This window comes from Lycium barbarum, chromosome 9 (assembly GCF_019175385.1).
Source record: "Lycium barbarum isolate Lr01 chromosome 9, ASM1917538v2, whole genome shotgun sequence".
NCBI classification, from domain to species: domain Eukaryota; kingdom Viridiplantae; phylum Streptophyta; class Magnoliopsida; order Solanales; family Solanaceae; genus Lycium; species Lycium barbarum.
Genome location: NC_083345.1, coordinates 31,015,325 through 31,087,413, shown reverse-complemented (window position 1 = coordinate 31,087,413; position 72,089 = coordinate 31,015,325). Strand labels below are relative to the sequence as shown.

The following is a 72,089-nucleotide window of genomic DNA, read 5'->3' as shown; positions in this document are numbered from 1 at the left end:
CAGTGGAAATCGAACAGCAGCCAAGGTACTAGAGTGTGGCTACTACTGGCCAGCCATTTATCGTGATGCAAATATGTTGGCACGCTCTTGTGATAAATGCCAACGCCAGGGCACAATAGGTCGGAGGCATGAAACTCCGATGAACTTTGTTCTTGAGGTGGAGCTATTTGATGTAAGGGGAATTGATTTTATGAGGCCCTTCGTGAGCTCCTACGGCCTGAAATACATTCTTGTCGCAGTGGATTATGTCTCCAAATGGGTGGAGGCGGTGGCCTTGCCTAACAATGATGGTAGAAGAGTCAATACGTTTCTCAAAAAGAACATATTTACTAGATTTGGCACTCCTAGAGCTATTATTAGCGATGGTGGATCTCATTTCTGCAATAAACCATTTGCTGATCTTCTTGAAAAATATGGCGTGCATCACAGGGTTGCCACTCCATATCATCCTCAGACGAGTGGTCAGGTTGAGGTCTCAAACAGAAAAATAAAAAGCATCTTGGCAAAGACGGTCAATGTGAATCGCACTGACTGGTCTAAAACGTTGGATGATGCTTTATGGGCATATCGCACGGCATTCAAAACGCCTATAGGGACTTCACCGTATAAGTTGGTATTTAGGAAGGCATGTCATTTGCCTATTGAGCTTGAGCATAAAGCCCTTTGGGCATTGAAAAAGCTGAATATGGATTGGCATGAAGCAACCAAGTTGCGGTTGTTTCAAATCAACGAGATGGATGAATTTAGGAACAATGCCTATGAAAGTGCAACACTGTACAAGGAAAAGATGAAATACTATCATGACTCGAAGATCCTAAAAAGGGATTTTCAGCCAAAACACTTGGTCTTGTTGTACAATTCACACCTGAAGTTCTTTCCAGGCAAGTTAAAGTCCCGTTGGTCTGGCCCTTTTGAAATTGTGAGTGTATCCCCAAATGGAAGCGTCATTGAGGTGAAATCCGAGGATGGCACTCGGACGTTTAAGGTGAATGCACAAAGAGTGAAGCATTACCATTGGTGTATTGATGATGGTAAGGTCGTGGATAGGTATCGTTTGAAATATGGCTCCTGAACTCGAAAATGAGGTACCACGTCGAGCTGTGACGTTAAACCAAGCGCTGTGTGGGAGGCAACCCACATTTACCGCTTTGTAAGTAGTTTAAAGTTTGTAATTTCCTTGTATTCTTTTGTGTTGTTGATGTGCTAATGTGGTGGGATTTTGAGAACTGAAGGGACCAAATAACTCCTGAATGATCCAAGGCGAGACGCTCCATGTTACGGCCCGTAGCTCATGTTACGGTCCGTATCGTGAAGCGTAACAGGCAAAATGAAAAAAATAAAAAAATCACTGAAGGATGAGGAAGAGTGTTACGGTACAAGTTACGGTCCGTCGTACGTATTACGGACCGTAACACTGGGTCGTAACGTTGATACAAAATCTGGGCTTCACGTGAAATTTTCAACATGTTACGCCAGGTGATACGGACCGTAACACGAGTTACGGTCCGTCGATTGGACTGCCAGGTCATTAATGCATAAGTGAAACGGGGTCGTTTGATGGACCGTAACACAAGATACGGTCCGTATCTCAGGATACGGTCCGTAACAGGTAACATAATTGTCGGAAATGTTTAAATACATTACCGACGGTTCCCATTTCAAATTAAAAGGATTCTTAAAACGTTTTTCAACTCCCTCTCCCTCATAAATCCTCTCTTCTCTTCTTCACATCCTCCTCTCTTCATCTTTCCATTCTCCCCCATATTTCTCTAAAAATCTCTTTACTATCTTCTTATCAGAATCCCTGTTGTAAGTTTGAGTTTCATCCTTACAATCGCCAACGATCAGGTATTACATGTCTTTGCTCTTTTCGTTTAGCTATCAATGCGAGTTCTATGATGCTCATGAGTAATTTCGTATAATATGCGTTGAAATTCGTGTTTTGGGCTGTGTTGGTTGAGTTTGAATTTCAATTGATAAGTTATGGGGATTTGACAATGGTTGGGGGTTGGGATTGGTATTGGTGTTGTTTAAAAGATTCTTGGGCACGAGCAATTGCTTCCCACTGAATTGGAGGGCAAATCCGGTTAAAGGTTTCATTTGTGAAATTACTAAATCGGTTTGCCCACCAACTGTTCGATAAAAGTTCCCAATAAAAACTTTAATAAAACCGGGTGAAGTCTGAGTAACCCGAGGCATGTGAGGGGATATAATATTGTTTTACAACATACCCATGGGACATTAAGTCGAAAATCTTGGCCTCGTGCTTAAAACGAGAAAATTTGGCCAAGTCATTTGTTTGCTAATCCGTTGCCCGTCATTATGTGTTACGGTCTGTATCCTATGTTACGGACCGTAACACCACACCGTAACATCGATGGATTCCATGAAAACCTTCTGGAATTTTGACAGACGTTACGGTGAGGTGTTACGGACCGTAACACGAGTGACAGACCGTAACATCATACCGTAACACCTCTCAAATTTCCAGTAACTTTTCTGGAAATTTTGATCATGTTACGGTGAGACGTTACGAACCGTATCCTACGATACGGACCGTCGACTGTGTTACGGTCCCTTTGCTTAATTGAACCATTTCAGTTACGGTTGAAGATACGGCCCGTAACACCATCGACGGTCCGTCGACTGTGTTACGGTACCTGACCTAATTAAAGTCTTTAGCTTAAATTCATAAGGTGTAAAATTATTTTTTTTAACAACTTCTCGTACATCATATCTAACTTTTCCTTCCACAGGTATGGGTAAACCACGACAATCAAAGAAGGTTTCACCTAAGGTCACGCAAAAAGGAAAAGGTCGTGCTGCAAGCAAGGTAACCTCACGGCTGCGCGACGACGATCTGATCAAGGACGCTAGGCCTAAAAAGAGGCCGGTCGCACCTAGCAAGCCACCCCCACCAGTTGCACCCAACCAACCAGACCCACAATCAGAAAGTTCCTCCTCGACTGAGGAGTTAAGAGAGTCGAGCTCGTCGAGTTCGTCGAGCCAAAGTGAACCCCAGCGGGCTATCACTTCATATGGGGCAGCTGTATTCAAAGTAGTGAAGAAAGGGCAGCGAGCAACTCAAGTACCGGCAATGAATGAGGTTGTATTCTGGACAAAGAAGATAGATGTCTCTCCATCGGCTATAAATAAAACACTATTCGGGGAAGATTATATAGAGCCTACAGCAGCGGAAGAAGGGGAGTTTGCCTACAAAATTGAACAGAAGGATACAATCCCCGTCCGAAAATAGGTAGCTTCTGTTATTGCACGGACAACAGATCCTGAATGGGCCATAGTGCCAAAGTTGACAGCCACCACGCGGATTTGGAAAAACACCCTAACACCAGAGGCAAAGTTTTGGTGGCAAATTGTTCTGTTCCGCATCCGTCCTACCCAATCAGATAATTATTTGACTCCAGACAGGGCTGTTCTTGTGGCTTCCATAATGTCGCGATATAAGATCAACTTCGGACGACTGATAGCCGAAGACCTCCGAGAGAGAGCCACCCAGCCGGCCACTTCCCTCATTCATCCATGCCTGCTTACGCTACTATGCTTGCGTGCAGAACCAGAACCCCTACCCCATATCGATCACAGTGTGATTGCCAGCCATATTTATGACATCACAAAAGGGAAAGATGAGGTGTTCAGCCAGGGTTCGTTGCCCTCTGCATCGGTTTCTGAGGTGCCGGAGGGGCCTACGGGGTCAGATGTTATACCCTTGGCTATCATGGGTGAAGAGGGAGCTGCTGCGGATCAGCCCACAGATTCTGAGGCTCCACCGGCTGATCATGCTACACAGCCTATGCCACCTCCAGCCGCACCTACTTCGGGTGGTCCTACATCTTCCACTGGAGCAAGCCCAGCACCACCGCAGGCAACACCAGGAGTCCCACCCGAGCTTGCGAGAAAAATGATGTTCAACCGGGACAATTTTGGGGCAGTGGTCCTGCAAGCGGATCACACAGATAGGCAGGTCAAGCAGATCATGACTGAGCTAAAATTATACACAAAAAGGGCTATTGATGCAGCGCTGCGACCGATAAAAGAACAAATGACTGCGGACCACCTACAAATCCACTCCCGAATAGATGGTATTGAGGGCAGGATGACTGAGCTGACTAGGACACACCCTACATTGGAATTGGGCGCTATTCGGAGTGAGTTGCGGTCTGTCAAGGATGATGTGCAGAAATTGAAGGCCCAAGAAGTGGCTGTGGCGACAGACCAGGTTCCTAAAGTACACACGGAGTTGGTACAGAGCCTATACCAGCCGGTTCAGAGCCTACTAGGGGATGATGACAACGAAGACACGGTTGAGGAACAGCACGACGAGGAGTTGGAGGAGGATATCCCCTCTGTGGACAAAGGGAAGCGAAGCAGAGCATCGCCAGATCTCGAGCCCATTCTCCAAAGTCTTGATCCATATGCTGAGTTGCGCCCACAGAATGAGGAAGAGGAGCGGCGTACTTTGAAAAGAATCCGCCAGGAGTCCCGGTTAAGTTCCGACACCGCAGGAGCTACTTCTAGCTCAGCTCAGCCCATTGAGCCGGCTCACCGTATTTCTCCCCCACCCACTGCTACACCCCATGATGCTGCGACAGATCCGAGTGCCTAGTGTGCTCCAGGGAGGCCCTCCATTTTTTTAATGCGTTATCTTGATGCTTTGAGGGCAATGCATGCTTTTAAGTTGGGGGTGTAGTATTTACTGATTGGTTGTTGGGATTGCTGGTTTAATATACTGGAGATTGTTTTTAGTATTTTTGTTTTGATGGGTATTTTATCCCAAAATTGTGATAATAAGCATGTGTTTAAGACAATTGTTATTGTTTTGTTTTGTTGGTATTATTTTTATTAGCAAGTATGTGTTAGGACGTTCTTCGGCTGTTCTTTGCTATGTGTTTCTATTCCTGAAGAATGCTATGTGTATGTTAAACCTAGCATGTTTAGGATGTTTAATATAGAAGTAAAATAATGATGACTTAAGTGGTAGTGGTCCGTGTTTCTAGCATAGATATAAATGGTTTTTACAAGTTCAATGATATCCCTCCGAAAAATAATCTGTGATACACATCAAAAATGAGTTGTTGATATTGACATGTATGGTTCTTTTAATGACATTGCAAAGAAAGGGTGTTTATGCATATGAAATCTTCAAACGGAAATGAAGTCGGAATATTTAAACAATCCTTATACCATTGTGTGGTGAGTTTTTAGCTTCTATTTGCATATGATGCTTGCAATCTAGAACTTGCCCGGTTGGTCGTGCGTGAATTCTAAGGAGAATTTGATTGTGAAGTGATCTTAGGCTTTCTTTGTATTAACCCCCAAGTATCTTAAATGAGCCTGGCCCGTACAGAAAATGATCCCTAGTCTCCCATTTTTGAGCCTATAGACTTTTTCTTCGATTAACCATGAACTAACCTATTTCCCTTCTGTGAATAATCCCATTTGGCACCAAGTCCCTCCTTGACACGGAAGACTGACAAATGAGGCTAAAAGCCTAAGTTGGGGGTGACAAGTCAAAAGTGCGGAAAATGAGGCTAAAAGCCTAAGTTGGGGGTGATCACGAATATAAAGGGACATAATTCAGCGTGGATATAAAAAAAAATTAGATATATAGGTATATAAGTTCTAAATAAATCCACGCTAAAGATGGAGGGTCGGAAATGATAGGAAGAATGATGAATGAAGTCAAAAAGAAGTGTCGAGGAGAGTGAGTCACCGATACCCAAATATTCATCCTACCTGTCCCTAAGCCAACGTTACAAGCCCAAAAAGTCCTAATGTGATCACGATCAAATTGTTCAGAGTTGAATGCATGGAAAATAAAGGCAAGCCTATGGTTTGTGCACGCATGGTATGCAAATTTCTTTGTGAGTGTGAGTGTTCTTCTGTCTCTTTAGTCTTCTGTCCCATTTATGTCGTAAATGTGTGTTGGGAAATTCTTTGGTCTATGTGAGGGCATAAGGATTGTAGGTTTCAAAGTAACTGGCTTTCCGGAAGTTGAAATTCATGTGCATAGAGACCCCCGTACTATGATTGTGTCATTAATTGAGGTTGCATAGTTAATTGAAATTTTTCTGAAATGTGCGTTTTGTGTCACAAACAGGAGATGGATAAGAGCCTAAATATTTTTCTTGGATCGAAGAGTCCGTGCTAACAACACATGACAAACCCACCGTAGTCATTCTTATTTTGCTAAGATGTCGTGTGTTAGTAGCGAGTATTGTTGTAGTTGCTTGAGGACAAGCAAAAGCTTAAGTTGGGGGTGTTGATGTGCCGTGAATTTTAGCAAATTTTATGCCTTTGTAACTAGACATGTTGCTTGATTATAAGTGTTTTTACATTGTTTCTTATGTTATTTTTGTGTTTTATAGGGTTGATTAACTAAGTATCGGAAATGAGAAGTAATGCTGAAAAAACGGACAAATTGGAGCTAAGCGACGCTCCGTAACTTATGTTACGGACCGTAACTCATGTTACGGACCGTAACAGGGTCCGTAACTCATGTTACGGTCCGTACCTTTGAACCGTAACAGGGCCTGAATTTCCAGAAAGTTTTCATTGAAATCATCAGTGTTACGGTGGAGTGTTACGGTCCGTAACTCATGTTACGGTCTGTAACATGTCACCGTAACATGAGCTAAATTTCCAGAGAGTTTCAATAAAACCTTCAGTGTTACGGTTTAGTGTTACGGTCCGTAACTCATGTTACGGTCCGTAACCCTTCACCGTAACATCATCCAAAATTCCAGAGAGTTGCCAAGTAATTGTCACCACTTACGCTTCAGAAGGACGGACCGTAACACAGGGTACGGTCCGTCGCATGGTGGCCGTAACGTCAAAGTGGTCAAATGACGAAATGAAGGACGGACCGTAACCTGAGTTACGGTCCGTAACAATGCGGCGTAAGGGCATTTTTGTCCAGAAACTTGGCGCGATTTTTGGCTCTATAAATACATAATGTAGGGTTTTAATTCATTATTCAGATTTTATTTTAGAGGCATAAACCCTAGGTTTTTAATCTTGAAGTGGTTGGAGCATTTAAGGCAACAACTTCACTCTCATTCCATCTTGTATTAGTATTGTAAGTGTATTATGTTAATCTTTAAGCTTTTTCTATCAAGAAACATTATGAGTAGCTAATTTCAATTCTAAGGTTGTGAATCCCATGATGGGTATTATGTGAATGGGTTTCTATTATTGATATATGCATAATGGTTGTTGTTATTTATTCTATCTTTGAGTTGTAACGTTGGGTAATGATTGCAAGCATTAGCCGAAGCCATTATATTGACTTTTCTTGGGAAAGAGAGTCAATATTGGTAAGATTGAATAACAATGACTCGAGGCGTTAACCCTCGTTTAATAGACTAACTTAGGAATAAGAATAAGTCTAAATTGGCATCATTGGTCGCTCTTCGATTGTAACTCTTTTATATTCGGAAGAATCATAAAGAGGAAATACTGCTTAACTGTTGGGAAACATTAAGAAGTCTTTAAGAGACCAAGTGCATATTCATAGAACAACCATTAGAAGTATATCACTTTGAAACCTGAAGCATAATATCTAATCAAATTGGGGAACACAACCTTAGTCTCTCTCTCTCACATTAATTACATTTTAAGTCAAAGTATTAAATTACATTATTCAACAATCAATTCAAACTATCCGGAATAGGATTAAAGCATTTAAAGACCGGTATCGCATACGATTAGTACTCTTTTCTCTCCATATTCCCTGTGGGATTCGACCCCAACCTTGTTGGGTTACTATATTTGACAACGTCCGCTTTACGCCATTAATAGGTGTAATTTGAGCGTATCAATGCTCTTAGCCGTAGATCCATGGGAAGTTTATGCGATGTGAAGCCAGAGAAAAGAGAAATGGCTCGTGAGCTCCAGCAGTTAGCTAGCCTAGGAGTTCGAGTAGCGGACTCAGGTAGCATAGGAGCTACCATTCAGAATTTAGCGGTTTCGTCATTAGTCGTGGAACTGAAAGAGCGACAATACGAAGATCCCATGCTATTTCATTACAGAAATACCTTTCCTTAAAAGGAGAAGTCATCATTTGAGATTTCTGAAGATGGAGTTCTCCGATTCCGAGGCAGGTTATGTGTTCTTGATGTTGCAGGATTACGCCACCAAATATTGAGAGAAACTCATTGTTCCCGTTATTCTGTCCACCCAAGAGCAACGAAAATGTATCATGATCTTAAATCTGTATATTTGTGGAATGGGATGAAGAAAGATATAGCCAAATTTGTAGCTCAATGTCCTAACTGTCAGCAAGTGAAAATCGACCACCAAAAGCCGGCGGATTGTTGCAAACCATAGGAATTCCAACTTGGAAATGGGAAGTAATTAACATGGACTTCATTACAGGCTTACCCCGTTCCCGACGTAAGTATGATTCTATATAGGTGATTGTGGATAGACTTACGAAGTCAGCTCATTTCTTACCAGTCAGGATTACATATGTAGCAGAAGATTATGCAAAGCTTTATGTTAAAGAGATAATGCGGCTTCACGGTGTTCTAGTATCTATTATCTCTGATAAAGGGACTCAATTTACAGCAAATTTTTGGAAATCTTTCCAAGAAGGTTTGGGGAATCAGGTGAGCCTTAGCATGACATTTCACCCACAGACAGATGAGCAAGCTGAACGTACCATTCAGACTCTTGAGGATATGCTACGAGCATGTGTATTGGATTTTGGAGGTAGTTGGGATAATCATTTACCGCTTATTGAATTTTCCTATTATAATAGTTATCATTCTAGCAACCAAATGGAACCATATGAGGCTTTATATAGGCGGAAGTGCAGATCCCCAATTGGGTGGTTCGAGGTAGGAGAGACAAAATTGATAGGGCCAGAGTTGGTCCAGCAAGCTATAGAGAAAGTTAAGCTCATATAGGATCGATTATTAACAGCTCAGAGTCGTCAAACGTCCTATGCGGATAATCGTCAAAGGGACTTAGAGTTCCAAGTGAAAGATTGGGTATTCTTAAAGGTGTCGCCGATGAAAGGCGTGATGAGATTTGGCAAAAAGGGGAAGCTTAGTCCCCGCTACATTGGACCTTATGAGATTGTGCGCAAAGTAGGCAAAGTGGCTTACGAATTAGATCTACCTCCTGAGTTGGAGTCAGTTCACCCAGTTTTCCATGTATCAATGCTTCGTAAGTGCGTTGGAGATCCTTTTAAAATAGTACCAATAGATGATGTTCAAGTTACTAAGCAATTGTCTTATGAAAAAGTCCCCATTGTCATTTTAGATAGGCAAGTACGAAAGCTCAGAACCAAAAAGGTAGCTTCAGTTAAAGGTTTATGGAAGAATAATAATAGAGAGAAAATGACTTGGGAAGCCGAAGAAGACATGAAATTCCGGTACCCACATTTATTTTCACCCTCGGAGGAGACTCAGGCAGAGATGCCATTATCCTCAAGTATGTAATGTTTTTCTCGATGTTTTTTTAGTCGTGTGCGGCCATGGTATTTGTCGTTGTTGTTGTAGCCCTGTGACGCAATTTATTTTGGGTTTCTGTGCAGGATGGTAGTGCCACATTATAGAGGAAACTCTGGCAAAAATTTTATAGAATCCCCGAGAACCTAACATTGGAGGACAAATGTTCTTAAGGGGGGAGAATGTTACACCTCGGAAAAATTTCATGTCGTCATGTGATAGATCGACTAATGTAGGGTGAGACGAATACGATGTTTCTATAAGTAAGAAAGGTTATTTAACGATCCTAGCTAAGATTTCAAAGATGTTGGAAGTAAGAGGAGAAAGTTCCTTAAGAAGGGCAAAGTATATGTTGTGTTTTGGAAAGTTTCGTAAAGTACCGAGCTAATGTTGACTAAATGATGTCCTAAACGAGAGTTGTAACTCTCCTTATATTGGTAATAAAGTGTTAAACAAGTGTTAAGAAGGTTCCATAAGGAGGTCAAACGAAACGATGGAAACCATTTCAGGAAAGTAGAGTTATACGACCACTTATACGGTCCGTATAAGGGGTCCGTATAACCCCCAGTAGGAAGATATTTTTCATGATGGTGAACCACGGCCATTTATACGGACCGTACAATGTTATATGGACCGTATAAGTGTCTGTATAACACCCGACAGGTTGAGTTATTTTCAAGTCTATAAATGTGATCCCATTTCATTATTTTCATTTTTCACACTTCTCCACTTCTCTCCAAGTCTCTAGAACATTCCATACATTTCACATACAAGAATTCAAGGGAAATCAAAGGCTCTTATCATTAATCCAAGGGAATCAAGTATAAGGAAGCTCTTAGGGGTTGCTAGAGTCAAGAAAACTTTATGGATTGAAGCTAGGGTTTTTCTTCAAGTGAAGTATTTCCATCCAAAGGTTATTCCTACTCAATCAAAGGTAAGTTTTATGATCATTTCATGTTATTTAGACTATGGAGCGGTTGAAAGACTTGGGTAGAAGGAGAAAGTAGAAAATGAGGTCTAAATGTAGCTTTTATGATGTTTATGAGTAGTAATCTATATGGAGTCATGATTCTTAGTATGATATGGATATAACCATTTTATGGAAGGTAATAATGGTGATGAAGAAGCATTATATGAAAATGTGCTAAAATGGGTATGAAGTTGCTAGTATGAGTTGAACATGGGGGTGAATATTGAAGGCTTAGTGTAATGTGATTACTTGAATTGGATATTATGAGTGTATTATGGATGTTATTGTGGTTGTTGGGAGTTGTTTTGTGATATGGTGGAAGTTGATGAAATAGGGGAAATGCTGCCCAATTTTCATTAGACTATGAATTATTCTAGTTTGAATTTAAAAGTATCATTAAGGCTTAACCATGGTATGAACCCTTCTAAATGTAGATTATTCAAGCGTCAACGGTGAACGTTAGATAGCTGAGAAGGAAAAGAGGGATTTAAGGCTAACCCTTCTTTCAGTAAGGCATGGTTCCTTAGCTGTATATATATCCTTTCATGAGTTTTATAATGTCCTCCAAATGATTCTATCTCTAAAGCTACTAAATCTCATGATCCACGATACTTTCATGATTTCCATTGCATCCTTTATGTGATAGCTAATCCTCCAAGGATAGACGTAACCAAAAATGATAATGGTAATGATATTGATGATACTTATGGACTCTTAAGTATACGTGTCTAAGTATGTATGACTATGATGTAACACCGAGCTTATAGGCCGAGTATGATATCTATTGCGCACATACCACTGCAGTTGGGTACGGATACCACTGAACCTTCGTAGGGCCAGCTATGTATAATCACCGAGCCTTGTCATAAGCCGGGTATGTGAAACCACCGAACCTTCATGGTTGGGTATGCTATGGAATGAATATGTATATGAATACGGATAAGAATATGGATACGCATATAGATATATGTATATTTTTGTATGTATGTACATGAGCACGTATTAGAAATGGAAGGTCCCTGTGAAAGACAAGTAAATACTGATGATGATGGCGTTACTATCTCCCCATTCTCCCATCTTATGTTGTTTCTTATGTTGTCTCTTATGTTCCTATTATGATGTTGATTATGCTTTACATACTCGGTACAATATTCGTACTGTCGTCCTTTTGTTTGTGGACGCTGCGTCATGCTCGCAGGTGGCCAGGGAGACAGGCTTGATCCATAGCTTTTCTTATTCAGGGACTACTTAGGGGAGCTCCATTTCATCCGGAGCTACAACTTTTGGTATTATTCTTTTGTGTACATACATGGGCACGGCGGGGTCCTGTCCTGCCTATATGATGTTACTTACTCTTCTTAGAGGCTCGTAGACAGTTGTATATGGTTAGATGTCTTGAAGCCTTGTCGGCTTATATTTTGTATGTCATTTTGATGGCCTCGTCGGCTTATGTATATTGATGTGGGCATATTCGTTAATGATGGTATAAATGTGTTGCTGCCCAATGAGTTTAGCATTATTGATTTATAACATTCATGAGTAAGCTATGTGGTCCACCTAGATGTGAATACAAATGTACGATAAGAGGTTCCCGGGTGGGTTAGCACCGGGTGCCCGTCATAGCCCTCAGGTCGGGTCGTGACACAGACATACATTAGCTTGGAATTAAATGACATTAAACCTTAATCATGCTCCTAATTCTATCTGCAGACACCCTCCCCCCCCCCCCCCCCCCCCCCAATCATGAAAAGATCTAAAATTACAGTACAAAACACACAGATTTACATCAAAGTTAAGCTGAACTATAAACATAAATCACACTAAAACACAAACACCTAAACTAAACAAGACAAGACTAGATTTAAAACTAAGCTAGCATAAGCAGAAACTTTAACTAAGCAAAGCACATATAATTAAGCTAAGTATTCAAACTAATCTAAACAATTAATTACTAACAAAATCAAACATTAGTAAACACAAAACATAATAAACAATAAGAAAACACATAAACAACTTAAAATTAAATAGGAGAACGTAATTACCTTTCTCTTGAGCAGCCTTTAGTCGAGAATTAAAGCTGGAAGATCCCTCGAACTCCTCTCAGCCGCAAAACCATGAAAAGGGAAAAGAGAATTAAAAATTTTAAACTATGAACAACTTGAAGATTAAAGGTCTTTTTGCAAAAATTGCTAAAAGCCTAGTTTTTCAAATGTTCTGTGCTTTAAATCCAGACTTGTGGATCTTCAGACTTGTTTTTGAGACTAGCATATAGGGTTTCTTATATAAGGGTTCGTAAACCTCAAAAACTTCTTCTCAACCGATGTAGTATTTTTGGGAATCTAGAAATTTTCCCTTGATTCAACACCCAACGGTGGAGATTCAACACAAGACACATATAAAGGGTCCCATTGAACCCTATTTTAGTTGATCCACTCCATCTCAGGTGGACCAATAGCATTTTAGGGATTCAAATCATCTGAGATAAATCTCGTTAAGGGGTTGTACTTGCCTAGCCTGCGAAATCAAAACAAAGCAAGAAACAAAAGAGGTAATACTTTTTTTGGGTGAAGTTTCGGTGGAATTAGTTGATAAGGGTCAGAGCAATTACTATGCCCCTTTCAACCACACAAGGACGAAGACCCTCTGTGGGGCCTCGAATTCTTTGCCGATTCTGGCAACCATGACATCGGTGCATCGAAGAGAAAGAGACAAACCCTCGTCTTTGATTTGGACGAAATGGGTCTGTTTGGTTGATTTCGGGGATTAAAACGTGGGATTGGGTTAGGTCGCGGTCCAGTTGGGCCGAACTCGATCAAATTAAAAGGAAGGCCCATTTTTTAATATATATATATATATATATATATATATATATATATATACATGTGTATATATACGTATAAAGGGCAAAAAAGTAATATAAATTTAATGGTCCAAATTATAAAAGGTGATAATTAGTTAATCATTTTAATTATAATCAAATTAAAATCAATTAAGTAATTAAATCCTTTTAAAAAATACATATAATGGCCATTAACTATGATTTTAACTTTAATGAACAATTAACTATTTAAAGCATAGCCGTAATTGCTTAAAAAGTTATTTTTTGGGCATTTCAATTGTACCCACAATTAACTACATAATTAACCATGGCTAACTAATTGCTACCATTTAAAAGGATAATTACATTAAAATCGAATTGCATATAATAAAGGTGAAATTAATTCTTTCACTTAATCAATTAAATTTCTTGTTTTAACAAAGTTAGATAATATTATATGTATTTCAAAATTTATAAATTAGCTCAAATAATTAATTTAATAATTATTTTCACTATTTTAAAAATCTTTAAATCATATAATTATCCTTAAACACTTGTAAATTATGTAGAAAATTCAAATATTCTATAATATTACATCCCCTGAGATTTTGCCAAATGTCATGGCAAAATGACATCAGAATAAATTATAAAATCATTTTTTTTCAGAAATATGTATTTCACTCCGTTTAAGTAGAAATATCGGAGGGCCAAAATTAGGTGCAAACAATACCACCATCTTATATACATATACTGTGATGGTATCGTGGAGGACTGCTTCATTCCTTAATGAAACACTCCTTGATCCTCCATGATACCATCGGTGGTACATAAATATACTGAGACGATATCATGGAAGACTGCTTCAATCCTTCTCTTAATCCTCTATGATACCATCAGGATAAATAAATATAGTGCGATGAGACCATGAAGGAAGGGTTTTGGGAAAGGGGGTAATCTGGTAAATATTTTAGACCGGTTGGGTAAGAAGCGAAATTATTTTATGAGGGGGCATGGGTGGGTAAATATTTTGCATTTTAGGGGTATTTTGCGTTGTTTTTTCATTTATTAACTCAGTCCATTTTGACCCGCCCAAATTCAGTCCAACCTGCGCATTTGACACATCTAACCAGGGTGGTGTTAACGGTTGCAATGATAGTAGAGGGGAAATAAAATATTAGCGGTGGAAGAATAAGTTTATGAGAGGGATAAAATGAGTTGGGGCGCTGATATGAGGTGGCATGCCATGTGACATGAACCTCATCAAAATGGCAGTGGCACATGGATTGGTTGTCCACCTAGAACAGTCCGAGTATATTTGAACCATTTAAGTAATAATGGCAATACTTTTGTATAGGTAGTATATATTAAAATCAATCCTTTTCACATTATAGAGGGAAAATTTTGACACTTTTCCTTTCAAAACCTTTTGTGCATCTGTTTGATTCTTGCTGCTAGAAATTTCATTTGTACTTCTCTCCTCTTTTTTAGTTATGGTAATGGAGCCTTCACTTCGGGCAAGGTTTTCCGATGTAGTTTTGAGGTGTTGTTCTTTAAGGGTTCGACTATTAATATGTATTCATTTATGTTCTACTTTACAGTAAATAAAGTACAATTCATATATTATTCTTAAAAAAATGTTGGGTGTGCGAACAAAGTACCACATTGGTAGCTGAAAAGAAAAAGGAGCTACTTATAAGGAGTTGGATACTCTTAATGATGTGAGGCCTTTTGAGAAAACCGTGCGGGCTTGGACCAAAGCGGACAATATCATATCATGTTAAGAGTATCTTTGGGCCGTTTTAGCCCAACAAAGTGGTATCACAGCTTGTGGTTATATTTGGTTGTGCTGATTGTCTATTTTAATGATGGAGGCAAACATGACCAAGATGGTTAGTTTAAATGGCAGTAATTACCATATTTGGAAAAGCAAGATGAAAGATCTTCTATTTATCAAAAAATTGCATTTACCTGTGTTTGCTTCTAAGAAACCCGAGTATATTGAAGATAAAGATTGGGAATTTGAGCACTTACAGGTTTGAGGCTATATTAGGCAATAGGTTGAAAATAATATTCGAAATCATATTGTGAATGAGACAAATGCTAAAAGCTTGTGGGAAAAGCTCGAGACACTTTATGCTTCGAAGAATGGCAATAATAAGTTGTTCCTACTGAAACAATTGATGAATATTAGATACAAAGAGGGCAGTCCTATTTCTGATCATATAAATGATTTTCAATGGGTCCTTGATCAGCTATCTAGAATGAGTGTCAAGTTTGATGAAGAAATATAGGGACTTTGGCTTCTTAATACTTTGCCAGACTGTTGGGAAACTCTTCGAGTTTCTTTGACTAATTCTGCTCCCAGTGATAGTGTAACGGTGGAATGTGCTAAGAGTGGTGTTTTGAATGAAGATATGAGAAGAAGATCTCAAGCTTCTTCTTCTTCAGCTTCACACTCTGATGTTTTGGTTACTGAAGCCATGGGGAGAAGCAGTTTCAGAGGTCAAGATCCTCCAGGTACAAGAATCTTACATTTGAGTATTGTCACTTGAAAGGGCACATCAAGAAACATTGCTACAAGTTTAAGAGAGACCAAAAAAAGCAAAAGAAAGATGGGGATAATGAAAAATGTGTAGCTATTGTTGCTGCAAATGATCTTCTTGCTGCTTGTGGTAAAAATGATATCAATCTTGTTTGTGATAAGTCTACCTGGTTTGTGGATTCAGGTGTCACTTCTCATGTCACGCCAAAGAAGGAATTATTTTCTTCTTATACTCTAGGTAATTTTGGAATGTTATGAATGGGTAATAATTGTGAGGTTGAGGTATTTGGTATTAGCACAGTTTGCTTGAAAAGTAAGAATGGTTCGAGGCTGGTTCTTAACAATGTCAAGCATGTTCCAGATGTTCGTCTAAATTTAATTTCTGTAGGAAAACTTAATGATGAGGGTTATGATCAAACCGTTGGTGGTGGCCATTAGAAGCTTCTTAGAGGTTCAACTTGAGGTAAGAAGATATCTGACATGTACTTATTTCAGGGCTCCATTTGTAGTGACTCAGTAAATTTGGTGGAGAATGATACTTCATCAGAGTTATGGCATAGAAGGCTAAGTCATATGAGCGAGAAGGGGATTGATAATTTAGCTAAGAAGAATTTGCTTTCTGGAGTGAAACAAGCAAAGTTAAAGAGATGTGTTCATTGCTTAGCTAGGAAACAGAAAAAAAAATCTTTTCAGAGTCATTCGCCTTCAAGAAAGCTTGATTTGCTGGAGTGGGTACATTCTGATTTGTGTGGTCCTTTTAAAGTAAGCTCCCGTGGTGGTCCACTTTACTTTGTGACTTTTATTGATGATCATTCTCGCAAACTCTGGGTATTTCCTTTGAAGTCCAAGTATCAAGTACTTGATGTATTCAAGACTTTTCAGTCCTTGGTTGAGAGACAGACGAGGAAGAAACTAAAATGCATCCGCTCAGATAATAGTGGTGAATGCATTGGTCCTTTTGATAATTATTTAGACAGCAGGGTATTCGACATCAAAAACTCCTCCAAAGTCTCCTCAGTTAAATGGTTTAGCAGAGAGGATAAACAGAACTCTAGTTGAGAGGGTTAGATGTTTTCTTTCATATGCTAAGTTGCCAAATTCGTTTTGGGCAGAAGCACTTAATACTATTGCTTATGTTATCAATTTATCTCCTAATGTTTCTTTGGATGGTGATGTCCCTGACAGAGTTTGGCTTAGTAAGGATGTCTCTTATGCTCATTTGAGAGTCTTCGGGTGTAAGGCCTTTGTGTATGTTCTTAAAGATGAGATGTCAAAGATAAAAATTAAAACTAAACAGTGTATCTTCATTGGTTATGGTCATGACGAATTTGGCTATCATTTCTATGATCCAGTTGAGAAAAAACTTGTTAGAAGCCGTGATATTGTGTTCGTTGAAGACCAGACAATTGAAGATTTTGATAAAGCTGAGAAGGTTGATTCTCAGAGCAGTGAGAGCAGTGAGAGCTTAGTTGTTGTTGATCCAATTCCTTTGACTATTGCACCTGAAGAAAATCTTCACAATAATGAAGATCAAGTTGATAATGAAGATAATGATCATGTTCAGAATGACTAGCATGATGTTGTTGATGCTCCAGTGGAAGATGATGTGGCTGGCCAGCAACCAGCTGCTATTGATCCCCAGAGAGTTCTCTCAGAAGATCGACTAGAGAGAAAGTACCTTCATTTCGTTATTCTCCCAATGAGTTTGTACTTTTGGCTGATGAGAAAGAAGGTATGAAGAAAGTTCCTTATGCTTCAGCCATTGGCAGTTTGATGTATGCAATAATTTGTGCAAGACCAGATATTGCTCATATTGTTAGTATTGTTAGCCATTTTCTTTCTAATCCAGGAAAAGAGCATTGGAATGCAGTGAAGTGGATTATGAGATATCTTTGTCTCACTTCTAGTCTGAGTTTGTGTTTTGGGATAGAGAAGCCTCTTCTTTGTGGTTACACTGATTCACATAAGGCTGGTGATATTGATACGCTTTAGTCTACTTCGAGCCACTTGATTACTTATGCAGGGGGAGCTGTGTCTTGGCAATCTAGGTTGCAAAAATGTGTTGCTCTATCTACTACAGAAGCTGAGCTTATTGCTGTCATTGAAGTTTGTAAAGAGTTGCTCTGGATGAAGAGATTTATGGAGGAACTTGGCTTTGCTCAAAAGAAGTATGTGCTTCATTGTGACAGTCAAAGTGCTATTCATCTTGGCAAGAACTCTATATTCAGTGGTAGATTAAAACATATTGATGTGAGATACCATTGGATTAGAGATGTGTCGGATTCTAAGTTGCTTGAACTTGAGAAGATTTTCACCGATGATAATGGTTCGGATATGTTGACTAAAGCTTTACCAAGAGGGAAGTTTGAAGAGTGTTGCATGATCTTCGGGATGGTGGTCTCCTCCACATAGTCGGGAGGAGGGGAATTGTTGGATTTTTGGATTTTTGGGTTTTCCCTTCCTATGTGGAATTGGATTAATAAAACCCAAATCCAATTTGGACCAGGCCACTTTTGCCCTAAAATCCACTATAAATAGGATCAACTTAGGTCTTATTTTCATAACACAAGAGTGAATTCATAACAGTCATATAGAGAGAAAAAGTGAGAAAGAAGTGCATATTTTCGTCCAGAAATTTTCTGCTACAGCAGACCGTTTCAAATTGCGTTTTCCGATTCGTTAATCGTTGGATCGTTCTCAAATTTGAACTGAGGGTTCTTAACATCTAGTTCTTAGATTTCAATGGTGAAGATCGGATTTTGTGATCTGTAGCTCCAATTTTCGAATACGAACAGTAGCTCATTTTTGGGGGTGGTAGTATCTTTTATGTAGTGTTGCTTTGTGCTTGGTGTTGATGTTGTATCCATTTGGAGAATATTATTGTAACTCTTGTTGATTATTAGTGGAGTTTTTGTGGGCCAGAGGTCCCGTGGATGTTTTCTCTTCACCTTGAAGAGGTTTTACTACGTAAATTTGGTATCTCTTGCATTGATTTATTTTGCTTGCTTTGCTATTTTGTTGTTGGTATAGTTGCGGTTCAGATTTCCATTTGTGCTAGTGTTTATTGTCTTCTCTTGGTTCAAATAGTGTGGGAAGTTCTGACTTGGGTATTTCTTCTGCTGTTACCTCGTCATGCAATTTGGTTATTGCTTGTTTCTTCCCAACAAAGTGGTATCATAGCCAATGGTTTGGCGAGACGGGTATGAAGATGGCGGAGTGTGACGTGGGGCCCGACTTAGTGCCTTTGCCCCTCTATGGACTGGTTTACAACAGTTATCCATAGCTTTGAAGACGCATACACAACCTTTAGGCTTCAGTGACCGTAAATAATCTAACGCAAGGCCTTCTCTTTCGGTGCTAGGCTAGTTTGCGAAAGCACCAAGTACATTTGCTTATGGGATGTGAGTGGCACAAAGACATGTTGAATTTCTGACCCGTAATGAGTTATGTGGAACTTAGTTCGAGGGAGAGATTATTGGGTGTGCAAACAAAGTATCACATTGGTAGCTGAAAAGAAAAAGTAGCTACTTATAAGAGTTGGATACTCTTAATGCTGTGAGGCCTTTTGAGAAAAATCGTGCGCAAAGAGGACAATATCACATCATGTTAAGAGTATCTTCGGGCCGTTTTAAGCCCAACAGTTTTGAGGTGTTGTTCTTTAGGGGTTCGACTATTAATATGTATTCATTTATGTTCTACTTTACAGTAAATACATTACAATTCATATGTTATTCTTAAAACAATGTTGAGACATAACAATTTCCAAATAATAGAATAACATGGTTGAAACAAAGATTGCAAATCCCACAACATTCATTTAAGTACGAAGAAACTATTGAGCAAAAGAAAACAAAGGAAAAAAGAAATTCATCAGAATGTAAATTGTCTTACTCTTAAGTTAATTTCAACTCAAGTTACTAACAGTGGTAAAGTTGAAATTAGAACATGAGGTGTTATATGCTAAAACTGAAGAACTAAACCCTAATCTTTGTTGATCCAAATCAAATTGCATTAAATTATCCTCCATTTGATGTCCTCCAATTACGATCAATGTCTCAGTCCTAATCCCACCATCCGAAACCCCTAAACACCATACATCCACTCCATCTCTTGCAATCCTAACCATTGAATTTGATCCAAATATTCTCCAAAACACATCATCACCCTCCATCACAAGATCAACGGTTGGCACAGCTGGTCCTACCTTTGTATCCAATACCTCATCTGCATTATAACAAACCTTAAACGGTTCCATAGGATTTGTTACTGTGAGGTTAACCTTAGCAGATTCATTTACAAATGTCTCGGTAAATACTTTGTAGATGTTACTTTGTAGTGTGGTGTATGGAGTCACTGTGCTCAGCTTGGTTAGGATATTATTCTGGTCCAGTTGTACATTTACTCCGTTGACTTTTATGGAAGTCAAACTAATGAAATAGTCACTTTGAACCGGGTTTTGGACTAGTGGGGTATAATGAAGTGTTTTTGAAAGGTCAATTTCAGGTAAAAAGTGATAAGGTCCAAGTGAACCGAAGAAAGCAACTCCAGGAGCTGAAGGTGAACCGGTCAAGCATAGAGCAAAAGTGCGTGTAGACGAAAAGGAAGTGCTAACCTGCAAAAAAAAATGAGTTCAAGATTTTAAATAAATGCATAAAAGTATAAAATACGTATGTTTTTTAAGGTTTTTACATGCCGCAGAATAAGGACATCTAGTATTTTCTCTGTCCTAATATATATGTCATATTTTTTTATTATGTCTCAAAGTATCAGTGATGACGAAAACGAAGTGCTTACCTGGAAAAATGAAATCAAGATTTTAAATTAATGCATAAAAGTATTATTTTAAATAAAACATGTTTCTTAAGGTTTTTACATGCCGCAAAATAAGGACATCTGTTATTTTCTCTATCCTAATATATACGTCAAAAAATACTACTTTTTTAGTATGTCTCGAAAACTCACTTTTTTGTATTTAAAAAGAACTAAAGTTTAAAATTCAAAATCTATTCTTAATGAGATAATTTATAAGCGCATATACATGTAAGAAATTTCTTAAATTTTGTGTTTAGACATACTTTTTTTTATTTTCTCGAGTTCGTACTCAACCGGCCATCCAGGGGCGGATTTAGAATGAAGCCTACTGGTGACGCGAACTCACTAACTTTTGCTCCGCCCATGTATATATATGTTTTAAAGTGGCCACTAAATATCTATAAATATTTAAAATGTCCACTAGTTATATTAGTATTAAGTATATATGAAATTGAGGTCTTTGAGCGATCCATAAGCTTAGATTCTGAATCTACATCTAGACCATCCCTTTTCTTGCATATATTTTTGCACAATTTGTTTTTAGAAAATTATCCTTAAAATGTAAATATTACACCGCAGCTCAAAGTCAAACAGTGTAATTGACAAAAGGAGTAACATAAATCATAAAAATATTTATCTAAATCATTATTTTTATTTATCCTTTAACGTCTTACTTGATTAACACCCCCATGAATTAGTTAAAAAATAAGAGAATTCAAAAAAAAGTACAGTAAAATAATCTTTTTTTTTTAATTCAGCTCGTCAGATTAATTTATCAGATAGGAGGTACTCGTATTGAAATACCTGGATCACATTATTTTTCATTGTGAATTATTATGATATTCATTTCATTAATCCTCTTAAAATAAGAGCCTGTTTGGCCATGAAAATTGTGAAATTTACTAAAAGTAGCTTTGTTTTCAAAATGAAAAATGATATTATTTAAAAACTGAAATTGTATTTGGCCATAAATACAAATTGACGTAGTTTTAAAAAAAAAATTGTGAGTGATAGAGTGGGAAAAAAAAAAGTGAAGACGACCCTTTGGTTTTTTTTCAAATTTCCGAAAATTCCAAAATTAAACTTCAAGTTGATTCCAGAATTTTATGGCCAGACATGATTTTCTGAAATTCAACTAAAAAAAATTATGGCCAAACGGCCACTAGATATTTACTACTACATACTTATTTTAAAATTTCGATAACTATTAGAGAAACTTTAGCTAAAGAAAATTATTCGATGGGTTGGAGAAGTGATTGGACCTGAGTTGTAAGCGAGAATCTGGACCGGCCTAAACCAGCCAAACCGGCAACACCTTTAGTAAGTCCTTTAAGCAAAGACTTCTTGGAACAAGACAACAAGAACTCATCAAACCCCTTAAGTTGTCCCGGATTCCTACCATCCGTTACCGGCAACGCAAGCGAGCCAGTAATAACCTTTCCTGTCGACGTTTTATGAGTAACAGAGTTTAACGGAGATAGAATACACGGGTCATTAGAACAGTCGGTGTTAGGAGAGTGGTGACACTTGGCACAAGCACGTGAACCAAGAGCAGAACATAAAGGTGAGTTACATGAAATGGAATGGTATGTTGAGGAAATGTTGTTGTTGTCAGAACAATGGATCCAACTGAAAGGAGCGTTTAAGTCGAGGAGGAGAGTTGTGGCTTGTGGTGGGGTTTTGAGGTAAAGGGAGAGTGTGTAGAGATGAGTTTCATGGTCTTTGGTTATGGGTGCTAAAGAAGAAGGAGAAGGAGAAGGAGGGGAAATAAAGAGAGAAAAAGCAAAGAAGAAGTAAAGAAGCATTTTGTGTTTGTTAAGAAATGGGCATTTCTAACTTTTATTTGCTTTTGGAGGAGAAGTGAAGCACGGATTCATTATTTATGGTTGCATGGTTTCAACTTTTAAAGTCATGAAAATAGGGGCGGCATCATAATTTGCTTATTTATTAACTTTTTATTTTTATTTTTGATTCGGTTAAATCAGTTCATCCAACGTTTAAGTTGATATTGGCTAATCATAAAGTGGATGAAGTTCTAAAGAGGGGCGGCTTCAGTATTTCAAGAGGAGTGCATTAGTAGGGTTGGATCCAGCGATCTTACAGGATTTAAGATTAAATCCACCACTTAATCAATGCTTCATTTGATCTTATTTGATCATGTGTTCCTTTAGTTAATATTAAATATTTTTTAAGGATTATATACATAATATACCTAGTTTAGTCGGGTGATTATGGATTGACCCGTTTTTTATACATAAATTCGCCCCCGAGTGTAAGGTAGTGTAGTATTTTTATAATTTAGGGTGTGTAAGTGTTTCATTTTAAAATATAGGGGTTCTATCCGTAACTGAGTCATAGTACAAGGGTGTCTAGTATAGTTAACCCAAAATTGTATTTTAAAAAATTAATTTTGTTATGTTATAATAAAGAAAATAAAAATATTAATTTTATTTGGTAAAAAAATAAATTATAAGAAAATGAAATAATGAAATTAAAATTTAGCACTCCCTTCATCCCAAAAAGATTGTATTAATTTCCTTATTAATTTGTCTCAAAAAGATTGACATATTTCTATAGTTAGAAATAATTTAACTTTATGAAATGATTTACAGTCACACAAATACCTAAGGCTTATTTTGGACCACATATTTTAAAAGTCTTCCTTTATTTTTTAAATTGCATGTTAAGTCAAACTAAGATAATTTTTTTTTTGAAACGGAGAGAATAGTAAAAATTAGGCAGATTAGACTGTGATCCATTTGTACCATATCTAGACCCAATCCAGCTCAACCCAATACTTTGACATCTGTAGTCCTAAACACTAAACTAAAGTTCATAATGTAATTTTAATTGAAACTTTAGTGATTAATTTTCAAAGACACGTTTATATTCTGTGTCAAAATTAGTGAGATCACTTGAATTCACCGAACACGCGCTCTGTCTGCCCTCAGCATCGGATAAGGGTGGTTGGAGTACAAGTACACGTAGGATGAACCGATGAAGTTTGTATAGCCATTTAACGGTTGAACTGTGTGATAATTTCATAAATTTAAATTGTTGAAGGGAGTATATTTTAATTTACTTAATTATACTTTCATTGTGCCTTCTCAATGTTGATTAATTTTATTTTTCATGAATTAAGCACGTGATATTTTTTTTTTATAAGAGATAATGTAAAATACGAACCAAAAATTTCATGCCTATTCTAATATCATATTAAAGTGTGTGATGAACATATTATTTAAGAGTTTAACCTATTATATATAAAGAAAACACTTTAATTTACTTAATTATACTTACGGACGATGACAAGCTAAACTTCATGTTTGGAGTACAACTAAGGATGAGTTTTTAGCAACTAAACGATGATGAGCTAAACTAGTGCAGACGTGATGCAATAAACAGATATATACAGACAGAAACTTTTTGTTGTTTGTATGAAATTGGATAAGGACATATATTTCTGATGTTATCATAATACCATTTATAGCTGTATCTCGACAAATGATTAGCAGTTTGACACATCAACACGACAACAAGGACATTGGACAATATTTTATATGAACGAAAAAAGACCTTGAATCACTTGTTGTAGAATGTTGTTGAGAATTGAGAGTTGATATATCCATGTACACGGTTTACGCTTCCAAAGAGAAGAGGACCTTTATGAACAAGATTGAGTGAATTAAACCAGTTAGCATTCAAAATTATGCACTATATATGTTGTTTCCCCACAAAAGAGAGCAACAATTGAATTTATACGCGGTTTAAAGGATATGTGACCGGGCTTGCTAACAAAATAAAACGAATGATCAAAAAAGTAGAGAATCAATGTAAAATTAAGAGAAAACAGCCTGTATAACGAGTGACGGGTCCGAGAGGGAGAAGGTTTTATCTCCTTGCTTGGACCAAAAATAAACTAAAAGAGACAAAGCTTTGCTAATATTGGGCCTTTGCTATTAAAGAAATTTTGAAGTGAATTGCTAACTCAGTAAATGGAGATAAGATGAAGATGTCCTCTAATGGGGTAGGTACACATGCATTTATAGTGATAGAGTCCTATTCTAACTAAAAAACACGAGCTCTAATGTGGGTAAATGGTTTCGAAAATACCGGACACGTCTGTTGAGGGCGTGATTCTCGGAGATAAATCCGTGAAGGATAATCTTTCACAGATTCAGACTTATCTTCTCAGACTCCTTTCGAGCAGGCTCGGTTTGTTCCCTCCGTCGTCTCAGAATGACCCTAGCTAGTCACCCTTTAAGACCCATCGCCGAACCAAGGTGAATTCATGGTTCACACCGTACACAGATAGTCCCTCCATTTTCCGGAGTAAAGAAATGGAGGCGGGAAATGGATTGAAAAGACATCATTCTTCCTCAGGTCCGTGCTTTATTTTTTATTACGCAATTGACTAACTTGAGTCCGGGCCTAATTAATGTTGTGTCGTCGTCTGCCTTGGAAACGTGTATTGTTAGAATCCTTTGGCCTTTCGCATTCCTACTAACATTACTAGAGATCTTTTCAAATACAACTTTCTCACTATATAAAGCCATGCACTTATCAGTTCCTTCTCATATTTTGAAAACCTTGGCTTTTGACGTTTATTTGCCTTCCATCCCTCGTTTATGATGTCTTCTTCTCCATTATTGTTGACCGATGCTGCCCTGCCTTCAAATTCTCCTCCATCTCCTACTGAATCGTCTGATATGAAAGAACTCGAGCTCCAAGAAGCTGAAATCGTTTCGGCTGGGTTCAAATATGAGAATGATTGCAAAGTTGGCCATCATTATGACATGTGAGGCATTTTGAATCTTTTATTGTTGACGCCACAATTCCCAGGGTTAGGAGAGAGTGTCATTTAGATGACAGCATTGAGATTTCTCCTGTTGGACAGGGTGTGCGGATTAATCACCATGTCCCAGGTTATTCTCTCGTATACACTTATCCATTTGCCATCGGGTTTACACTTCTAGTCCCTTAGGTGATCGAAAACCTGTGCTGACATTATCGGATTTGTGTTGGGCAAATTGCTCCTCAGATATGGTGATTTCTTTATTGCATTCAATTTTTGGCCGGTATGGCCAGATTCCCATTCACCTTAGACCATTTAATCCACATTTATATTCCTCGGGTCATTCGTGGGGTAATTGTCCATCTGCTCCCTCGAGGCCCTCAAGGTCTGATCAGCCCCGAGGATGACATCGACCGAGGATGGTTGCATCGGTTCGCTATGATGAGAACGGCCCAATTGCAACGTGCCAACTCTGTCCCTTTACCAAAGGCGTGGAATTTCGAACCGACCGTCGTCGAACCCGAACTTATACCCGGGATCTTCGAATGGGTAACCACCATGCTGGGTGTTGCTGAACACGTAGGACGTTCTTGGAAAGACCTGGGTCCGATTGGATGGAGGGGTAAGAATCATGGTAAATCCCATCTTTTGCCACCATAATTTGTAGTTTTCCAACCTAACCTGTTTCTTCGTGTTTCAGGGCTTCCGGTGCAGAAATCATCAACGGCGAGGGCTACTAAAGTAAAACCCGAAGATGCTGTTGAAGGAAACGCTACAAGTTCGACCAAGGCGCCGAAAAGAAGAGTCAAGCCTGAAGCATCAGACGTTGGTTCGGGAATCGGTTCCAGGGTCAAATCTCGTCGGGTCTCTAGGAGAGCATCTTCCCGGCCCAAACAAAGGAAAATTGTATCCAGGAGATTGCCCGACTTCAAGCAGAGAACGAGCGACTTAAAGCAGCTTTATCTGGAGATGGTGACAAGCCCAAGGATGATGAGGTTTAGAGCCCAAAAGTTTAGGATTTCTTTTTTTGTTGATTTTCTTCGTACGGTTGCTTTGACCGATATTAATCATCATGTACGGATGCTTAATTGAATAAAAGTTGTTTCTGAATTGGCTGGTAGCTCGATTTGTCTTTTTCGAACTTAATTTGGCACGGAGTCAATGCGTTCAAATTAACTTTGAAGCAATAGATATCTCATTGGGAATACGTGGGAAATTCGAACGTCCCATCACGTCACTTCTTACTGACACGGGGCACGCGTCGGTTCCCGATTGGTCGATATGGGGCACGCTCAGTTCCTAATTAGTCAGTACGGGGCATGCGTCAGTTCATGATCAGTCGTGTGGGAGGTGACGAATGGGAAACGTTGCCTTCCCCTCTATAAATACTCCACACTCTCAGCCTTTCTCATTTTCCATTTCCGAAAACTCCCCCCCCCCCCCCCCCCTCCCCTCAAATCTGCATATCAAAAGCTTCAAATCTTCAAACCTTGAAGCAACCTTTTCCAACTTTTCAGCAAAATTTCATTCAAGTCTTCAACAGTTTCTTGTTTGATCTTCATATTTCTTACACCTTTTTATTCATTCTGTTCGTATTTCAACACCCTTTTTTTCAGATTCGTACTCCCTTTCTAGGCAGATATGGCTTCAAGTTCTAGACCTTTTTCTCATAAAAATACTCCGGCTAGGTCCCCTCGTGCCATCGATACTGCTGCCGAGACAGATACTGAGGTTCCTTATGAACCTCGGGGAAAGGATATGATGCCGTTGTCATATAACTTCGACTCAGAATCTGCTCCTGAGAAGCCCCCAAAAGGAGATAATGCGGACTGGAGTTACAACGTGAGGTATTACCCCACGGCTATCACCGAAGAGATCCTACCAAAGGTTCCATCCGATTGCGACTGCGACACCAGTCCGACACCCCCACCAGATGATGAGTGGAGATATGGCCCCTCGGAGATCATAATCCCGGGCCCCAACGAAGATATCACAACCTACGTAGAGGGATATTCAAATGTGTACACTTTCCCTTTCACGTTCAATTTGAAACCGGAAATTGATGAAGTGATTCTGGACATGTGCCAGACATACCAACTGTGCCTCGGACAGATCGGACCGAATGTCTAGCGCGTGGTTACATACATTCGGTTTCTAGCCAATGAAGTCAACATCGAGTTTACTATGGATCACTTGATCCGACTTTACTTGCCCCATTTATTTTACGGGGGCATAGTGAATCTTTTGAAGCGTGGAAAGTTCCCAATTCTTTCCAGTGTGGACGATAAAAATAGGAGAGGGTTGGTGTGGTACGTCCGTGTCAAGACCAAGGAAATTATTCCTTCGAGCCATCGCCCCTTCCCCGAGAGGTGGAACAAACGACGTAAGTAACTTCGATGTCTAGAAATTTTCTTCGGTTCATTTCCAAGCATCTATTTACCTCCCCCCCCCCCCCCCCCCTCTCTCTTTTTGTATAGCCAAAAACGGGTGCCCCGTGTTATTGATAACCTCGAAGAGTGGCTCAAGGACCTTATGGCCCAATGTTCTCATGTGCTTCGATCTTAGATCTGCTTGTCATTGGGCAAATGGGAGGTGAAAAATCATGGTGACTCTTCTTGGGCTTTGAGCCCTCGGATTATACTTTTAAGCTTTTTTTTTTTGCTCGTGATTTCCTGTTATATTCGTAGGGTTAAAGCGAAACAAGACCCAGTTGGGGGAGCTTCTGCCTGCGTCCCCCGTAGAGAGTTCGATGTTCGATCCGGTCGACACCGAGCAAATCGTTGCCGAGGTGGACACAAGCATGAAACACAGCAGGTCCTCACAACCTTCATCTTCTGTGGGTCCTAAAAGAAAGAAGCCCTCCAGGACCCGTAGTGAGTCCCTTCGATCTTTGAAGGATATCCCCAAGGGGGATGATGATGACTTCATGATCTCCTTCCACGTATAGCAGACTGCAGCCCCCGGGATCAACCCACCTATGGTTAGTGTGGACTCATAGCACGTCGACTCGCGGGGGTACCCGATGTTGGCTCTCATCAGCCTTCACAGAGTCCAGTCCGGATCCCTGGTGATGTCATAGCGATAAGGATGATCCATCCCGTGAGGAATATGCCACCAACATGGCTACTTTACATGAGATTTTTGCCGAAGCCTTTGAAGAACGTTTGGTTTATTTCTGCTTTTAGGCAAGAGCTTAATGCTCTTAAGGCTGAGTTTGACAGGTTAATGACCGAGCGCTCTGCGGAGAAAGAGATTCTGAAAACGGCCCAAAAGGCGACGGATGTCGAAGTCAAGGCCGTGGAAAACCTGACCGAGCAACTGAACCAGTCATTGGCAGCCCGTCACCAGATCCAAGATCAAGCTGTTGCTGATGTTCAGGCAACCAATGATCGTTCTGTTCTGAAGGCCGAGCATATGATGGCTGACTTGGGTTCATAATCTTCGTGAGATATAGAAGAAAGGCCTCGAAGATATTGGACCAAGATTTCTCAGGCCGAGGAGATGGAAGCCAAGACGGACAAGGCTGTTAATGGTGAAAGCTCCGGGGATGACCCCTCGAACTCTGAAGAACCAGCCTCCTCGAAAGAGGAGTAAACCTTTTTTTTTTTTGGTGTTGGGGTTTTGGCTCCCCGTGTAAATTTTAAATGATTCGGCATATTTTGGGCCGATATATATATATATATATGATAGTTTTTGGGCTTGGTGTAACCTCTATTCTTTTGATGCTTGGGTCGAATACAATGTGGATGTTTTTGGATTGAGACCAAAGTAAGCTCATTCTTATAGCAATTTGAACTTACATCGAGTATTACCGACTTGAGGCCATTTTCCAGTCCTTTCTCATTTACTTTATGCTCGTGAATTCGGATGTCTCCGAATCCATAATAGGCATTTTAGGTCGATATTTTTTTTTTTACCTTCAAGAGATTTTAGATAGTGCTCAGGCTTAGTCCGGACTGTTAACGCCTTTATGCTTGTATCGAGCTTAATTCTCTTAGAATTTGTTTGGGCTCGTAGTTATTTTGTCTTATTGTAATGGATAGTCCCTTGTGAAAAGAGGCTAAGTGGAAACATGAACAGCTTGAGTTTTGATTCAAAATTGAAATTTTACAGTGTTTAAACCGAAGTGTTTTTCTCATTTCATAAAACACATGGTTATGGAACCCAAGGACATGACTCATTTGGCCGCTTAGCCTTTGCAAAATAACCTATCCGAGCACAACTCATTCGGTTGTTTGGCCGTTACAAATAATCTATTCGGGCACAACTCAGTCGGTCGTTTGGCCCTTACAAATAATATATCCGGGTTCGACTCATTCGTTCGTTTGGCCCTTACAAAGATAACCTAACATAGAAACCCTTCAACGTCCTCGGTTCACCTCGTGGGAGTTATATGCTCGAAGTCCCCCAATGTTTATATTTGAAGTATGAGAAGAAAAACCCTATCGTTGTTAGGAGGGGGTCCCCAGTAGCGTCTCATAGCCAGTCTTCGATATTTTAAGTAACACGCTATACATTGTTGGATCATTAAAAATCTTGCCGGAAAACCCAAGTCGGGACAAAACCGGGCTAAGGGAAAAAGAGTGTAACACGTGTTTTCCGACCTAAATCCGTCTATCACTGCTTCGTTTGTGCTATCACCTGCAAGGGTTAAATAACAAGTTTAAGAAATTTACCAGGGTTAAGTTCGTACCTTAGCAATAGTATCTCTTTAGGTGTGCCACATTCCAATTGTTCGGCACCTGTTGTTCGTCCATTGCCTCGAGCTGATAAGACCTTTGCTCGTTATTCCGGTTACCTTGTATGGTCCTTTCCAATTTGGCCCGAGTTTTCCTTCGTTGGGGTTCTTCGTATGCAGCGTTACATTTCGAAGGAGCAAGTCCCCGATTTGGAAATGTCAGAGGTTCGTCCTTTGGTTGCAGTATCTACCCATTCATTGTTTTTGGGCTGCTAATCAGACTAAAGTGGCTTCGCGCAATTCCTCCGTTAAATCGAGCTTTATAGGTATAGCTTCTTCATTTGATTCTCCCGTGGTGTATTGGAACCTGAAGCTCGGCTCACCTTCTTCCATAGGGATTAGAGCCTCTGTGCCGTACACCAGAGAAAATGGTGTTTCCCTGGTGCTCAACTTCAGCGATGTTCTGTATGCCCATAATATCTCGGGGAGAGCCTCTCTCCATCTGCCTTTAGATTCATCGAGACGCTTCCTCAAGTTCTGAATGATGGTTTTTTTCGTGGACTCCGCCTGTCTATTTGCATTCGGGTGATACTGAGTTGACATTACTTTCTTTATCTTCAATCCTTCGAGGAAATCGTTTACCTTAGCCCCTATGAATTATCGACCATTGTCACATGTGATCTCGATCGGGATGTCGAATCGGCAAACAATGTGGTCTCATATGAAATTGATGACTTTTTTTTCCCGGATCTTTTGAAATGTTTGTACTTCAACCCGCTTAGAAAAATAGTCAGTCATAGATAATATAAAGTGAACCTGACCTGGTGCCAAGGGTAAAGGTCCGACTATATCCATCCCTCACTTCATGAATGGCCATGGGGAGAGTATTGGATGAAGCGATTCGCTCGGCTGGTGTATCATCGGGGCGTGCCTCTGACACTGGTCACATTTGCGGACGAAGTTGTTTGCATCCGCTTCCATATGATCCCAATAATAGCCTGCCCGGATCAACTTTCGGACCAACGAATCTGCTTTGGAATTGTTGTCGCATGTTCCCTCGTGTACCTCTCGCATTGTATAGTCGGTTTCCCCAGGCCCTAAACATCTGGCGAGGGGGCCATAGAAGGAACATCGGTATAGCCTACCATCTACCATGCAGTATCTCACTGCTTTAGTTCATAATGCACGTGATTCCTTCGGATCCATTTGCAGGTTCCCATCCACTAAATAATCTATGTACTTATTTCGCCAATCCTAATTCAAACTTATTGCGTTGACTTTGACTTGATTGGTTTCTATAACTGAATTCATCAACTGGAAAAAAGTGACTGAGTTTAGTCCCTCCGTTTCTAACGAGGAGCCCAAGTTCGCCAAAGCATTTTCCTCGGTGTTGTTCTCTCGGGGTATATTGCAATGTCCATTCTTTGAATCAATGTAGAACCACTTGAACCTTTTCCAAGTATTTCTGCATTCTACCTTCTTTTACTTTGCAAGTCCTATTAACTTAGTTCACGACCAGGAGAGAGTCGCATTTTGCTTCAACGATCTCGGCGCCTAATCCCCGAGCTAACTCTAAACCTGCAATCAAGGCCTCGTGCTCTACTTCATTGTTAGTCAATTTCAACAAGGCTTTTATAGACTGACGTATAACATCTCCAGTAGGGATTTTAGCATGATACCGAGTCCGGACCCACCCCTTTACGTTGGATGCACCGTCCGTATGTAAGGTCCAGACCCCCGATGTTTTTCCCGAGGTTAATTAACCTCGGGTACCATCGCGGAGGTGAAGTCTGCCATGATTTGAGACTTTATAGCTGTACCAGGTTTGTACTCGATGTCATACCCGCTGATTTCGACTGCCCATTTTGCTATCCTACCGGATAATTCTGGCTTGTGCATTAAATTTTTTAATGGGTAGGTAGTTACCACGCATATGGGATGACACTAGAAATATGGTTTCAACTTTCTAGATGCACTTAACAATGCTAAAGCAAGCTTTTCTAAGTGGGGATAATTTTTCTCAGCGTCTCTCAAAGTTCTACTAACATAATAAATTGGAAATTGCATACCTTTTTCCTCTCGGACCAGGACACCGCTTACCGCGATCTCAGACACCGCCAAGTACAAATATAACGGCTCGTTGGCCTTCGGAGTGGGCAGTAGGGGCGGGCTCGACAGATATTACTTCAATTCTTCCAAGGCTCGTTGACACTCAGGTGTCCATACGAAGTCATTTTTCTTATTAAGCAGGGAGAGAAAACGGTGACTTTTGTTCGAGGATCTGGAAATGAATTTGCTCAAGGCCGCGATTCTTCCGGTCAGCTTTTGTACGCCCTTTACATTTTTTACCACCATGTGTCCTCGATGGCCTTTATCTTGTCCGGGTTAATTTCAATTCCTCGGTTTGACACCATGAACCCTAAAAATTTACCCGACCCAACTCCAGAGGCACACTTCTCCAGATTCAGCTTCATGTTTTATTTGTACAGAACATCGAAGGTTTCCTGCAAAATGCTTTAAATAGTCATCTGTTTCCAGAGACTTAACTAGCATGTCATCATGTAAACTTCCATCGTTTTTCCTATCTGTTCGTCGAGTATTTTGTTAACTAGGCGTTGATAGGTGGCTCTGACATTTTTTTATCCGAAGGGCATTACGTTATAACAATAAGTTCTATATCGTGTTATAAAAGATGTTTTCTCCTGATCCTCCGAGTTCATTGGGATCTGATTGTACCCCGAGTATGTGTCAAGAAAACTTAGCAAAGCGTGCCCGACCGTCACATCTATCATACGATCGATGTGAGGTAAAGGGAAAGAATCCTTCGGACAAACCTTATTTAAATTTTTAAAGTCAATGCACATTCTAAATTTGTTACCTTTCTTTGGTACGACGACCACGTTGGCTAACCAGTCCGGTTACTTTGACCTCCCGGATGGACTCTATTTTTAACAACTTTATTACCTCCTCTTTGATGAACGCGTGTTTGGCCTCTGACATTGGCCTTCGTTTCTGTTTTACCGGGAGGGAAACTCCAATCCAAGCTTAACCGGTGAGTGGTTGCTTCCAGTGGGATTCCTGTCATATCGAAACGGGACAATGCAAAGCAATCCGAATTAGCTTTAAGAAATTCAATTAACTGACTCCTGTGCTCCGAGGTAAGTCCTGTGCCCAGGTATACCTTCCGGTCCAGGAGATAAACGAAAAGGACAACTTGTTCCAGCTCTTCTATTGTTGACTTCGTTGCATCAGATTCGTTAGGTAGCACGAAGGATCTTGGTACGCCGAAGTCGTCTTCTTCTTCAGCCACCACATTCTGTGATTGCTACTTGGCCTCTTTGTTCACGTTCGAATTTTTAGGGCGGTTTACTGTTGGGTCCTTCAGTGCGGGTTCTTTCAGTGCTGCCTCCTCGACTGCAAACATCTCTTTGGCAGCAAGCTACTCTCCCCAGATTATCTTTATCCCATTGGGGTTGGAAATTTCAGCATCCGGTATAGTGTGGAAGGCACTGCTTTCATTACGTGTATCTAAGGTCTCCTGAACAATGCATTATACTTAATTTCTCCATCAATGACGTAGAACTTTGTGTGTTGCACAATTTCGGTTGTGTTCACGGTCAAGGTGATTTCTCCTTTAGTGGTTTCACAGGCCATGTTGAACCCATTCAAGACCCGGGTTGTGAAGACGATTTGAATCAACATACCCAGTTGTTCGACGACCTTCCATCGGATGATATTTGCCGAGCTACCTGGATCAATCAAAATACGTTTAACGTGAGTTTAATTTATAAGTACAGGGATTACCAGGGCGTCATTGTAAGGATGGGTGGTGCCTTCCACTTCCTCATCACTGAACGAAATGAATCCATCCGGTACGTAGTCCCTGCTCATCTTCTCCCTTGTGATAGAGAATTTCATCCTCTTCATAACAGGCCCTCAAGTTACTTCAACCCCGCCAATGATCATATTGATTACATGCTGAGGTTCCTCTAGCTCAACCTTTTTGTTACCTTCCTTGTTCTTATAGTTATTCCTCCCTCGTTCGCTCAAGAATTCTCTGAGATGGTCATTCTTGAGTAACTGTGCTACTTCATCTCTTAACCTTCTACAGTCGTCAGTCCGATGTACATGGGTACCATGATAGTCACATATCAACTTTGGATCCCGCTGTGCCGAGTTGGTTCGGAGCGGTCTTGGCTATGTCGCTCCTTCTATCTTTCCAATAGCCACCACCAGAGACGATGAGTCAACATTGAAATTATATTCCGATAACCTAAGGATTTCTCCGGTATTTGAGACTGCAGCGGTGTTGGTTTTGTACTGGAGGACTCTGCTCAACGAAGCCCGATTGTTCCACCTGTCTCCTCAGTCGTTCTGCCTGTCTCCTCGATACATGCTAAGATTTGTTGCACTTCTGCTTTTCTCTGACCGAAAATCGGGTCTTACTAACGGGTAAGGATGATACTTGTCCCTTGGAGGGTTAAACTCTGGGTCGAACGTCCCCTTTGATTTGTCGTTCCTTATTCGGTTTACTGGACCCAGTGGGAGCCCGAGCTGATCATGCTCTACTCTGATTTTTTATTCGTATCTATTATATACGTCTGCCTAAGTTGTAGCGCTGAATTCCAACAAATTCTCCTTCAGTTTGAGGGAGGCGTTGGAACTTCTGGGATTAAGTCCTTTCGTAAACGCCTAGGCGACCCATTCGTCAGGAACCGGAGGTAACAGCATTCTTTCCTGCTGGAACCTGGTAACTAACTCTCTGAGTCGTTCGTCGTCCCTTTGAAAAATCTTGAATATGTCTGCCTTCCATACCTGCGCTTTCCGTGCCTGCGCCTTCTGTGCCTGAACCTTCCGTGCCCCCGCGTGAGCTTTCACGGAGGTATCCGCAAGCAACTTAAAGGATGGGATGGAGTGTTGGGGTAACGAACAGTACCACTGCATGGCTCCTTTGGTCAAGGTTTCACCGAACTTTTTCAAGCTTACCGACTTGATCTCATCGTCCTTGAGATCATTCTCGGCTATAGCACATGTGTAGACAGTAATGTGCTCTTGCGGGTCGGTTGTTCTGTCGTACTTCGGTATGTCTGGCATTTTGAATCTCTTCGGGATCAGCTTTGGTGCGGCACTCGGAGGAAAAGGCCTCCTCATAATGTATTTGGTTTCTTGTCCGGTGAGAATCGGAGGCGCTCCCGGTATTTGATCCACCCGAGAGTTATAATCATCCATTTTTTTCTCGTTGGAACCTATTCGTTTGGTCAAAGCTTCGAGCATTATTATCATCTCAAATGACTCGCCAATGGCCGGCCTATTATTACTATCGCCGACCTCCATTTCCCTTCGAACTGGCTCTGACACTCGGTTTGTTTTTTATGCTAACGCATCACTGAGATCCCTCTGAATCCGCACAATGGCCTCTTTCTGTTGCTGCATGGTGAGTTGGTGTTCCTGCAACAAGTTATAAATCACACGTAAATTAATTTCCTCTGCCACCCATTCGGGGGCTCCACGCCTACCTGCCCCATTAGCATGTGGATTTTGGACTGGCAGGTCACCTACTGGATCGACGGCGGGTACGTTGTTAGGTGATACCCCGTTGAGGTTTGCGTTGTGCTCACTAGATTCATCTTCGTTGAGGTGAACGGAGTGTCTTAGGTGCGACATGATCCTGAAATCACAAAAACGAACAAAACAAGTGAAGGTTGTCTAGTCAATAAGCCGTCACTATTATCCTTAACCCCACGGTGGGCGCCAAACTGTTTCCCCTTAAAAGAGAGCAACAATTGAATTTGTACGCGGTTTAAAGGATATGTGACCGAGCTTACTAACAAGATAAAAAGAGTGATCAAAAAGTAGAGAATCAACGTAAAATTAAGAGAAGATAGCCTGTATAATGAGTGCAAATAACGGGTCCGAGTGGGAGAAGGTTTTATCTCCTTGCTTGGACCAAAAATAAACTAAAAGAGACGAAGCTTTGCTAATATCTGGCCTTTGCTATTAAAGAAACTTTGAAGTGAATTGCTAACTCAAGAAATGAGGATAAGATGAAGATGCCCTCTAATGGGGTAGGTACACATGCATTTATAGTGCTAGAGTCCTATTCTAACTAAAAAACACAAGCTCCAATGTGGGTAAATGGTTCCGAAAATATCGGACACATCTGTTGAGGGCATGATTCTCGGAGATAAATCCATGAAGGATAATCTTCCACAGATTCGGACTTATCTTCTAGGACTCCCTTCGAGCAGGCTCGGTTTGTTCCCTCTGTCATCTCGGAGTGACCCTAGCAAGTCACCCCGTATGACCCATCGCCGAATTGAGGTGAATTCATGGGTTCACACCGTACACATATGTGTTTGTGATTGTGTGGTTAGTTAAGGGTGTGTTTGGTACGATCAAAAATGTTTTCCACAAAAATTATTTTTTGAAAAATAATTGATTACTTATTTTCGTGTGTTTGCTAAGCAAGCTGAAGTAGTTGCCAAGTGAGTGTGGGGATGGTAGGGTGGGAGTTATGGGGGTGGGGATGCATTGGAGGGGAGAGAAATGTCACTTATGAAACTTATTTTTTCTACTTCTCCTAGGAAAGTCATTTTTCTCATTTTTAAGGAACTTGTTTTCTTAGAGATAATATTTTTCAAAAATTTTAAACAATTATGAAGCCGTTTGGACATGATTTGAAACCATGAGATGAAATTATGTTTGGACATGAAATTTGGATTTCTTAAGTTGTATTTTTTCTTATAGACATAAAACCCCCACAAGTTGTGAAAACTATCAAAACATTCTCAATTCTTATACAATCTTACCAAATGAGCAAGTCATAGTTCATAACAAAATTAATATGCTACTAGAAGGTCTTTCTAAAAAATACAACATCGATTAATCAAACTTTAGTTCAATAAAAACAAAAACTTAACATGAATAGTAATTAGTAATGTAACTATGACTTGGTAAAAGTTAGAACATAAATAAATGTTGGTTGAAGTTAATGAGGGTGGTAAATGATTGGTGGCAGTAATTATTGAAAATATCTACCAATTTATGGATTTTTTTCACAAAATATAAAATTATGGGTCAAGTTTTACATTTAAAACTTTTGAAATCATGATTTGAAATCCCAACTTTTGCCTTTTTGGATGATTTCATCTCATGACATGATTTCGCATGTTCAAACCTTGATTTCATCTCATGACATGAAATCGAATGTCCAAACGCCTACTAAGAGATCTATTCAAGGATCATGGATACTAGTACTGGAAGTATTGAGCCTCCCAACAATGAAACAATTTCACCTTTTAGTTCTTTTTAGTTGCAACCTTAGTTCTAGAAAAAAGATATTGAATTTTTTTTTTTTTTACCTAGAGTCGACACTTATCAATCAAACATAGAAAAACTGAAAAATATTTTCTGCAATAAGAAACCATACCAAGCAGAACCTAAGAGAAAGACCAGAAATAGACCAGAAATGTAGGTAAATGCCAGAAATGTAGTTAAATGATAACATTGTCAACTGTTTGTTTTTCTTCGAGTGAATCTCACTTTACCCTCCTAACATTTAAGGGTTGGGAAAGGTTGCCCCCTTCACATATTGAATGGGAACGGTAACCCCCTATCCAATATTTTCGGGTGAGAATCCTTTGATTTTAAATAAAGATTTTTTTTCTTTTTCTTTTTAGAATTATATATAAAATTTCACCTATTTTATATATAATTCTTATTATTGTCTCATTCACCTATTTTATTGACAATTTCACTTAATAATTTCCTCCAAAGCACATAATTTCAAGTACTTGTAAAGCTTTTCGAGGAGCTCCATATCTTAGGCTATTTTTGCATAACCCCACTATTGCCTAGTCTTCTATATTATGAATGACACTATGAGAGTTAAAATAATTTTTTTAAAAAAAAGAAGAAGATAAAAAGTGGTGTTTGTAAAAATTCGTTGATCTAGAACATTTTTGAATTGGCCAGATTATGTTGTGACATAAATATTTTGTTTCTGATAAGAAAGAATTGTTGATCATCGTAGTTATACCAGGGGTCTGGAAAGGTACATAAAAACAATTTAACGTTTCGTCTATAAATAATAATGACAACATATTAACTACAAAATCTTTTTCCTTTGGCAGATGTTTGAATCAATATGACTTCATTTGTCAAAAGCATTGCAAGAATTATTCTCTTATCACTAGACGAAAACACTATGTGCAATAATAAGTTCATCAAAATCCTAGTATAATCTGGTGTCCATTGGAGGAAATTGTTAAGTGAAATAGGTGAATGAGACCATAATAAGAATTATATATTTTTGTATATAATTCTAAAAAGAAAAAGAAAAAAAATCTTTATTTAAAAACAAAGGATTCTCACCGGAAAATATTGAATAGGGGGGTTACCGTTCCCATTCAATATGTGAGGGGGCAGCCTTTCCCAACCCTTAAATGTTAGGGGGTAAAGTGAGATTCACTCTTTTTTTTTTTAACTTGTGGTAATATCACTAAGGTTAATGTATAGAAAATTTAAATACACTATCCATTCTTAAACCTTTTAACACATATTTAGGCTGAACTCAAAATGTAAAATAGGCAACTTCAATTCACACGTCGAAGTAATAATGTAGTCCCATGTTTCGACAACATCGTACAACTGAAACAAGATATAGCGTCACTTAATTACAATAAATTCTCGACAAATTGGTAATCAATGCGAAATCTAGTTGTCCTAACACTAAAACATATTTTCAGATCATAAGTCAAATTATTGGCGTAGGTAAGGTATAAGGCGAGGACATGAACAATTATGTGAGGGATGCCGTCATTTATGAGAAAGGTACACATCACATTGAGCAACAATAGCAATTACTATAAATAGCGCCCACAAAGACACAGAACATAAGCCAGTACGTAACATGATCATACTGAGCTAGCTATCGTCTTTTATATATACTGAGCTAGCTATCGTCTTTTATTTCTCAATATGATGTTCAGTACTTATATTGAGGTTCGACTAATTCGAATTCGTGCGAAAAGCCACTTTTTGTGAGTAAAATGCTTCCTGCCAAAGGCGATTCTATTCCTAGAGCTAGAATGCATAATTTCTATACGCTAATATGTATATTTTGTTAATACTATTCGGCGAATTAACCTATACTAACAAAAGTAGTACTAATCATGACATGTTAACATGAAAATAGGGTGAATAATCTGCTACAACTTACAGTTTATTGTAAAAATTATTTAAATTAACAGTGTGTGTTTGTACACACACACACATTAAACACCTCTCAAATCGACTAATTTAGGCATCAGAGGATTACCTCCATCGAGTTGGCAGTCGTCAAACAACCTCCTATACTTATATGTTGGTAAATTCACCACAAATGACACTAGCTTGAAATAAACTTCAGATTGTTTATGAAGCATGACTTTTCCTAGCTAGTTTGAATAGTGCATGCGTCATGTAGATATCTTTAAAAGTATATATTCCAACCAAGAAAATGTCCTCCCTTTCAACCTTAGCTCTACACTATGTAACTATCTCGTCAATATTTTTCTATAATGATATATCTGTAAGATATTAAAACACCACTAGAGGCATTGAAACGGGCCATTGTGTATTATGTTGACTGCAAATTTAGAGGAATAATCCTTGTGTATTCTGTGTGATGTCAAGTCAGATAGGAAACAAATTAAACGGTATAGCTGGACTTAGCCAAACTCGAATTGTACTTCGATTAAACCTTTAGCTTTCACAGAAAAGTCGCCATTTGCTTGACATATACTGGTATCTTGTTTTGGGTGATGGATCGTATAAGTTCCTGTTTAAATAAAATACTAACATACACTATACTTCTCATCAAACCTTGTGAGGCACTGCTGGAATTTTCATTAGAGCAAAAACCATTCAGAGAAGTGACGATGTACTCTCCCTGAACACAGCCTTTGTAGTCCAATTAAGGGGTCGTTAGATAGTGGAACAAGTTATCCCGTGACGGAATTATTTAATTAATATATTTTTTTTGGTAGAGGTTTGGTTTATTGGATTAAAATAAAAATATATGAGGTACAAAACACACGGTTGGTGTAAACTGAATAAAATTGGAATAGACTTTTATTTCCAATTTTAATGTTGTCTTTCTTAGAGACCCTTAGCAGAAAAGCTTTAGAAAAGGGCAAGTGTATTATTCTGTTATTTTATTTCGGGATTGTTATCGCACAGAGTGGTATAGAAATAATACCACAATTGTAATATAAATAATAAAAAACTATAATCCCTTATCCTACTAACCAAACGAACTGTAGTCCTTTATCCCAACTACAAACACTCCCTAACAGTAGAGGCAATGGAAGAACAAACGCACTGTCACAAGAGAGAACCTTCTGAAGTTTTAGGATTCAGCTCTAGCATCTATGCTCTTAGAAAATCATTTTTTAAATTGAACTGTTTTCTATTATTCTACTGATTTGTAACCAAAAAAAATTATTCAGGAGCAATATGACTGCTATTAATAGTATCCAGGCGCCTGAATAAGCTAGGCTACCAAAGGGTGAGGACAGAAAACAACAGGTGTTAATATTTCTTTACAAGATCACAGCTCCAACATGTGATAATCACGGTACAATGTCCTTTCCTTTTACTGCATCTTACAGAAGATACATGAAATCACAAGAAGGCTCCACTTTGAGCAATAAATGTAAAAAGGAAAAAGAAAGAAAAACGAGTGTGCTGCACTATTTTGCGCTAACTTTTCCTAGAAAATTTTGCAAACACCACCTAGACCTCTTATTTGTTATTGCCTTTAACATTCCCAGAGCTCTGATGGATTGAGCAAACAAAAAATTTATGCCCAATACTTGCCTCCAATATAACAAACAGATACAGCCTACATTATCACTCTTTCAACTAGGCAAATCAGAATATGAGAAGAAAAATCCCCCGGAATGATGAATGACGACTGCAAAGAACCTGCAGTCGATTTTAATTAGACTAAAACCTCCTCCTTCGCCTCTCATCTCAATCCCTCAACAATGGTGAAAAAAAAGAAAGGATAAATCCCTAAATTGTCACTCTTAAAGAAAGGATAAATCCCTAAATTGTCACTCTTTCAACTTAGAAAAACACCGAATGACGACCGCAAAGAACCTGCATTTTTAACTAGAATGCCTCCCACCTCACCCTCAATGGTGAAAAAGAAAAGGAAAAAAAAAAAAGGATAAATTGGAGAACAAGCATATCGCAACAAACAGCAGCAAATCCCTCACTGCCTTCTCCAGGCATCTCTAAAAGATCCACTGTGATGCTTTACCCAGTCAGCATATATAGGTAGACTTGCAACTTTATCAATCTCATCCAACAAGATATCCTCTGTAAGATTGCCCTCTATGTTGTGCTTTGCCTGTCCATAAAATGTTTCTTCAGTCAATAATAGTTGGAAAAGCTGTAAACGAAGGATGATATTGCTATATGACAAACCTCCTCATAGACACTAATATAATCTGGGTTTGATTTGTCTGTTTGGATCTGCTCAAAGATCCAAGCATTTTCATGAGAGTTCCAGGAGCACTCAATTATCCTACCCGAGTACAACGATAAATCTGATCCATCTGCAGGAGAAAGTACCAATCAGACCAAACTTAGTTTCAAGAAAACCTGAGACAGCAGCCATATTATCACCACCTTATTTTTAAGAACAATTAAGCAAAGAAATCTGCTCAATATTTCCCAAGAGAATTCGAGGGATAGATCGTCACATTCTTACTGCCAGCTGGAACAGACGAGCCTTGCCAATAAAGGGAAGAAAAGGAGAGATCTTTTTGCCAATGGAAACTCTATAAGGAGATTGAGTTCAGAGAAGGGAGAAGAAGAGCAGATAATCAAACCTTTAAACATCACTCTGCAACCTTCAATTAATTTCTTATTTCCGTGTTCTTGCAGATAAAACAAATTGCTGCCGTCAACTCCCACCTGCCAATGCCAACTTGTTAATCAGATTACCCTGGTACTAAAGTTATCACAGCCATTATGTGATGTTATCTCCTACTGTTAATGTGCAGACAGGAAAAAGCTTGAGCATATATACACTCACAATAAACAGAAGTTTGAGAGCAAAAGATGACAGAAAATATAACCACCTCAAAGAGAAAATCAACAGTATTTGTTCCAGGATATTTCCATTTCAGACGTCCATCATGTTCCCGAGACACATAAGTTGCATTCCAGGCCTGTGTCACAGCCATCAGGAGCCAGATAAGCAAAGTTACAAGCAATTTGCTGTCTAAACTCTACAGCACATATTAGTTTCAGAATGTACCTACCATAACAAAGTGAGTTTGCTGGGTCCAATAACTTCACATTAAAGCAAAAACACAAACGCAGACACCTCAAGAGGGGGCGACAAGCATGTAACTGAAGGTAATTACACTAAATTGTGGTGGATAAAATTAGTTCTGTCGAGTCAGACCTATGAGAGTGAATCACTTGAGTGCATTTGCAGAAGATATCATTCCAATTTCTCTTCAAAATATCACTTACAATTTCTGTCCCTTTTTCTTTAGCTCCAGATCCTATCAGGTTCCAATTCTTTCTTTAGATCTTGATTCTCTCTGTTTCTCTATTCATTATATTCCATTAAAGACCACAACCAGGTCTCCTTTTTTCCTATTCTTATCCTTGCTATCTTAGAATTTTCATGTGATCCAGATTCAGCTTATTTCCATATAAGTCAAAGTTCTACATTCCAGCTTCTGTCCTTGAAAAATTGTTTTTAGTAGCTGCCTTATCTGAATTGACTTCACACACACACACACACACACACACACACTCACACAGAGAGCAGTTCTAATGAGCTAAATCTCTGTCAATGAAATTAATTGATCTCCAATACTATCAACTTCACTCAGTTCATTAAATAGAATTATATTAGCTAAAGTAACAGAATACTGCAGGCCTGCAGCCAAACAGATTTTCCCAGGCCAAATGACGAGCTTGATCTATCAAATTCCAGCTATATGTCCCTATGTCTCTCACTGTCCTCATACTTGGATTAATGAAATTGCAGAGCTCACTAGCACAATTTTAAATGCACTGGTATCTAATGAGATACAAACACGCTGGTAGACTATGTTAAGAAAAATAAAAAAAGACTATGGACGCTTCTGATACAGGTTCTGCCAAGATTTCTTTAAGCTCCAGTAGGGGTACTGAACGTCACAATTTAAGTTGTATCTAAATGATCTTGATATGACAAACTTGCTTGTTAATGTTAAAGCAGACGCAAGTAGCTCCCATAGCACCTGAAAGATAAGACCATCAGCTGAATGTGGAAGATTTGGCATTATATCTTTGATGAGCTTAGAAGCTGCAGACAGCAAATAGAAATCCTTCCTCCTCACCTGGCATGCGCAAAACAATCATCAACACAGAAAGGATCATGAACTTACATAAACGCAAAGTCTTTATTGAGATCATACATACTTCAAATGGTTCCAGGCCATATTGGTAGTACGGATTTACACATGTGAATAAAAATTCACGTTCATAGTTACGGGGCCGGATCACCTCGTCTTCAATTAGCATTAATCGATGATGGAAAGGTAGCTGCAAAAGTATTTGGATGCACATGTCATAAAATAAGCAACTTTTCAGGAAAAACCAACCAAATTAAAGATTCTAATATATGCCAAAGTGCTGACTGTTGAAAGAAAATGATAAGAGGCTTGCCACAAAAGGCAAATCTGCACATAAATGAAGGAAAAGATGAAAATGCCTATGAATAAATAGTCCACATATCTAATACCATAAAACTACCCCAGTAAACCTGTCTTCTTGTACACTATTGATTGACTGCAGAAGTCTGAGGAATGATGATCCTCATGACATTCTCAAAACAGATAAATTACAATCTAAAAAGCAACTACTATTCAACACTCTTTTGGAAATGTTGATTGTGGCCACAGCACTATCCATATTTGCATCTCATCCTTGTATGATAAGAGGAATGCAAATCTAAATCATGAAAGATTAGATTAAGTCATTTTGGCCAATAAATATGTAAGCCAAGACATACCTCTGTAACAGAGACTTTATTCATTGATATCATATCATGAATGAGGAAAGTAGTCCTCTTCACTTGTGTCTCTGGCTCAGTCTCAGTAATCAATTCACCATCAAGTAACGTGTAGTGATGAGTAACGTCGTCTCTACCCTACAGGAAACTTGTAAATCTTCTACAGCAGAAAAAGACTGAAATCTTAAAGCTGCAGAATCAGTATCCCTCATGATGGAACACAAGAGGTCCTAAATGGACAAAGTACCTCATAGATATATTTGCAAGGAAACCGCAACTGGACCTTCCTGAAATAGAACTGTGGATCAATCAAATAACAATTCTCCCTATCTATTAACATCATGTTTCTTGGCCCCTCAGCACTCCAGGTGACATGGTAGAGTTGCTGGCTTAGAAGATGCAATTTGTCCCTACAATTTGAACTAAAGCATCAAATTCCAGAAAATGAAATCAAGAGACGGGTAAAATACTGATTGGCACATATCCAAAATTATGCTTTCAGTACCCTGGAAATCTAATAATCTACTTCAGACAACAACAACAACATACCCAGTGTATTCCCACAAGGGGGGGTCTGGGGAGGGTAGAGTGTACGCAGACCTTACCCTACCTTGGCAGATAGAGAGGCTGTTTCCGATAGACCTTCGGCTCAGACACAAAAGTACATTAATTTCTTAATAAGAAATAAATGTTATCATGTCCAAAAGGCAACAAACCATAACACTACGACACTCACCCTTTGCCACTTAAATCATAAATATATTATGAGAACAAAGAACCAAAAATGAAAAATAATTCTTGAATAGCATCTTAACCATGCTCAAAATATCCCTTCCCCAGTGCAATTAGTAAAATCACTGATCTATGCTTCAACATTATATAAAGCATGCACAGTTTTTGTGATGGGCACATGCAGCAGAAACTACTTGCCAATCCTAACGCGTACAGCTCAGCAGTAGATCACTCTTCCAGTCAATTGAAGACTTTCCAGATCTTTTGCGCCGCATGCGATTTTTTTACTTCAAGGGATGCTTTAAAATGCTTAATAACGAGATTCTAGAATCTAGAAAATGCTGTTATTCGCCTGAAGATCATATTCAATCAGAAAGCAGATGTCATCAAATCCTAAATTATCATCTATCTTTTTCGAGTACAGTGTGTAGATATTTCAAGCCGGTGTAAAGTATTGCCTGTATATATAAAGGCGGGTATAAAAGGCACGGTTTGCCCAATTAGTCTCTTGTTAAAATATATCCAAAAAGAAGAATTTGTAGTCAACCTGTCGAGAGAGACCGGGTGAGATCCTGGAATTCCGGTATTTCTTCTGGCCTAAGGACCAAAAAAAAATTTAGTTATGCACCAAAATAAATAGTAAATAATAAACATTATATCAAAGCGCATATCAACCGCCTAAAGCAAACAGGATAATACTTGGACAGTGCAAAGCAAGAACATTACTATCATTCAGGAACTATATGTGATTTGTTTCATCTGGGACTTGGGGTAAATATCTGGAAGAATGTTCGAATTAAAATCGATGCTACAGTTCTACATGCAGGCAAATCTTCCACAAGTACGAGCAAACAAGATCTTTCCAATTCATTCAAGATATATTTAAGTATTTAAAATAGAGATGATGTGAAGTGAAAATGAGCTTTTCAATAACTGGAACCTGTACATCCAAATTGAGCACTTGATAGCAAAAGTTCCTCATCATCTGAACCTCAGCAAATGGGATACATTCGTTCCCAGAATCTGCATCTGACACCGCTCCTGCTCTTGTTTTCCTCTGTAATAGTGAGGTTTTGGCACTTCGAATAAAGATGAGGAACAAAAAAAAAATAACAATGGGAACATACATAAAAACTGATTGGTGAGCAAATACAGCATGTTGTTTAATAGGCAGATTATATTTTACTTAAACAGATCAATCTAAAAGAGAACTATCAGCAGAACAATGAGAAAGCCAATCCAAGCAATACAATCAGCAATACAAGGTGAATGATTAAGGGACACATTATCCTTACTAAAGCCATTTTCCTTCAAGGGAGTAACAAAAGTCAGCACAAAAATCAAAACGTGATTGTTTGAAGAATTATCAGATTCACAACAATTTATCACAAATCTTAGGTTTCCACCAAATCCAAAACATTTTTTACTCCATGATCTGCCAAAACAAATTAAGCAGTGGAATACTTGTGCCATTATGTCATAGCTTTTGTTAAGAATATTATGCATATTAGTCAGTATCAACTTAGGAAGATAATGTTACTTGTAATTAAGTCTTGATTTCTTTTCTAGTTTTGAATAAGTGTGTGTACTATTTAAACACCCAATATCTTGCGTGCAATCTTCAGTTTTTTCTTCCGTGTTATATTTCTCACATGGTATCAGCGCCAGGTTAAGGATTAGTCATTCTGCAATTACCAGCGACTTCAGAGAGAAAAGAGATTTTTGTCATGCAATTTTTCAGCAACCGTAAGTGATGGTTCGGTGTTTCCATTCTTTATGTGTGTTCTGCATAAACCAGCATCACCATGAAGCCAAGCTTATTTCTGCGAGCAAAGCCTAGCCATCCCCGCAGGAAAGGGAGCTCTCATGAGCTCCAACATGCTCCGGTAGAAAAGGAATTTTCCGGCAAGATCTCTCCTACGCGTGCCAACTTCTGACAATTTTAAGACTTGCAGCTTTGGTCCTTGGGAGCCGCCCAGCCATTCTGATGCTACACATCACTTTTTATGTTGTGTCCAATCATCATAAGTACTTTTCTAGCAGTAGTAATTTCTTTTCCCCGGCAGATCTATCTTTTCTAATGACATCTCTCCCTTTCTTTTGCACTCTATGGTTCAACTAAAGCATGTGGTTCACCACATTCAACCTTCATTTTCTTATGAACTTCCAGCAAATTTTTCAACATCAACAGCATATTCTGGGTGATGCAAGAAGTCGAATAATTTCTGTGTCTGATTAAAAGGTGTTTCTTAAGTACAAAAAGGAAACAAGCATCATCACAAATCACAGCAGTTGTTTAAACTTGTAATTTGTAGCTTATGTTTCTCATTGTTCTAACCTTGGACCTTGCAGCATTAACTCAGGAGCCTCAGATCATATTTCTGCAGCGAATGTCTTTTCTCTTATATTTCATATTCTCCATCTCCTTACTACTGTCACATTGACCAATAGCTCACAAATCATGGCAACTGGAGTCGGCCCAAGTTATCCTATTTCCATCTATTACTTTAGACTCACTTTTTTATGTTCTTGGTTGCCCTTTCAATGTTAATGATAAGCTGGAGGTTTGGAGACGGAGCCTAGAGTCTAAAGGGTTTAGGTTGAGTGGGACTAAGACGGAGTACTTGGAGTGCAAGTTCAGTGACGTAACTCACGAGGCTGATGTGGAAGTGAGGATTGATACTCAAGACTCAGGTCAACAATCCAAGAAATGGGGAGATTAACGATGATGCTACACATCGTATTGGAGCAGGGTGGATGAAAGGAGGCTCGCATCCAGTGCCTTGTGTGATAAGAATGTGTCACCAAGACTTAAAGGTAAGTTCTACAAAGTGGTTGTTAGATTAGCTATGCTGTACAGGGCGGAGTGTTGGCCGGTCAAGAACTCACACATCTAAAAGATGAAAGTAGCGGAAATGAGGATGCTGAAATGGATGTGTGGGCCTACGAGGAGAGATAGAATCTAGAATTAGGAATAACAATATTCGGGACAAGGTAGGAGTGGCTCTATGGAGGACAAGATGAGGGAAGCAAGGTTGAGATGATTCAGCCATGTGATTTGGGCAAGTTATCCTATTCCCTACTATAACACTCACTCTTCATGTTCGCGGTTGTCCTTTCAATCTCATATATATTAGTCTCTTGTCTTAATCACTTAACTGTTTTGTAATGTTTCTCAATAACTCTGTAGTTATACAGGATCCTAGTAGGGGACGAGTCATTTGATACCGAGAGTGAGTTAAATGGATTTTACTACCTTAATCCTTTAAGGTCATCCACCACAACCTATCCCATTATCAGCTCTCCTAAGTTTCTTCAGATACGACTAAGACATCCCAATTTCTGAACTCTAGAAAATGTTCCATGGTTTGTCCCAGTTGTCAACCTTAGAATGTCAGTCATGTCAACTTGGTAAGCATACTCGTGTTTTCTTCCCTAGTTGTACTGATAACCGAGTTGAGTCTCCTTTCTCTTTGGCCCACTCATGCCAGGAGTCCCATTCGAATCCACTCTACTTCGGGATTCCATTATTCGTCAGTTTCATTGATAATTGTTCAAGATATACTTCAATTTTCTTAATGAAGGATTTTTCAGAGTTATTTTCCATTTTTCAAACCTTTTGCACTGAAATACAGCTCAATTTGGGGTTACCAATCAAATCTTTCATAGTGACAATGCACCAAAACATTATCCTCCCAATTTTATCAGTTTATGAAAAGATAACATTACCATTCTCAAAAAATAAAGTATCTTGAAAAGCAAGAAACAGAATATGGTTTCTGGGTCCAGTGCAAAAGGAAAATATCGGGCAATGGCTATGGCAACTTGGGAAATGTGAACTGGTTTGGAACTTTGGATCAAACAGTTGCTCAAAGAATTGAAGTTTGAACAAATTAGTCAGATGAAACTTGTGTGTGATAATCAATTGCTCTTGATGCTTCCAATCAGATGATCAACGAGAGATTTACACTTTGTTAGAGAAGCGATATTCCTGTAGACATTGTCACAAAGTCTTGATGTCAAACTATCAGCTTGCATATATTATCACTCAGTCCCTTACTGGTCCACGAATTAGTTACATTAGTAACAACTTGGTAATCAACTCAGGTGGAAGAGCTTGAGGGGAGAGAATATTAGTTATTGTCAATTAGGAAACTATTGCTTATTTGTAATTATGTAGCCTTGATTTCTTCCTCGTTTAGAATAGGTGTATGTACTGTTTAAACACCCAATACCCAGGGAGAATTATCAAGCCATACATTCTTCATTTATTTTTTCCATGTCATATTTCTCACAGCCTTATACAAAATGTTGGAAGCATAGAGTTCATGTTCCTGTCAGATATGAGTGCAAGACAAATAGTGGTGCTAGCTTGTTGTCAATGTCAACAACTTCCTGTAGTCTTTAAAGATAAACCGCAATATCCTGAGGAATAATTCTTTTGGTAATCATCAAACTTATAGAATGATAGTAAATTATGAAAAGTGAATCAAATTTCTGCAAGTAATAGCAAAAACAATGTGGCATTTCCCTAGTTAACCTGCAGCCTCAGGAAAGACAGCTCAAGTGAAAACCTCAAGCAACAGACTTCATTGGTTCCTGGAGTTTGATATGCCGGACCGGCCAAACAATTGCGACTCGTAACTTATGCAGTGTGTGATTGTAATGTCGTACTAATTTATGTACCACATTCACATCTATAAGCAGAGTCCTCTTCGTAGTAACTAATAATTGCTTCACGCACGATCTTTCATCATTTCAAAGTGCACTAAGTGCTCTGCTGTTGAACCTTTGAGAATTTTCGGATATCAATGCAGCAATTGTTCACCAAATAATCTCTAAGGAACTACTTACAGAAGAAGGAGCATGTACTTCATTATCTTGATCAGTATCTCTCTTCCATTCCGGAGTTTGGGGACAGACCAAAAGTTCAGGCTTCGACTGAAGATAGAAGTCATATAATGCTTCAATATACTTCAGTCTGTAAATACCTGGAGGGCGAGCTTGGGCAAATTTTGCTATTGCCTGAAGATAAGACAAATTTTCTAGATTATGTTGGAATCCTAAGAAGAGTAAGATTTGGTGTAAGATGAATAAGATTACTAACCTCACCGACACTGACTGACTGATTGCGTACAAGAAGATGTACAATCATGTAGCCAGTTCGGTTGTGGCCATGAGTGCAGTGGACAACAGCATATTTACTTGCTTGAGATGTCAACTGCATGACCTGCCATCAATATAAGTTCTGAAGATGAGAAACTCAAAAGTAAAAAGTAATTATCACACTGCCATATGCACCCTTCCCAGATATGCAGAGCATAACGAAAGATAGATGACATGCATGTGATAGCAGAATGAGAATTACCTCAGAAATAAATCTATCTACAGACTCAGCATCAGGTACAGAGTCCTGCCCCGGGCATCGAATCTGAATAAATAGAGCATAACAGATATCTGGCACTTAACCATGAGATCGAATAGGATATATAAAACTGCTCATATTTACCTTAACATGTCTAATACCATGACTGGTCCAATCTGATTCTGGATAGTAACGATCAGTGTTTGTTAAATCAACCACCAGTCCGATCTGCAATTGAGTGTTAGTAATTCCAGACCTGGATGGCGGCTATTCAGCTAAAAATAAGAAGATAATTACATATATAGGACAAACACCGAAAATCCAACTAGTAAGAAGATTAGTTGTGGGAAAGATTAAGAGGTGATGACACAAAGAAAAACTGATATAGATGCACATTCCTTTTTTTTCTTTTTCTTATTCTTTTTCTTATTTTGCTAACCAAAAAATCTCCGCAGGCCAGTGGCGAACGGTTCATAAAATGGTGGATAATAGGCCCCCCTCTACCCTTCTCCACTAAAATTCCAAGGTTTTTGCCTGTGGAAGGGTTCAAATCAGTGACGTGCGCCTAGCCCACACATCATGTATTGCAATCTTACCACTAGACCAAAGCCCTGGGGCTATGTAGATGCACTGTCAATCCCTATAGGAAATAGTGAGTTCGCGAACATATGAGCTCCCCTCCCCTCCTGTCCCCAAAATATAAAAAAGAAAATGAAAGCTAATAAAAGTAAACATACAGACATACATATTACCCGTTGTCAAAGTAGATCAAAATAACTCAGGAATTAACCAACTTAGAAACAAAATGCCACTAAATAAAGCATGACTAAAATAAAAAGCAACAAAAGGGGTTAAGGGGACCGTTAAAAGAGTGTAAGAGATAAGAGAGAGACGGAAGAGAGAACTACAATGTAATGACTCTTCCTATGGCAATTAAGGAGGCAAATTGGTGCAGAAAGATATCGTTTATACAAACAACAAATCAGCACAGATAGTCTGTCAACTGTCAAGATAATTATCACCGAGTTAACCTTATTTGTCAAGGGTGGGGAGGAACAAATGAAGCAACTAGTAAATGTGATAACCAGAAGAAAATCTTGTCACCACACCACTTACTTCTCTCCCTAAACATCTTTGCTTGTCGATTAGTTCTTTTGGGGTGTATCTTTCTCCAGGAGGGATATTCTTGTTGAATGATTCACTTAGAGGCACTTTTGATGGGATAATAAAGCCTATGTTATCACCGTATGGAGGGCAATATAACCAACCTGTAAAAAAAAACACTCCTATCAGGATAACGTTAAAGAAAGGTTGAAAAGATGTTTCTCTTTTGAAAAAATTAAAATTAAGCAAATGCAACCATTCATGGAACAAAACAAGATGAGAGCTTATGAACATAAAGCCACCAAGCTTATCACACGGTAACAAGTTATTGGACATGCATGCTTGTGGAAACAATCAGATGACTGAAGATGAAATTAAAGAACTACACCCCTTCCGTCTTAAGACCAAAACAGGCATAAAATGACATGGAAGGAAAAAGGGACGAAGTTATCAGATGGGTGTTTAATTTTTACACACCAACAGTGGAACATCTTTTATTTACAACTAGATAGAAAGTAAAACTATCTAATTGTAAATACTAAATGCTTGATGTTCATAAGCTATCATCATGTTGTTGACAACTACAGGTAAACCTAGAAAAGAAGTAAATAACCTACTATAATTGGTGAAACTATACTTTTATCCAATAACCATTGTGTCCAGGCCTGCATGCACGCACCTCGACTAATTCCACGTGGTACCTGCTACCTCCCACCAATACAGGTACTGGGTAACTCTGTCCACTAAGGCGTAGCTAAGCTTAGACAGATGGGAAGAAATCACCAAGGATTTTTATCTCCTCTGAAGTTTGAACATAAGACCTCATGATTCTCCAACTTTATTAACCACTAGGTCACACCCTTGGGTGCTTAAACTATATTGCTACAAACTATAATACAAAAACTTTTTACATGTTAATAAAAAACACTATACTGTAAAACTTTTTACGCTGTCAAACAAGTCGTTGTCGTATAGTGGTAACTTGATTAAAAAAAAATGGCACTATCAATGTACACTTAAATCGGCTCATAAACTTTTGAAGCTACAAAACTACCTACCACTAACAGCTTACTTGGAGAAGCAAAATTTAAGCTGGAGCTTAAGACACAAACTAAATGTGATCAGAAGTAAAACTGATGGATAATGTCTTTAGTACTCAAATCAAAACCAGAGAACATGTACATAGGGAGTTCATCCGAATTGAGCATCTTCATTTATCAGTAGAAGCTAAATAAAACTTAGCTATGAAAAGACAATTTTCAATATCTATTATGCTCGTCCGGTATAGATGCTAACTTACTGGAGTGCCATAAAATGCACTTCCACAACATGATGTACTTGGAATGCAATACTTGAATTCCACAACCTAAATTTAGAAATACTTGGCAATCATCCAGCAAGACATATCGGGGAAGAATCAAGATATACTCTGAGAATATAAAGTTAGAATAGTTTAACTGGCTATAACATGTTGTTTACATTTTTTCTACCTAGGATTGTTTAATTGGTTATAACATGTTGTTTACTTTTTTTCTACCTATATATACTATCTCTAGTCCCTTTCAAGCAACCTGATTGTAATATAAGGACCCGTTTTGGCCATGAGAATTATTCACTTTTTTCCGCAATTTTTTTTCACTTTATTTGAAAAGCAGCGTTTGGCCATGAAAATGCTGTTTGGAATTTTTTTTTTGTTGAAGGAAAATGCTGTTTGGAATTTGGAAAACACCTAAAATCCTGTTTTCACTTTCAGTACATTCAAACAACCAAATATTCTTTGCAAAAACTATAACCAAACACAACTCCATCTCCAACTTCAAAAATTCCAAATAAAGTGAGATAATTTCTATGGCCAAATGTCCACTTAAACTCTGCAATTGGCCAATAGCCTGAGGGTTCACTTTGAGTACATAAAATAGTAGTACTGAATAGCAAAATTGACAGGAAGGCAAATGTGAACTGAATGTAAATCTGAGAAGTTAACCTGCGGGTAGGCTGTAACGGTCGAAAAATTTGCGAGGTTTATTATCGCGGGATCTCCGATAATCCATGGATGAGGACGAGACATGCATTGAATCTTGTCCGAGTTGCTTCCTTTTCTTCAATTGTTGTCCTTCCACTTCCATTTATGCCTTTCACGGAGTACGTGGAAATCGCCGCCGTCAAGGACAAAGTGCAAACCTGCTAGGTTTTATTGCAAGTTTACAACACGAGGGAAAGCGGAATGAAACGCGATGAATTTTACCTTTTTAGGAGTGAGTAAGCGTTACCTCCTAGGCCTTGTAAGATCTTTTGTACTTCTTGTGTTACTCCCTCGGTCTCAAATTATAAGTCGTGTTTCTTTCTTACACGCCCCTTAAGAAAATATTACTCCCTCTGATTCAAAATAAGTGTTCACTTAGCCTTTAAAACACACTTAAGAAAATATTAACTCCTAGGAAAAATAGGCATTTTCACTCACCTACCCTTAATTAATAAGACTCTTGACTATTTATTACATTGAGTACATAAGGGCAAATCTGGAAAATTAAAGTTAATCCCTTCTCGATTATGTAAGTGGATACTTATTTTGAACGGGAGGGAGTAGTAATGAGGAAGATTTCGACTATTTTATCCTTACTTATGTCTTAAGATATGATCTCTCTTCAATTTTTTTTTTGACAATGTTAACATTAATCTCTCTTCAATTAATATTCACTTTATTTATGTGTCATCTCACCATAATTGAGGTGTTTGTAGTCTTCAAGAACAATTGCCACTAAGGCTAAAATGGAAAAAGAATAATAAAGTTTGTCTTGAACTTCTAAAGTGACAAATTAAATGAGACAACTATTTTTAGAAAGTACGACGGATAATTTGAGACGGGGGATTATTACTACTCCCTCAGTTTGAATTTTTTGTCTTAGTCTCTTTCCTAATTTGGCTACTCTTTAATTTCAACATCCCACGTGGTGTATTTAAGGCCCCGTTTGGACATGATTTGTAATCAGTGATTTGAAATCGGGCCGATTTGAAGTTGAAGTTTTTTTGGACATGCAATTTGGATTTCTTAAGTTGTATCTTTCTCATAAACATAAAAACCCCACAAGTTGGAAAAACTATGAAAACTTCCCCAATTCTTATACAATCTAACCAAATGAACAAACCATAATTCATAACAAAGTTAATAAGCTACCAGAAGGCCTTTCTAAGAAATTCAACATCTATTGATCGAACTTTAGTTCAATAAAAAAGAAAGTTCTTTAATATAATCCTCCCACATAGTACGGACAATCTCTTCACGTCGAGCATGCATTTTCCCGAACAGATGACCAAGAATACGAACCAACATTGTTACTTTAAGTCAAGTTTTACATTTAAAGAATATATCTACCGACTCATGGATCTTCTTTTACAAAATATAAACTTATGTGTCAAGTTTATAGTTAAAAAAATTGAAATCATAATTAGGAATCACAAATCCTTCTTTTTGGAAAATTTGTGATTTGAAATCATGATATGAAGTTGAAGTTGAAATCTTGTGCAGATTTCATTAAAAAACGCTAATTTGAAATCAAAATATGAAATTATGCTCCCAAATCCTATGCCCAAACGCCTACTAAGACCACAAGATTAAAGGACATTTTTATACATTATACATATCTTTACGTTAAGAACACAAGATTCAAAAATCTCCTTTACTTTCTTAAAGTCCGTATCAAGTCAAACTAAGACAAATAAATAAACAGCCCTTTTGTTGGGCTCATTCATCCCTCTCACATTCCAACAAATGATTTTGCAATCTATCAACACACTTCTCTTTTCCCTCCCCCCCCCCCCCCCCCCAAGGCCCCTACCCTACCCTCAACTTTCCCGCTCGCTTCCTTAATTCTCCTTTCGTACACCACAATCTTCCCTCACTTTTGTTCTTCAATAGGTAGCTTCTTCTTCCCCGCCACTTCTTTAGCATCGCCTCTAGCCTCATGATCAATGCAACACAACAAATCAATAACTTTATCCTTCATCCCCTAATAGAAACCCCCAAGAACTTCCCAAAGTTGATATAATTTTCTTCCACACATTTCGAAAGCTTTCGTTCCCCCTACAAAAATGCCAATGGTTGAGGCTCATCCACTGCTAACCCTGACTGTAAGACTTTTTATCAACAAAAACTTAAAGACTCAAATACTTTTGAAGCTACATAACTACCAACCAGTAATAGTTTACTTAGAGAAGCAAAATTTAAGTTGGAGGTTAAGACACAAACTATACGTAATCAGAAGTAAACTTATTGGATAATGTCTTTAGCACTCGAAACAGAGAGCATGCACATAGGGAGTTCATCCAAACTGAGCATCTTCATTTATCAGTGGAAGCTAAATAGAGCTTAAGTGCTTAACCCTGTAGTGACAGATCATACGAAAAGGCAATTCTCAATATCTATTGCGCTCATCCAGTATAGATGCTAACATACTGAAGTCCGAAAAAAAAAAATGCACTTCCCCATATGCCCCACAAAGGTAGGGGTAAGGTCTGCGTACCTCTAACCCGCCCCGGACCCCACTTGTAGGATTACATTGGGTATGTTATTGTTGTTCCACATGTGCTTATAGTTTTTCAACATTTGTCATGAACTGCTCAGGATGCAAAACTTGAATTCCACAACCTAACTTTTGAAATACTTGGCAATCATCTAGAGAGTTATATTGGGGAAGAATTAAGCTATATACCCTGACAATATTAAATCAGGGTAGCTTAACTGGTTTTAACATGTCGTTTACTTTTTTCTGGTTCTATAAACTATCTCTAGTTCCTTTCAAGCAATTTGATTGTAATATTAAACCCTGTAATTGGTCAACGGAATGAGGGTTCACACTGAGTGCATAAAATAGTAAAACAACAACAACATACCCAGTGAAATCCCACACAGTGGGGTCTGGGCAGGGTAGAGTGTACGCAAACCTTACTCCTGCCTCGTGGAGGTAGAGAGACTGTTTCCGAGAGACCCTGGGCTCCAGTGGCGTATCTAGCCTTATAAGTGGGGTTCAATTAACTTTCGACGGGGAGGATAAATTTATGTGTAAAATATTATTAAAATTGTAATATATAGTAGATATGAACTCATAACTTTTAAAATATAATGAGTTTCGATACTAAAAATGTTAAGATTGAAGCAATAGAATTTAAATCCTGGATCCGCCTCTGCTAGGCTCAAGTAACGCATATCAAAGCAGATTTAAAAGGAGAATACTTGGTAAAGAAGGCATGGCAATAATAGGGGAAGCATTCAGATAAAATGCACAGGTAACAACAGCAAAATAAAAGGATAACTGAAGCAGAGTAAATAACGTTTGTTAATTGAAAAAGTAAACAGAGTGAAGATGTGTGAACAAATGTAAAAATTATTTAAACAGTGTCCAAATTGACTAATTTAGGCATCAGAGTATTACCTTCATCAAGTTGGCAGTCGTCAAACAAGCTCCTATACTTTCATGTTGGTAAGTTCACTACAAGCGACATGAGCTACATATGCGTCATGTAGACATCTTTAAAACTATATATTCCAACAAAGAAAATTTCCTACATTTTCAATCTTAGCTTTACACTATCTCTTCAGTATTTTTCTATAAAGACGTTAAAATACCACTAGAGAACGCATTGAAACGGGCCGTTGAGTGCAAAATTAGAGGAATAATCCTTGTGTATTCTGTGTGAAGTCAAATTCAGATAGGGGAAAAATTAAAGGGCATATATAGCTGGACTTGGCCAAACTCGAATTGTACTTCCATTAAGCCTTTCGCTTCCACCATTTGCTTGACATATATACTGGCGTCTTGTTCTAATCGGCGCGAATGCCCCTCTTTTGGCCTGGTCTTTACATTTTGCCCCTTAAAATGATGGTCTTTAATTATTGCCCTTTCGAGCAAAAGCAACATAGTAAAAAGATATTACTATCCCTAACTGTTATATATAAAAACAAATATCATTATTCTCAAATCTTTCCCTTCTTTCATATTGTTAACCAGCCCAATTTCGTTCCCAATTTTTTACATTATTCAAATCGTTGTTTCAAGCCAGATTTCTCAATTGATTTTGCTGCTACAACATCAGTAAAAGGTACAAATCTTAATTCAATTCAATTTAACGATTTTATTGAGTTTAGATTGTTAATATTTGAAAAAAATCATCTACGACCTAATTATTAAGAAACAGATGACATACAGCTCAGATTGAACATTGCGCATGATAAAATTAATCAGCAAAATAGAATTGATTGAATTTATTGCTTTGTTCTGATTTTAATTACTTTATACCTTAATTGAATTAGTATACAATGCTTATTTACTTGAAATTGTAATTATAGTAAATTCAATTTAAATCAGGCAATGCTTATCGATTTAAACTTGAATTAAGGCAAATTGTGTACAAATTTAGAACCAGTATGCCGGAGGAGGCAAAAGTTCAATTTACAAAAGAGTAGAGTATGCCGTTACTGGCAATGTTCTGAACCAATTTCATAACAAGTATGCCGGAGAAGGCAAAAGTTCTGGTTTATATAGAAGTATAAATTAGTCCAGTTGCGTCAATCCTCTAATTGGAATAACTGTTGCAGGAATTTGATTTAAATTGGATGAAGGTAGAGGAGGTTTTCATTTTTTTTATTTTTTTTAACCAAAAACAGTTACTACATTATCATCAGCAAAACAAAAAGTGCTTATGCCGGAGGAGGCAAAAGTTCAATTTACAAAAGAGTAGAGTATGTCGTTACCGGCAATGTTCTGAACCAATTTCATAACAAGTATACCGGAGAGGGCAAAAGTTCTGGTTTATATAGAAGTATAAATTAGTCCAGTTGCGTCAATCCTCTAATTGGAATAACTATTGCAGGCATTTGATTTAAATTGGATGAAGGTAGAGGTGGTTTTCATTTTTTTTATTTTTTTTAACCAAAAATAGTTACTGCATTATCATCAGCAAAACAAAAAGTGCTTATGCCGGAGGAGGTAAAAGTTCAATTTACAAAAGAGTATAGTATGCCGTTACCGGCAATGTTCTGAACCAATTTCATAACAAGTATGCTGGAGACGGCAAAAGTTCTGGTTTATATAGAAGTATAAATTAGTCCAGTTGCGTCAATCCTCTAATTGGAATAACTGTTGCTGGCATTTGATTTAAATTGGATGAAGGTAGAGGAGGTTTTCATTTTATTTTATTTTAACCAAAATCAGTTACTGCATTATGTTAAGCAAAACAAAAAGTACTTATGGCGGAGGAAGCAAAAGTACAATTTACAAAGTAGTAGAGTATGCCGTTACAAGCAAAGTTCTGAACAAACTTCTGAACAAGTATGCCAGAGAAGGCAATACTTCTGTTTAGAAGCCATTAAAGTAAAATTCTACAAACCTAAAGAAACTTACACTTCATTAACATACATTTAAATATATATATATATATGTCCACAACACATAAAATCCTAACTTCATAAGTACCAAACTACCATCATCAGTTCTAATTTCATGTGTACCCATTCCAAATTGCCCCATCGTCAATTTGGCCAGTGTGCTGGAATAACCTCTGCCTTACAAATCGTAATTCTCTTCGCAGATCATCATTTCCTCTACTTAGAGCACTGTAAAGAGCCCTCAGAAAATCTATGTCTCTTTTGATATCAGCAATTTCATGAGTAATTTGCAAATTTGCAATATTAGGATGGATTTGGTTATAAAGATGGGTATGTTCATGTGCTTGCCCGTGGCCACCATTAACATGTACAATATGTTGATTTTGGTTCATTTTGTATGTGATTATATCTGGTTTTCAGAAGTAAAGTGTTTTTTTTTTCCTTCTTCCAAAAGTGGTGTTGGTTTATATAGAAGTATAAATTAGTCCATTTTAAATTGGAATAACTGTTGCATGGATTTGATTTAAATTGGATAAAGACAAAGGAGGTTTTTCAGTTTCATGAAAATAACTGTTGCAGAAACAGTTACTCTGTTTTTGAAGAATGCTGGTAGCTGCAGAACTTCTGTTTAAAAAATGGTAGAGTATGTCGTTTCAGGCATACTTCATGACTTTACATACAAAGTCTGCTGGGAAGGGTAAAACTTAAATTTTCAAAACTAACAACTTAAATACATTTCATTTTGGTTTTTTCTCAAGTGAATCTCTCTTTATGCAGGAAGTTTAACAAAAAAATGACACCAAGATGCATCTACGTAACCTTCAACGGCAAATGGGACGCCGCCTACAATTATGTTAATCATGAAACCAAGCTAATACTTGTCAATGATGGTGTAAATTTTCAACAATTCACTCAACAGATATTTGTGGGGCATACACAAGATACTCAGCAAAAAGAGGCCAACATATGGTTTGACACCAGTGAGAAAACATCCAAAGGGATGTGTGTAACAAACGACATTGATCTTCACACTTGCTTGTACCTGCTCAACAACAATGACAACTTCAGAAATTCCCGTTTCATATTAGAGTTCAATTCAGCTGATGCGGAGAACAACCCATTACAATAACATCATAATGACTCTATCCTAATGACAGAAGGACAAACCATAGAGGAAATTGATAGACACCTCTGCATTGCTTATGAAGAAGACATGTCTGATGTTAGATTGGATGACGAACAACCCAGCCCTATTGGACATAACCTTGGGATTCCACATGAGCAGAGCGAGATAGTAACTCCTAACCAGACACCTCGGCAGCAACAATGGCAACCGCCAAACATTGAGCAAGTTGTAAACAATGACCTTTCTCAGCATCCAACTTCAATGAATGTTGTATCACTTACTCCGAGCATGACAGTTGAAGAGACACAAACACAGCCATGCAACAAAAGAAATACACCAAAGAGGAAGAGGATACAAAATGATACACAAATTTTAACACCTAGTGCATCGATTGATCAAATAAAAGTTGGCATTTTATTCAAAGACAAAGATACCGTGAAAAAGTGCATGAATAACATTGCAATTACTCGTCATCAACAGTACAAGGTAGAAAAGTCATGCACACAACGGTATTACATCAGATGTGTTGACCCAACCTGCATTTGGCGTTTCCACAGTTCAAGGTTCAGAGGATCAGAACTTTTCAAAGTAGTTAACTTTGAAAAGAGACATAGTTGTTCAATAAATTTCATCACCTCTGACATGAGGAATGCAACTTCAAAAGTCATAGCGGAATACATTACAGACCTAGTACGCCATACACTACAAGAGATAACACCCAAATTTGTCATTGAAGAAATGAGAAGCAGATATGGCTTGCACATTGGTTACCACAAAGAATGGCGTTCCCTCCAACACGCTTATAATGTCATAAGAGGAAGCCCAGAAAATAACTACACACTTCTACCGCAATATCATCACATGATGAAATTAAGAAATCCTGGAACAGTTGTTAACATCAAATGGACCGCTGAAAATAAGTTTAAGTATGCTTTTTTCGCTTATGGAGCATCAATTGAGGGTTGGAAACACTGTAGACCAGTAATGATGGTGGATGCAACCTTCATGAAATCAAAATACCGCAGTGTGCTCATGATAGCAGTAGCAAAAGATGGAAACAACAACATATTTCCTCTCGCATTTGGTATTGCAGACTCTGAGAATAATGAATCCTACAGGTGGTTCTTCAGACACGTGAAAAAGGTGTTTGGCACGCGCAAAGACCTATCAATTCTTTCCGATCGCCACACATCAATTGCAACTGCAATCAAAGAACTGTATCCAGATACACAACATGGAATATGCATCTACCACATGGAGAAGAACTTGCAGAAATATTTCCCATCTGAAGCGATCTTATCACTGTTCTACAATGCAGCAACTACCTACAAATAGGCAGATTTTCGTACCTATATGTCACAGATACAACAAATCGACCCAAAAGCTGCAGAATACATAGAAGAAGAACCACCGGAAAGATGGGTCTGTTTATTTCACACCAACAGGCGTTACAACATGCTCACAACAAACAATGTCGAGACAATGAATTCTGTATTGAGGAAAGAAAGGGAGTTGCCAATAATGGCATGTATTCATTACATCCAGAACAAGCTGCAAAATTGGTTTTACTAGAGAAAATTGGATGCAACAGGACCGTCCCATGACCTGACATGTTGGGCTGAAAAGATTCTGCTTGAAAAGATAAGTAGAGGCTTCACAATGAAAGTAAGTACATTTTACCAACACACACTTCAATATTAGTTTGGTGAGCAATGCATAATTTAATTTTAACCAAACACAAAAGTTATGCTGGATAAAGGAAGAACTATGACCCTATTTTTATACTTCGTTCTGCCGGAAGGGGCAGACTCTTATTTTAACTAGCATGGAATTATGCCGGTAAGGGCATAACTATGACACTGTTTTTATGCTCACAATGAAAGTAAGTAGATTTTACCAACACACACTTCAATCTTAGTTTTATGAGCAATGTATAGTTTAAAATTAACCAAACACAAAAGTTATGCTGGACAAAGGAACAACTATGACCCTATTTTATACTTAGTTCTGCCGGAAGGGGCAGACTCTTATTTTCACTGTACAGGAAGTATGCCAGAAAGGGCATAACTCTCACATAATCTGAAAATTGCCACAAAAAATATCACTCATTTATATTGTCAATTTCCACATGTAGAAAACATAACTCTCGTCAAATTTGTTGTCAAAGTTGAAGGATATCAATACAATGTAGACCTGAAGAATATGACCTGTGAGTGCTTGGAGTTCCAAACTGACGAGTTACCGTGCACACATGCCAAGGCAGTAATAGACAAAAGAAGTTTGTCAAAATCTACATACTGTGCGGACTGGTTCAAGAAACAAGCCTGCCAAGAGACATACAAAGGTGAACTACTATCAGTTGGAAATCAAGACTCATGGATTATTCCACAAAATATTATGGATATTAAAATAACGCCGCCTGATGTTAAAATAAGACCTGGAAGAAAACAAACAAAAAGATATCGCCCAAGAAGAGAATCGACAAAGTACACATACAGATGTGGTAGATGCAAGTTCTTTGGACACACTAGGGCAACCTGTAACCACAGTCCAGCTCTCAATCCATATTCAAGAAGATACAGGAAGAGGAAATTGTCATCCTAACATCACACTCTTATACATGGTTTATATGAATTTATCTTATGATTCTTGACGCATAATGCACACTCTGCCTGAAAGAAATGGCAAAACTTTGGTATTACTAAGACTGAGACTTCAAGCATCTTATCACACATTTATTCTTCTGTCCATTTTTTCTTTTATTATTTTCTTTTACTAAGTTGTTATCTTCTTGTTGCTGATAATAAAAAAACTATATAATAGCAAGAGATAAATGTCCCTACATGAAATCTACAATTCTCTACCATAAAACATTGAGGAAAAAGAAAAAAAATCATCAACTTTAATTATCCAGTTTTATAATTTATGCCTCCTGTGGCAGGTATAACAGTTTTTGCCGAGAAAACAAAATTGGTATCTCAAAGACTACATCCTGGTAAGTTTAATAGATGTATGCCTTGGGACATAACAATACTGTTTCTCTCTGTTGTTTTCATGTTTTACATTTATGCCGGAACCGGCAGGTCTTCCGCTTACAAAATAAATAAGTATGCCGTTAGGGGCATACTTATGTGCTTTGTTGTTTATAAAATATTTTAAAATGCTGAAAAATTAGATAAAACATTCAGCACAATACAATTAACACTAAGTAAAATATTTCATTCTTTCATAACAAAATTTCATTCATACAAATATTGGAGAGGAAAAAAAAAACAACAACATTATAGACTAAAAATAAAAATTCATTCACACTAAAACAACAATTATGGCGTCTCAACTAATCCCAATAAAATGTGTTCTGACTGTTCAAAAAAGTTAAAAGATTTTGTCTTTGTTGCTGGTTGTAGCAAGTTCTCTGAACTTAATTTCTGCCAGAAAGGGTGGTACTTCTGTTCATAAAATGAGAAACTATGCCGACCCCGGCAAACTCCTATTAAATAACCACCATAAATTTGGTTTTCAACAAAATAAAAACTTTCCGTCACAAATAATCCCCAATAAATGCATTTTGGTTGGTCAATAACTTCAAAGGGTTTGTCTTTGTTGCTGGTTATGGCAAGTTTTCTGAACTTAAATTTTGCCGGAATGAGCAGAACTTCTATTTTACAAAATGAGAAACTATGCCGACTCCAGCAAACATCTATTACATAACAACCATGAAGTTGTGATGGAAAGGGTATAACTTGGATTTTCAACAAAATAGCAGCTTTTATGAACAGAGAAGTTGAGATTAAAAATGAACACCATCAAATTACAAAGGCGCTTAAAGTTGAAATTTATAACACAAACAAACTGTACAATCTTATAACATTTATAAAAAACACAAGGGCGCACGAAAAAAAAAATTACATAGTGCAAAAATAACTAAGACAAACTATTTTTTTCCTTTCTTCACAGATCTTGCTCAACTAAAACAAACTATTTTTTTGCTTTCTTCACAGATCTTGCTTTCTTTTTCATGTCATACTCACACTCCATATCGTTATGCTCATGATAATCACTTTCAGTTGTATCTGGTGGCGTGTCATAACCCTTTTTCAGCTTATCTTTCCCATGACAAATCAAATTGATTGACCACTCTTTCATGTAGTCCATCAAACCAGAACCATCCCAATCAGCAGGATTTTGACCGCTAATCGACATATCAGCAAACTTGATCAAAAAACGACCACAATTATAATCTCTGAAAGTCATAAAAGAGAGATGTTTTAGAACAACAGAAAAGAAAAAACAATAAAAAAAAAATAAAAAACAACAAAAAACAACGGAAAAAGCTAAAACATATAAGAATGAAACGTACGATCCTTGCTTTGGACAGACAGCCCGGGTATATGTCAGAATACTGAAGTTATTGTATGATGGCCTAAATAATTGAAAATCATTGACCATCAACAACTTAGGGATCATACCACAGTAGGCCTCGACAATGCGAACCAAATGATCATCATTATGATTGAGTGAGTTATAAACTACCAATTTATGTTTATCAATCATGAAAACAGCAAGTACATAGTGAGAAATTGCTTTAGGATCATCATATCCTGGGCGAATAGGAATTAATACCCTGTCGACATTCTCCCATGATATACAACATTTTCCTCTTCGCCCATACACAATATTACTCAGCAAAAATGCATCATCACTGCCGCCAGCAAACCAGTGGTAATTAACCGGGTCTTCGTAGTATCTATTGATGTCAAATTGCACAAGCTGATCAAACATCATATCTACGGTTGTGTACTTAACAACATTGGCAGCTGGAGGATGATACATCATTTTCTTCCTCAAATAATATAGCATCACATCAATATGCTGTGCTAAGGAAAAAAAATAGCGATTCAGCGATAAACAAAAAAAAAAGGAAGCAAGAAGCAATAACTAATAGAAAAATAAGAAAAGAAAAAGTAAAAGACAATCACGAACCTCATCATTAAGCGCATAGACATCATGGTACAGCTCCAAAAAAAACATCCTATATTTTGATATAAAATCACCCAACTGATAAACTTCACTGAGTTGGTTCAACTTGCCAGGATACATTACCTCATCTTCAGCCCTGATTAAAGAAAAGGGAACAAAAATTACAAAAATATAGGCAGGAGTTTGGTTCACAGAAAGGGAAATTTATGAACAAGTTTTGAACAATATGCCGGAAGGAGCAAACCTTATGCTTGAAAAAGGGAAAAGTATGTCGGAAGGGGCAAAAATACAGAGATTGTACTTAAAAGACTGAAAAAGAAAAAAAAAACATAAACCCAAAATAAGGAAGAAAAATGCAAGAAAGCACACACATAACTAACAACTTACCCAGTAGGTCGAAAGTTACTTGGTGGAAGATTTCGAGGATTGATAAATTTTTTCCAAAAGTTCACAGCAACTTTGCTTTTGATGTAATGGAATGGGCACATCCTTCTGTACTCTTCATTCCAGTCACTTTCGTCCTTCCGTGACGCAAAAGGAAGATCATTACGTGCAGAATATACCATCCATCCGGGCGCCGGGGTATCACCCACTGCTTTCCTTTTCCTCTGGCGCCTTGTCTTCAAGGAAGATAGCACTTCTGCCACTTCAACAATAGGTTCTTCTTCAGCAGGAGGATGGGTTTGAATAACAGTACTCTCTTTAACAGCGGAAGAAGCGACATTTGCAATATCTTCAAAGGACATATATCGAAAATTGTCCTCCATTCCTTGAGAGTTATCACCCTTTCCATCAACAACAGCAGACTCCCTTGGAGTACTGACTTGAACCGGGTGTGCATTGGCTGGTTCGCTCCTCAATGGCTCAACCACTTTAATAGGCTCGGGCATAACACTAATATGAGGAACAACAACGCGTTCATCACCCTCGTTAGAAACTTGAGCTTCAGGTGTTTCGCGTCTTATATGCTTAAGATTTTCAAGTGTTGTTTGCTCAAGATTTTCAGGCATATGTCCTTTCGGTGGAGATACGTTTGATTCTTCACGATTGGCGTCACGAAACTGTTCACCGCCCAATTGTTCCTCCACAACAACCTACATAAGTAACAAATTAAGAAACACAACATCCATCATCGAAGCAAATATATTAAAATAAAAAATAACAAATTCTGCAAGTGGTAAAAGATTGAAAATTATGTCAAAACAAGCAGAAGTTAGGTTCACAAAAAGGAAAATTTATCAACAAGTTTTGAAAAATATGCCGGAAGGGGCAAACCTTATGATTGAAAAAGGGAAAAGTATGCCGGAAGGGGCACGATTTAAGTTTCAAAAAGTAAAAGTATGCCAGAGTGGGCAGAAAATAACTTTTTAAAAGAGATGAGTATGCCGGAGGAGGCAGAACATGAGTTTGCATATAAAATGTGAAAGTATGCCGGAAGGGGCAAGAGCTAAGTTTCAAAAAGTAAAAGTATGCCAGTGTAGGCAGAAATATAACTTCACGAAAAAGGTAGTATGCCGGAGTAGGCAGAACATGAGTTTGCAATAAAAGGGGGGATTATGCCAGGAGGGGCAAAACTATAATTTTTATAAGCAAAACAAAAAAGAGCACACAAAGTGTCAACTACCAGAAAAGTGTGCCATGCAACTTAGGTTTAGAAAACAACAAAGTATATATGTAAATTTACCGAAGGCAATTCAGCCTCAACATTTTCGGTTGCATTTCCTTTAGCTTGAGATACAATGGATTCATCATCATGAGGCAACACCAACGTATCACCTTCTTCTGTCCTATCATCTCTGGCAGGAGATAAATCTCGTTCGAGATGATCAGCAACCACCGCAGCATCATCTTGAGTTTGCTCTAGATTTTGAGGCATATCTCCTTTTGGTGGTGATACATTGGATTCTTCATGATTGGCGTCACGAAGCTGTTCACCGCCCAATTGTTCCTCCACAACAACCTACATAAAGTAAAAAATTAAGAAACACAACATCCATCGATCGAAGCAAAAATATTAACATAAAAAATTAACAAATTCTGCAAGTGGTAAAAGATTGAAAATTATGTCAAAACAGGCAGAAGTTAGGTTCACAAAAAGGAAAATTTATCAACAAGTTTTGAAAAATATGCTGGAAGGGGCAAACCTTATGCTTGAAAAAGAGAAAAGTATGCCGGAAGGGGCAAGATTTAAGTTTCAAAAAGTAGAAGTATGCCGGGGTGGGTAGAAAATAACTTTCCAAAAGAGATGAGTATGCCGGAGGAGGCAGAACATGAGTTTGTAAAATAAAATGTGAAAGTATGCCGGAAGGGGCAAGAGCTAAGTTTCAAAAAGTAAAATTATGCCGGTGTAGGCAGAAATGTAACTTTGCAAAAAAGGTAGTATGCTGGAGTAGGTAGAACATGAGTTTGAAATAAAGAGGGGATTATGCCAGGAAGGGCAAAACTATCATTTGCATAAGCAAAACAAAAAAAGAGCACACAAAGTGTTAACTGCCAGAAAAGTGTGCCAGGCAACTTAGGTTTAGAAAACAACAAAGTGTAAATGTAAAATTACCAAAGGCAATTCAGCCTCAACGTTTTCAGTTGCATTTAGAGATTGAACTTGTTCAACATCTGTCTCCATAGGACATGTCACATTTGCTTGGCCTTCTCCAAAAACATGTTCAAATGCATTGTCCCTATCAGCTACCACATTTGTAGATTGAGGATCATCCGGAAGCCATGGATTAGGAGAAGCATCTACATCTTGTACTATCTTGTGTAATTTTCTTCTCTCGTAAAACCGGATTTTACCTCCCAACTCTGTCTCATCAAAGGTTCTTTCACTAGAAATGGCTTGCACATCTTCCATCTGAATTTCTTTCACTAGAAACGGCTTGCACATCTTCCATATGAACTTTCAGCCTCAACATTAGACAAATCAACACCAAACGAGTTGCCCTCCTCGTCTCCGGTGGCAGTTTCAGCATCCCAAAATGCCTGTTCAATATCAGCAATATCTTTACCAATATGAGATTGCACCGATCTTCTTCGTTGCCCAACGGAATATTACTCAACATTTTACGAGACCTAGCTTGTTTAGTTTTCCTTTTAGCAGCAGCACTTTTACGAACAGATCTTGTGCTCTTGCGCCTACCCTTTTCAACATGAAGAGGAGAATCAACATGTCGACGAACATTTTCAGCATCAGAAGCAGTTTGGGATTCAAAATTTAACCCTGCTTTTTGCAGAGCAAAAATCAACTGATCCATCCGGGCCTTCTCCTGTCGTTGATTATTCAAAATCCTATCCAATTTAACATCACAAACATTTCCAGGAACTGTGAAAATAAACAAATACAACAAAGTGTTAATCTCAAGAAAAAAAAAAGAACAAAAATTTTAGAGCAAAAACAGACAGGAATGATGAGAAATACCTCAATGCGACGCTCTAGAGAAGAGCTTTCAGTGGATTTGCCAGCAATATTGGCATCTTCAGATTCACTTCCATCATCACTTGAATTGTCCGGAGATTCATCAACCACCCCTTTACCTCGCTATTGAAATAAAATCCATACAACTATAAAATAAATAATGACATCAAAACAGAAAAAGAAAAACCACATTAAAAGTTGACACGAAAAGTAAAGGGCAATAAACACCATTACCTTTCCTCTCGTGTACTCTTCGGATACAAGCAATTTCTTGACATTATTGAAATGTGGAGATTTATTGCTGACATACGACAACATCAGAGGTTCACGACAATCGCCAATAATTTCAACATATTGTCTGCGATAGTCACTGAACCTAGATCAAACCTAAACGCTAAAGCCATAAACAAAACCAACAACACCATAATCAATGGCATGTCTGTTTATCCCTAATATTGATTTGAAACACCTCAGGAGTTCAGCAAAACACAAAGACCTCCAATTAAACTGCTAAAACAATTCACTGTCCTCTATGTATACAATATGTTGCCACAATACCTTCTTATCAATTCTACCGCCCAATAAAACACGACCAAGAATGTATACCTCTGCTAGCATCACCGCATCAAGGTCATCTTGAAAATCTACATTTTCAGCACTCATCACATTCTTCAAACCCCTCATTTCCAAATTCCTTTTACCATCTTCAACACCAAAATATCTTCTCAAAAGACGACTGCCATTGGTTTTGTTATATTTAGCATAGAAAGATCTAGGAGGTTCAATAATTGATAACCCAATGACTCTCTTAAATGATTGGTCTATAAATGTCACAAGTTTATCTTGTATATTAAAATGCATTTCATTTGTTTCAGAACACTGAACTTCTGACAACAACATAAAATTCACCAAGATACCTGACATTTTTATATTATGTAATTCCATAAATTTCCCAAAAGGACGATTTTTCAAAATTACCAACTGTTCTTTTGTGAGAAATTTCTCAACAAATTTAACAAACTTTTCATCCCCTCGCCAAACAGCACTGATGCGTGTGTCTGTCCACTCTTACGGAGGAATATAATAGTCAGCAACTTGTCCAAATTGACGTCTCATGATTTAGCACACTGACATGAGCAAAAACATAAAATTCAATCAGGAAAAAAAAAGGGAAAAAACCTGGTACACAAATACCTGCATAATAAAAGAAAGAACCAAAACACATAAGATTGCATAAAAAGAAGAACCAAAACACATAAGATTGCATAAAAAGCCAACATTATTAACAAAACAACACCAAAAACACATAAGATTACATAAAAACCAAAATTATTAACAAGACAACACCAAAAAATCAAGACACACATAAACCGAAACCGGCATAACTTCAGTTTCAAAAACCAAGAACGTCGGACACGGCATATGTTGCCTCAGACAAACACAGTCTTCATGAAAACACAGGTTACTAAACAAAAAAAACACCAAAAATCTTAAACTAAAGTTTATAATCAGGAAAACATATAAACTTTCATAAAAACCAACATTATTAACAAAAAAAAAAAACACCAAAAAATCAAAACACATACAAACTAACTTAAATCACGAAATTATGCCGGAATAGGCATAAATTCAGTTTCAAAAAACATAAAATTCAATCAGGAAAAAAAAGAAAAAAAAAACACATAAAAAACATTACCAACAAAAATACATTAACACAATGCATTACGAAAAACGTAAAAGAAAAAAAAACCCTATTCAAATAAAATACAGACACAAACAATTGAAGGAAATAACTTATCAACAAGTAATAAAATAGTAACTAATAATTTACAGATGAAATTGAAACCCCACTAAGAGAAATCAATGAAAAAACTGATAAAGATGATATAGAAACGTGACAAAGCAACTGCCTTCTTCAGCTTTAAAGTGAACAAATGAAAATATAAAGTAAATTACAGGAAGAGCGGGCAAATATATATTGAATAAAAAAAAAAATTTAAACTGCACACGTGCTAACCACGTGACAAAACTTATGCCGAAAGAGGCATAATGTAAGTGTGCTAAGAATAAAAGTTTGTCGTTGTGGGAATAACTGTGTGGCTTTATATAGAAGTTCAAATTAGTCGATTTTAAATTGGAATAACTGTTGAAACGATTGGATTGCAATTGAATGATGATACAGGGACTTTTGCAGTGTTTTCTAAAAAAAAAAAAAAAAAACAGTTAGTGAAATTTGAATTGAAGTAACTGTTGCAATTATTGACAAAAATACAAAGAGTTTTTTAGTTTTTTCTTTTTTCTTTTTAAAAAAAAAAGAATTAATACATTTTCAATTGGAAGTAAATGTAGCAATACCTATTAGAGATATTGGAATAAGATTCACTTTTTCATTATATTTTTTTATATTTCTAGCAAAAAAAAACTGTTACTACGAATTTAGAAGTATGCCGGAAGGGGCAGAACTTTTGTTCCCAACAAGCAAACTTATGCCGGAGGCGGCAAGATTATTTGGCTTGACTTTTGCATATTAAGCTCTTTGGATTTCAATTGGATGAGGATACAACAAGTTTTGCAGTTTTTTTTTAAACCAAAAACATTTACTTAAATTTAAATTGGAGTAACTGTCGCAACTATTGACAAAAATACAAAGAATTTTTCAATTTTTCTTTCCATTTTTTTTTTAAAACAAAACAATTAATACATTAATTGGAAGTAACTGTCGCACTTATTCGAGATGTTTTGGAACAAGAGTCACTTTTTGATTATCTTTTTTATTTTTAGGAAAAACAGTTACTTCCATCTTAGAAGTATGCCGGAAGGGGCAGAACATCTGTTCACAAAAATGGCAAAGTATGCCAGTTAAGGCAGACTACAATAGAGCACAGTTTGAAAAAGTGAAACTTCATTATATGTACAGAAATGAAAGACCAATTTACATATACATCATTCGAAAAAGGGGGAAACACAATAACATAACACTTGCCGTAAATAACAACAAAAAAATCAATTCACTTTCCTAACTCTTTTGCAGTACAGTATATATCTTCAACAGCAGAACTCAACCGTTTCTCAACTGGAGTACTGCTTGGTGTAAGCAAATACCAATTAGGATAACCATCATCTTCTTTGTTTCCATCTTCGCATCTCGGACGTTTTCTACTATCTTCAACAGCAGCTGCTACTTCATTTACATTTTGTGATGCTTCATTAGAAGAAAACACATAATCTCCGCATTGAAAAACATTATTAATTGCATCAATTTCTTTAAGTGCTTCTTTTTTTGCGCGGTCTTCATTTTCTTTCACAAATTTCTTTTCAAACTGAGAAAGAGTTTGAGTTTTATCAGACAGTTGACTTGATGAAGAAACAGCAGCATCACAGAGCATATCGAGCATGGGAGACGTCTCATTTTTTGTAGACCTTGCTTTACAAAGCATATTCTCCATACATTCCTGCAAATCTTTTCCAAGATGTGCATCTAACTTCACCTCATCATTCACTGAATAACCCAAATCAGGTTGTCTTTTACCAGATGCACAAGCTTTACAAGATTTGTTTTCGCTATGCAGTCGAACTAAACTTTCAACACAATGCATCACATAATCAAATTTACTTTCCAAACTGTCAAGTCTACTTTCTAAACAAGTTCTTTTAGCACTTTCAGAAGCTGCTACACATGACTTTGTTTCATCATGTACACGAACTAAGCTATCCACAGCATTAATCGCACCAACAAAATTTTTATCCAATTCTTCGAAACGGCTATCCAAAGACTACAAAACAACGAAAAAAAAATTAAAACAAAGAAGAAAAGAAAATGATAATAAACAAAA

At 37.9% G+C, this 72,089-nt stretch overlaps 2 protein-coding genes across 7 annotated transcripts; both read right to left on the bottom strand.

The window, feature by feature from the left end:
- Window positions 1-19,586: 19,586 nt before the first annotated feature.
- Window positions 19,587-22,490, bottom strand: LOC132611017 (probable aspartic proteinase GIP1). Its single transcript, XM_060325432.1, has 2 exons — window positions 21,878-22,490; window positions 19,587-20,415 (listed from the first exon to the last, which is right to left on the bottom strand). Exons 1-2 carry the CDS (start codon window positions 22,418-22,420, stop codon window positions 19,708-19,710), a joined length of 1,251 nt encoding a protein of 416 aa, XP_060181415.1. The 5' UTR covers window positions 22,421-22,490; the 3' UTR covers window positions 19,587-19,707.
- Window positions 22,491-40,628: 18,138 nt separating this feature from the next.
- Window positions 40,629-57,202, bottom strand: LOC132611016 (uncharacterized). Of its 6 annotated transcripts, none has more exons than XM_060325430.1 (18): window positions 56,787-57,202; window positions 53,628-53,733; window positions 53,342-53,538; window positions 51,370-51,521; window positions 50,398-50,481; window positions 50,257-50,319; window positions 49,996-50,118; window positions 49,761-49,913; window positions 45,835-45,945; window positions 45,436-45,485; window positions 44,404-44,566; window positions 44,157-44,294; window positions 43,565-43,687; window positions 43,384-43,482; window positions 42,223-42,312; window positions 41,971-42,055; window positions 41,564-41,694; window positions 40,629-41,486 (listed from the first exon to the last, which is right to left on the bottom strand). In XM_060325430.1, exons 3-18 carry the CDS (start codon window positions 53,481-53,483, stop codon window positions 41,349-41,351), a joined length of 1,845 nt encoding a protein of 614 aa, XP_060181413.1. In that variant the 5' UTR covers window positions 53,484-53,538; window positions 53,628-53,733; window positions 56,787-57,202; the 3' UTR covers window positions 40,629-41,348. The 6 variants fall into 6 exon arrangements, with proteins under 6 accessions (XP_060181413.1, XP_060181409.1, XP_060181410.1 ...); XM_060325426.1 differs by having other exon boundaries at window positions 49,743-49,913; window positions 56,787-57,201; XM_060325427.1 differs by having other exon boundaries at window positions 45,829-45,945; window positions 56,787-57,201.
- Between the last annotated feature and the right edge of the window lie 14,887 nt (window positions 57,203-72,089).

Coding starts and splice junctions, on each gene's coding strand:
- LOC132611017 (XM_060325432.1), bottom strand. CDS start 22,420: ATGCTTCTTTACTTCTTCTTTGCTTTTTCTCTCTTTATTTCCCCTCCT. Junction 20,416..21,877: donor GATTCTCGCTTACAACTCAG/GTCCAATCACTT, acceptor TTTTTTTTGCAG/GTTAGCACTTCCTTTTCGTC.
- LOC132611016 (XM_060325425.1), bottom strand. CDS start 53,483: ATGGAAGTGGAAGGACAACAATTGAAGAAAAGGAAGCAACTCGGACAA. Junction 42,313..43,383: donor CTGATGGTCTTATCTTTCAG/GTGCTATGGGAG, acceptor GCTGTGACACAG/GCCTGGAATGCAACTTATGT. Junction 41,695..41,970: donor TTGCAGAGTGATGTTTAAAG/GTTTGATTATCT, acceptor TTTCTCCTGCAG/ATGGATCAGATTTATCGTTG.